Source organism: Physeter macrocephalus, chromosome 11 (assembly GCF_002837175.3).
Source record: "Physeter macrocephalus isolate SW-GA chromosome 11, ASM283717v5, whole genome shotgun sequence".
In the NCBI taxonomy this organism is placed as follows: domain Eukaryota; kingdom Metazoa; phylum Chordata; class Mammalia; order Artiodactyla; family Physeteridae; genus Physeter; species Physeter macrocephalus.
The window spans coordinates 44,381,841-44,451,166 of NC_041224.1; the positions used below are offsets into that span (position 1 = coordinate 44,381,841).

Below are 69,326 nucleotides of genomic sequence, written 5' to 3' on the forward strand. Positions count from 1 at the left end.
AATATATTGTGAAACGATTACCACAAAAAGCTTAGTTAAAACTTTTATCACGTCACATAATTACGTTTTGTTTTCAATGTGCGAATACTTAAGATTTACTCTTTCAGCAACTTTCAAGTATGTGATACAGTATTGTTAACTAGTCACCATGCTGTACATTATCCCCAGAACTTATCCATCTTATAACCGGAAGTTTGTACCCTTTGACCACCATCACTCATTTCCCCCATCCCCAGACCCTGGCAACAACCGATCTACTCTCTGTATCTATGAGTTCAGCTTTTATTAGATTCTACATACAGAATTTGCCTTTCTCTGTCTGACTTATTTCATTTAGCATCATGCCCTCAAGGTTCATCCACGTTGTTGCAAATTGTAAGATTTCCTTCTTTTTCATGGTCTAATACTCTTCCATTGTATATATAAACCACATTTTCTTTATCCATTCATCTGTTGATGGACACTTAGGTGTTTCCATGTCTTGGCTATTCTGAATAATGCTTCAGTGAACATGGGAGGGCAGATATCTCTCTGAGTTAGTGATTTCATTTCCTTTGGATAAATATTATACCTGGAAGTGGGTTTGATGGTTTATAAGGTAGTTTTACTTTAAATTTTTTGAGAAACCTCCATAGTATTTTCCATAGTGGCTGCACTAATTTACATTCTAACCAAAAGTGCACTGGTGTCTCATCCTCTTGTAAGGACAACAATCCTATCAAACTAGGGCCCCACCCTTATGACTTTATTTAACTTTAATTACTTCCTTAGAGGCCCCATCTCTAAATACAGCCACACTGAGGGTTAGGGCTTTAACATATGAGTTTCGGGGGACACAAACATTCGGCCCATAATATCACCCATTTCTTTTTACTTTTGTAATATGGCTATTAGAATATTTAAAATTACAAATGTTGTTCACACTATATTTCTATTGGCAGCACTGGACTAGACGTTGGGTTTAAAAAAAAAAACAATTATAGTGGGCTGAATGGTCAACACACCCACCCAAATATGTCCATGTCCAAAACCTGTGAATGTGACTTTACTTAGAAAAAAGTGCTTCACAGATGTAATTAAGCAAAGGATCTTGAGAGGAGGATATCATCCTGGATTATCTGGATGAGCCCTATTTCCAATGACTGGCATCCTATAAAAGACCCACAGATGAGAAGACACAGAGGGGAGGAGGAGACAGTGTTACCCATGGATCCAGAGATTGGAGTGATGCAGTCACCAGCCACCGCGTGCCTGGAGCCCCCAGAGGCTGAAAGACACAAGGAAAGATTATCCTCTCTGGCCTTTGCTTACACCTTGATTTCAGACTTCCAGCTACCAGAACTGTGAGAGAACAAATTTCTGTTGTTTTTAGCCACCAAGTTTGTGGTAATTTGTTACAGTAGTGCTAGGAAGCCAATACATCAATAAATATCATTTACAGTATTAGGACACAGAATTGTGATTGGATCCATAAAGAAATAAATGTAATTCTTTGTACTACACTTGTGCTGCTTGGAGATGTTCTAAGAATCAAGGTCAAATGGATTCTTGTTTATGACACTCCATCTATTTCTCAAAATGAGCTTGTTTCAGATCAGTGGTTGCTTTTGGTCAGAGAGGACTGACTGGGACATGAGGGAATTTTCTGGAGTGACAGAAATGTTCTTTATCATGATAGTGGTGTAAATAAGTGATGTTAAATGAGATTACACATTTGTGGCAGCTGATTGAGTGGTACTGTTAAGATCTGAGTACTTTTCCAAATGTATATTATACCTCAATTTTAAATGAAACAAACAAATAAATAGCTTCTGATGGGGTTCAGGGCAGGGTGCCCCAAAATTTGCCACTGTGGCATGTTGACTGAGTTAAAGTTACTTGAGAAACAACAACAGGTGCAAGGACACTCTGACCCTCCTCTCTGTACCCCTGAAAGCAGGAAATAAATCTCCCACACAAAAGGTCCCTTCCCTGCATCAGGAGGTTAAGAGACACCCTTGTCGCCAGAGATAAGGAATTCAGGGCCCAGAAGGCTGTGTAAACAAACTCTACTTTGTTTCTTCACTAATTAGTACCCAAGCCTAAGTTCCTTTGTCTTGTCAGTTCTTCACAAATTTATTGTTTCTTTGTCTAAAAGATATAAAAGCTGACCTGCTTTGGTCATTTCTCTGAGTCTCATATTTCTATGAACTCCCATACATACCAGATTAAAATTAGATTTTCTCCTGTTAATGTCGCATGTCAATTTAATTATTAGACCAGCCAGAAGAACATAGAAAGGCAGAGGGAAATTTTTTCCTCCCCAGCACTTTATATATGGATCATGACTGTCTTATACTACTTTTTGTTTTCCCTAGAGTTTTAAAAATTGCTTCCCCTTTTTTCATTGATGGGGAGCAAAGAACATCTCTTTCATAAACATTATCTGTTGGTTGAAATCTACTTTCTCCTTGAAAGCATTCTTCATGTAACTCCTGGACCTCTTGCTCTAACTGAGCCACTAATTTACAGGTCTGCGGACAACTGTCATTCTGGGATTTTTTTTCCCCCATTGTGCATTTCTTTTTCCTGAATTCCTTTTTCATTTTGCTAGAGTTTGTCCTTGAATTTCTTTTCTTTTTTCCAGAAAAGGTGCATGGGAAGTCAATAGTCTGAGTCCTTCCATATCTGAAAAAAAATTTTATTTGATCTTTTGGCTGGGCATACAGTTATAGAATCAAACCAACGTTCCCTGAGGACTTGGAAGGCATTGTTTCACTCTTCTAGAATCCAATATTGCTGATGAGATGTTTGAGGCTAGTTGGATGTTTATTCTTTTGCAGGTAACCTGTTTTTCCCTCTCCAGAAACTTAGGATTTCCTTCTTTTTTTTTTTCATTATCCTTAGAGTGCTGTAATATCATCAAGACTGTGTCTAGTTTTGTTGGGGTTTTGTTGTGTTCCTTTGTTTATCTTGCTTGACACAAGAGTCTTTGCAAGCTGAAGATTCATGCCTTTCTTCAATGTATGGATATTTTCTATTATTTCCATCCTCTCTGTTTCCTTCCTTCCTTTCTCCTCTTTCTCTGGAATTTTCATATGGACTGCTCTCCTGTCCCTTACTTTTTTTTTTTTTCCCCTGTTTTGGAATTTATTTATTGGCTAGCCCTTCAAGTGCTGGAGTTTCCCCAGCGACCAGCCAGAGGGTCTCTTGTCACTCATCACTTCCTCTCGGGATGATCACATCTACTCCCATAGCTTACCTCCCTCCTGTATTTTGAGGCCTGTCCAAACCATAATGCCATAAGTCTCAGGAGTTCAGACACAAATTTCCTTCTACCTGCTCAGTCCACACGGTATTTCACAGATAACTTAAAATCTTAACGAAAATCACTTCCTTCCCGCTTGTTAAGAAAAACAACACACTCCTGTGTGTCTCCTTTACTCTCAGTTTGCTACTACAACACTTCTGACACTTCCGGTTACCATATGTGTGTTTGTGTTATTGGGGTGGGAGGTTCTCATATTAAACAATTCTGTGACACCAGCCAGATGTCCTACAATTAACTCAATTCTGACACTATCTACCTGGAGATAACATCAGATCCACAGGTTAAGCACCCTCCCCCCCTTCAGACACCCATTGTCAGTCACATGTCCAGGTGGTCACCTGGGCTTCTGACCCACCAGCTATAAATCGGAGGTTCTCGCCACCCCTTCCTTGAGTTTGATTCATTCGTTAGAGCAGCTCATAGAACTCAGGAAAACAGTTTACCTACTAGTTATTTGTTTATTACAAAGGGTAAAGGAACAGCCAGATGAAGAGACTCATAGGGCGAGGTGCAGAAGCATCCTGAACACGGGCGTCTCTGACCCCGTGGAGTTTGGAGTGTACCGCCATTCTGGCATGTAGATGCGCTCTTGTTCATCAACCCATCCTTTTGGCTTTTTAATGGAGGTATTATTACATAAACACAATTGATTAAATCACTGGCCATGGGCAATGGAACACACTTTGCAAATCCTCTCCCCTCCCCTCTGCAGAGGTTGGGGGTGGGGCTGAAAGCGCCAATCTTCTGTTCACAGGGTTCGTTCCCCTGCCAACCAGCCCATCCTAGGGGCTTTCCAAAAGTCTCCTCATTAATATAAACTCTGGTGTGATTGTAAGGGGCTTGTTATGAATAACAAAAGGCATCTTGATGGGTCTTATCAGTTAGGAAATTCCAGGAGTTTTAGGAACCCTGTGCCAGAAATGGGGGAAGACCAAATATATATTCTTACCATAAATCACAATATCACACTATCCTTTTGCCAACTCTCTCCACATCCTTTGTCCCCTGTGTCAGTTAATGTCTTCACCGCCCACCCAGCCTCTCAGACACTGACAGACACCTGCTTCTGTCCCCTAGGCTTCAGGGGAGTCTCCTACACCCACAGCACCTGTCCCTCCCTTTCTGTGCCATGGGGTCTGGCTCTGTTCCTGCCCCGGTTCTTTACTATCACCTCCTCCAGGGCTCCCTTTCTCTGTCCCACTATTTCCACTGTCCGTACTTTTGTGGAAATGAGAGAAAAGATGGGGAGGAAGGAGTGAGGAGGAGAAGGAAGTAGGAAGGAAGGAAAGATTAGAGGCTGGAGGGGTGGGTCATTCCTGACGATGGGCCTTGGATCCGTACACTTGGTGTTTTGTTTTTTTTTTTGCGGTACGCGGGCCTCTCACTGCTGTGGCCTCTCCCGTCGCGGAGCACAGGCTCCGGACGCGCAGGCTCAGCGGCCATGGCTCACGGGCCCAGCCGCTCCGCGGCACGCGGGATCCTCCCAGACCGGGGCACGAACCCGTGTCCCCTGCATCGGCAGGCGGACTCTCAACCACTGTGCCACCAGGGAAGCCCCCCTACACTTGTTTTTATACTGCTGGAATGAGGATAAAATCATGCTCACGGATAGCCTTAAAGGGGAAAAGAGGTCAGCAAAGGGCGACAGGCATGCTGAGGGGTGAATGTGGAAGGGGGACATAGAGAGGTCCGGGAGAGGAGGTTCTGGAAGAGGGGAAAGAGTTCCCCAGCTCACTGTGTGCAGGGCTTTTTAGAACAAGTGTGTGTGGGGGGAAGGGGAGCCCCTCCTTCTTCTCGGAAACCCCTCCCTGAGGGAAACCCCCCTCAGTCCCAGCCCCCTCACTGAGGGAAACCACCCTCAGTCCCAGCAGCCCCACAGATAGTGAGGATGACTCAGATCTGGGAATCCAGGAAAACCTGGATTGGCTCTGGTTGGACAGGAACAGGGTGGGAGAGAGAGGGATTTCTTTTAAGGAATGGGTTGATGGGTCTGAAATTTCTAGGACAGGCTGGCACGCTGGAAACTGGTGCCTCAGACGTTTTTCTTACCCAGGAAACAGATTTTGCTCCTACGACATTCAACTGATTGGATGGAGCTGACTCACATGATGGAGGATCATCTCCTTTACTAAAAGTCAACTGACTCTAGTTACTCATGTCTACAAAATATTGGGCTGGCCAAAAAGTTCGTTCGGGTTTGCCATCCGCTGTTGCGGAAACCCGAACGAACTTTTGGGCCAAGCCGATAGCTTCACAGCAACTCCTAGATTCACGTCTGATTAAATACTGGATAGTCTACCCTAGCCAGGTAGACACATAAAATTAACCATCATTGTAGGTAAGGTGGGGAATAGAACAAGCAGATTTTGTGTTTCTATTTCAAGGCAGCAGAGAATCACGTGGAGTGGAAAACAGCAGTGTCTTCATATGACTCACCATTTTGAATGAAAGTCAAGCAGTTTCCTGAGGTTTAGCTCCTGTTGATTTGAACGCCAGTTAGTTGGGTTTCACAAAAGTCCTGATGCTTTTCCAACACCAGTGCTTTCCAACCCGATGTTGGATAATGATGGAATGGAGACTCAGATTATTTCTGGTGTTTGAATTTTAATAGGAGTAGGCAGGATAGGCCAATAGGCAAGCCATGACACCATCTTGGGGGAACGCTGCTGGGTTAGTCAGCTTCCACTGGGTTATGATGCAGTAACAAACCACACCCACATCTCAGTGGCTTGGAACAGCCATGGCTTGTTCCTCACTCACGTTACATGTCCGTGGCTACAGCTCTGTCCATGTGACCGCTCATTCCAGGGCCCACGCTGAAGGAGGATCTCCTACCTGGAACCTGGTATTCCCACGGCAAAACAAAAGAGCAAGATTGCTGCAAGAAACACGCAATGGCTCTTCAGGCTCCTGCTCGGAGCTGGCATCAGTCACTCGCACTCCCATCTCACGGGTGGTGCTAAATCACAAGGCCGCGTCTGACACTGTGGTGGGGAAGGTACCCTCTTCCCTTCATGGTGGAGATGAACAATCCTTTTACAGGAAGGGAGGGCAGCAGATAATGGGAACCACAGCACAGTATTGCAGGCCCAGTCCTCTTGCTTCTCAGAGTTACAACTGGCCTCTTTAACAGCATAATTTAACCAACACAGCTGACAGTGAAGAAAATCGTTTTACACCAGGGAGTCCATGGGAGGGAGCACAGTAATAAAACCAGGTGCTACTGACCCGGGTCCTTGGACTCTTTAACCAATAGAAATTGATAAGAAGCCAGACAAGAAATTTAGGCAAGTCTTTACTGGGACTCCGGCTGCAGCACGAGGGAGAGAAAACAAGCAACAGGGCCCTTGCTTGCTCCCTGGAGGCAGGGGGACGAGCTGGTCCCTTAAATGGGGTGACGGTAGGGGCGGATCAGTGGGTCTGGCTGGAGGGACGGCTTAGGGGGTCTGCCTACCCTCTTTGTGGTGCTGTGTGCAGGGATCATGCACAGGACCCAGCTTTTGCTCTCAGCGCTTCACAAATGGCAGCTGGGTTTTGGCCTTTTTGTATCTCATTCATAATTTGCCCTAACTGTGCATGTATACAGTGATTTTTAGCCCCTTATAGTTCTTTGTGTTTCGTTGCTCAAGGAGATGTTTGTCCAGGTGCAAGCACTGCAGCGAAGGGTCCCAGGTCCCAGCCTACCTCACAGGCACTGGGTGAAAAGGTCAGAACTGGGACAGAGGGCTCTCTTTCCAGTTCCTGATATTCTGGCCAGGGTGTCAGAAGGAGGCCCAGTCCTCCTGGGGCAACTGGGATTTCCCTCTGGCCTGGGCTTAGGGCACTGCCCTCCCTGGGGTTATGGGGTCAGCCTGTCTGGGACCTTGGTGGTAAGATTTTTTTGGGTGTTTTTTTCCCTAATAAACAAAGAGAGGGGACAGAAGGGATGAGCTGGCCACACTGTCTGAAACCTCAGGAAGTGCTGTGGTTTGGACTGCCGTAAACATCTGGATGCAGTTGGTGGTATGGGCAGATGCAGACAGAGAGGAGAACCACACTCTTTGGAAGCCACAGGTCCCAATTTCTCTATTTATCGTTTCCCCCTCACCCCTGCCCCTTGTTTTGGTAAAAGAATCAGATTGTTAGAATAGTAGAATTTCAGATCAAAAGCAGAATTATATAATCATAAAAAGTAAGATTGAAAGGGACGTTGGGTATCATCTGGGTGCAGCCTATTGAAAAAAGAAAGCCCAGATATGGTCCATGACCAGCCTGAGGTCTCCCAGGGAAAACTGAGCACGCTGCATCCCGTCACCCCGGGGACCCAGCATCCAGTGGGTACTGGGTCTGTGTTTGCTCAATGAGAGAAGAATAACAAGGTGGACTCATCCATGGATCCCACTCCAGGACTTCCAGGCGACAGGGCTCCCAGTGAAGGGCCAGGCAGCAGTGTAGAGGTCTTCAAGATCTGAGATTCCTCCTTTTGCTTACCTAGTGGTGGGGAAGGGCACCGTGATGCCTCTCCTGATTTGTGACTCCAGCTTTTCAAGATTGTATCAACTCAATGGAAAAGCATTTTTGGATGTCCTGTGAATAATCTATGACCCACATACCCAGCTAGCAAATCAGCACACTAACTCATGGGCCTATGGGTCTGGCATTTCTGGTGAGGAAATGGCAGAAGTGTCAATGTTGTGTTCTGGGGGAAGTGAGACTCTGAGACTTTACTTCTATTTCCTTCATCCAGACTTTCCCAAAGCTGGTGCTCTGAGATTCCACTTCGGAAGATGAATGCTTACAGGTGGGAATGGAATGTAGGAAATGCCAAATTAAATAAAATTCAACAGGTTGTGTTAACAGTAACAAAGCCTATCTTTACTGAGCCCTTACTGCCTGCCAAGCACTATTCCCAATGCTCTAAATGTACTTACCTAACAAAACGCCCATAAGGTAGATACTGCTATGAAAACACTGGGGCACAGAGAGGGTCAGGAACTTGTCTAAGGTCACACAGCTAGAAGGCAGTGAGAGCTGAGATTTGAACCCTGACAGTCAGGCTCCAGAACCCACACTCAGCCTATATTACATTACCTCTAGCAATGATTATCACTATTGATTGAGCACTTACCTTGGGGGTGGGAGTGGGGGAGCATTCGGCTAGTGCCTTAGAGCTACCTTATTTCATTTACTCCGGAACAATCCCTTCAGGTGTGAGGTAATAGTTCCACTTAATGCATGAAGAAACAGGCTCAGAGAGATTGAACAACTCGCCCAGGGTCCCAGCATTAATTTGTGGTGCGACTGGGATTCCAACATCGACTTGATTCCCAGATCCCTGCTTTCCCAGGTTCTTAAAACTTGGGAAAGTGGATGATATATCCAAAGGGTTTAATTTTACTATTCACTTCACTTGTGTGTATATGAAAATTGCCTTAAAAAAAAAAACACCAACTATGCCCTTAGCCACTGTATTGTCCAAATTCCACAGGTTCCTGTGTGTTTCCTTGATGGGTCAGGAGGGAAAGAGGGGAAGGTTAGACCTGGGTCAGCAGAATTTCTTTTCCAACCATAGAACCCCCTTTTTTCTTTGAAGCATTGTGTGAGACAGGGATTCTTCTTTTTTTTTAAGAATTAAAAAATTTTTTAAAATTTATTTTTGGCTGCTTTGGATCTTTGTGGCTGCATGCAGGCTTTCTCTAGTTGTGGTGAGCCGGGCTACTCTGCGTGCCGTGCGCAGGCTTCTCGTTGCGGTGGCTTCTCTTGTTGCAGAGCACGGGCTCCAGTAGTTGCAGTACGTGGGCTCAGTAGTTGCAGCATGTGGGCCCTAGAGCATGAGGGCTTCGGTAGTTGTGGCGCACAGGCTTAGCTGCTCTGCAGCATGTGGGATTTTCCCGGACCAGGGCTCGAACCTGTGTCCCCTGCATTGGCAGGTGGATTCTTAACCACTGCGCCACCAGGGAAGTCCCAAGACAGCGATTCTGAGCCCTTTCTTTGGGAAGCGGATCTCTCTCTCTGTGGGGACACTCAGCCCTGCCTGGGTCTGTGCCATCAGAGAGCTGCCTCCCAGGTGGCTCTGGTCCTGGGGCTGGGTATCACCAGGAAGTCGGGAGGAGTAGGGGAGCTGGGTCCCATGGAGCTGGCTATTAGAGGATGTGCTCCAGACACTGTCTAACCAGGCACTGAGGAAGCCTCGCTGAGCCGTGGCCTGGGATGTACAGACACACCCGGGGTACAGGAGAGGGTCCTGAGTATTTCCAGGTCACTGTGGGAGGTGGATGTGTCACGTCAGGCTCAGAATCTATTACCACAATGTGTCTTTGTCACACACCTTTTCATTTGCAAGACACTTTCCCACACAGCAACTCACTTCATCTTCATGACACTCAGGTAAGGTGGGCCGGGTGGTGTCACTTCCTCCATTTTATGGCACTGAGAGAGGAATGTATGTGACTCACCAAGGTCACACCATCAAGGTCACACAAGGGAGAGGGGGATGTGAGCCCGGGTGTCAGTGCCCTTGCCATTCTCTCACCCAGCATCGCTGGGTTGGAATCTTTACTTTGGGGGGATCTCTTTGGTCTAGAAAGTGTGGGTGCAGCTGGAAGTCAGGTGGGCATGCTTGGAAGGGACCACACAAGCAGGAGGGGTGGACAGAGCTGGGTGTGAAATGCCTGGCTTCGGGAGAGATGGGTTCTTCACGCAGGCTCTGGTTTAGGATGGCAAGAGGCTGGATTCTTGAGCGAGGGAGGCTGGAAGTGGAGGAGGGGCCATAGGGAGGGAGAGAACAGGTGCAGGAAGGGATTCCAGGGACCCCTGGATCCTGCCCGGTTTACCAGGCGTGTCCCTCTTGTGAGCCCAGCCTCCACCAGGGGCTGCGGGTGGAGGGATGCTGAGCCTCCGGGCTGACTCGCCGCTGGGCCGCCCCTCTCCTGCATCCTCCCCTCCCACATTCCATCAGCCACTGTTCCTTGTACTGTTGTTTATTTCTGCTCTTAAACCTCCTCATTATTGTCTTGTGTTATCACCAGGGGTTTTACTATGAGTGACACTGACCTTCTTTGGTTCTTCATTCCATGACTTTCTTAAAAAAGAAAAGAAAGAAAAAGAAAAGAAAAATAAGTCATTTGGATGTTTACAAAAAACAAAAGCAAGGTAGGGTCCTGTCATCTAGGCTTGGAAAGGCAGAGCCACCAATTACACTTCTGGGTAGGGGCAGAATTGTGATTCTGGTTTGATATTTTTTGTTTGTTTTGGTAAAACATGCATAACATAAAATTCGCTATTTTAACCATTTTAAGGTGTTCAGCTTGGCAGGAGTTAGTACATTCACAATGTTGTGCAACCATCACCACTGTCTAGTTCCAGAACATTTCTTCACTCCAAATGGAAACTTTTTATCTCTTAAGGAGTCACTCCTCATTCCCCTGTCCCCTAGTCCCTGACAACCACTAATCTGCTGTTTTTCTCTATGGATTTTCCTGTTCTGGATATTTCATATAAACAGACTCATACAATACGTGGCTACTTGTGTCTGGCTTCATTCAGTTAGCATAGTATTTCTAAGGGTCATCTATGTTTCAGCGTGTATCAGTACTACACTTCCTTTTACCGCTGAATAGTATTCCATTGCATGAATATGCCACATTTTGTTTATCCATTTATCAGGTGATAAACATTTGGGCTGTATTCCACCTCTATTGTGAATAGTGCTGCTATGAACATCTGTATACTTGTCTTTGTTTGAACACCTGTTTTCCATTCTTTGGGGAATATATCTAGGAGTGCGATTGCTGGATTGTATGATATTTCTCTCCTTAACTTATTGAGGAATCCTGGTTTGATTTTTGATATGTAGTTCGAATCCTAATTTTAATGTCAGTTCCCCATAGAATACACATAGAGTGATACCAAGCCACTTTTCAGGACAGGGGTGCCAGCTCATACTGCTAGCAGAGTTGCCTGCCAGGCCAGAGCTAAGAGACTATCTCCCCCATGGGCCTGCCTGCACCCCCTTCCTGCCTCTGGCTCCTGGGAGTTTGGACAACAATAATGGTAACAGCCAGCAGGCATTCAGTGCTTATTATATTCTAGGCACTGTTCTGGATAAAAAAATGTGAATGAAAGGACACTTACCCTTTTATTTGAACCCTTGCCCATGGCTACCTACATTGTCCATTTTAATATGACTTCAGTTGTTCAATAAAAATGTCTAGGTGTGTATGGGGTCGCAAGGTTATTTCACAAGCTTGGCTTACTATGTCCCTGCCTCTCAATCACTGTCGGAGGATCATGTGTCTGAGGTCCTGGGACCTACAGGAGAGGCAACATAGTATAGTGATTGCTAACATCTGGGTTCAAATGTGGTCTGCACCACCTCCTAGCTGTGTGATCTGGGTCAACTTCCTTAAACTGTCTGTGCCTGTGTTCTCCATCTAGAAAAATGAGCACATCTTCACAGGGTTGTCGTGAGGTTGATAAGCCTTAATACATGTAATATACATGTGCACATCCTAACTCCCAGAACCTGTGAATGTGACCTTATTTGGAAAAAGGGTCTTTGCAGGTGTATTTAAGGTAAGGATCTTAAGATGAGATCATCTCAGATTATCCACAGGGGCCCTAAATCCAATAACAAGTGTCCTTATAAGAGACAGAAGAGGCAGAAACACACAGGGAAAAAGCCATGTGAACACGGAGGCAGAGCTTGCAGTGATGCAGCCACAACCCAAGGAATGCCTGGAGCCACCAGAAGCCAGGAGAGGCGAGGATGCACTCTCAACCTTGAGTCTTTGGAGGGAGCGTGGCCCAACCATCACCTTGATTTTGCATTCTGGCTTCCAGAAGTGTGAGAGAATAAATTTCTGTTGTTTTAAACCACCAAGTTTGTGGCTTGTTATTTATTTTTATTTACTTATTTATTTGTGCAGTCACAGGAAACTAATATGCCACTTAAAAAACAGAACTCTTACTAAGTGCTCGGTGAGTTAGCGACTGTTATATAAGGGTTAGCTATGATCTTGTTTGCTAGGTGGTGTGAACTGCAGTCCAGGGTGTGCTGGGCCACAGACCCCTTCGGGCCTTACTTTGAGACTAGGGAGAGGGCTCTGCAGCTGTGGAAAGGATGTGGTGGCCCACGCTTCTATCCCCAGAGGACACCCCTTCCCAGGGAACAAGGGATTGACCCAGAATTTCAGTCGACCTCTGGACTCGGGACAGGTCCCCCAGCATCATGGAACATCTGGTCACAGGGAGATGCTCCGAGGAGCTCTTCTATCAGGGCCCAGGTCTGGGGCTGCTGCTTTGAGGGCCTTTGGGACAGTGAGGACGTTCAACCCACACTGCCCAGGGACAGAGGGCGAGTTGTGACCTGGTACAACCGAGGCCGGCTGATTCAGGGACCTCACTCTTGTCTGCTCATCTCCTTGGCAGGCCATGCACGGGGCCCTGGCCGGAAACGCGGCCTCCAGCTGTGTTCAGTTGTGGTGGCTTTGTTCTTGGGGGAGGAGGAGGCTGAAATTCAAGGAAATTCAAGGAATTTCCAAATGGAAATTGGAAGCAGCTGCTACACACAGTCAGGGCTTTCTATTGTCAGACTTGATTTTAAGTCATTAAATACATTACCTTGTTAATCTTTACGACCACCCCGTGCTGTGCGTGCTATTACTTTATTGCCCTTCTTAGGCATGGATCCAGGTTTGTGAGGCTCTGAAGCTTATAAAATTGGGGGGCCCTCTTTAAAAAAATTAAATTGCAATTATATAATAATAAATACAAAATTAGGTCCAGAACCCTGACAAATGAAGGGTCACAAAGCTTCGTTAGCTTTGCAAATGCAGAAATTAAATCTACAAGAGGCTATTTGCCCAAGGTCACACAGCCTGTAATCAGCAAAGGGGGAATATAAAGCCAGCTCTGCCTGACTCTTCACCATCACACTGCCCTTCCCTGCAAATGAGAACACACACAGGTAGCATCGAGTATGTGCCAGTACTGTTCTAAGCACTTTACATATTTTAAATCATTTAATTCTCACAACAACCCTGTGATGTACAAGTTATTTTTACTCCCCACTTTTGTATCTGAGGACATTGAGGCACAGAGCGGTTAAGTAATTTTCCCGAGGTCACACAGCAGTAGATGGGAACCCTAAGAGACTGGTTTGCTGAGACATACAGTTGGAGTTTGTGGTAAACAGAACCTAGAAGGTGACCTTCGGTCATCTTCAGTACCAAGTGCTCTTGAAAACAACAACAACAACAACAACTGAACCTGAACCTCTTGTTTTATGGCTTCTCAAAGACCTTAACTTGTAACCCCAGCCAAAACCTTGCGTCTCAGCCTGAACTTATGGCAACTTTGTCAAGATCCAGGGTTTAAAAGAGAATAAACTGTACCTTAAAGAAATCGGGTGGTGAGTTTAACAGAACTCATCTTGTTAAATGATATGTATCATATTCTTTTTTGTTTTTAAGATTTTTTTTTTGATGTGGACCATTTTTAAAGTCTTTATTGAATTTGTTACAATATTGCTTCTGTTTTATGTTTTATTTTTCTTTTTTGGGCATGAGGTATGTCGGATCTTAGCTTCCCGACCAGGGATTGACCCCTCACCCACTGCACTGGAAGATGAAGTCTTAACCACTGGACCGCCAGGGAAGTCCCTGTGTCATACTCTTTGACCCAATCATTCTTGTCATAATCTATGACCCAATCTGCTCTGAAGAAATCATCTTAAGGATGATGCTTTATGCATAAAAATGTCAACTACAGAGTAAAAACTGGAAAATAATTCAAATGTTCCACAATAGCAGAACGGTTAAACAAATCATGGATGAAGAATTGGACAACAAGCAGACGTGATGTTTACAGAGTTATGATAACATAGGAGAATACTTACATCATTAGTTTAGGCTTTAAAAATAGTTTATGAAATTATATATGTAGTTTATTAGTTATATATCAAGGCGTAACACATTATTATAAAACATAGTGGCTTAAAACAACACAAACATTTATTATCTCACTGTTTGTGTGGGTTGGGAATCTGAGCACAGCTTAGCTGGGTCCTCTGCTTCTGAGTTTCTTGAGAAGCTACAAAGTGTCAATCAGGGCTGTGGTCTCATCTGAAGACTCAACCCTGGCAGGATCTGCTTCCAAGCTCACTCACGTGGCTGTCGGCAGGATTCAGGACCTCAAGGCTGTTGGGATGAGGCTGCCCTCAGTTCCTTGCTGGGTGGCCCTCTCTATCAGGGCAAGCATACGAGAAGAGCCAGAGAGAGAGAATGCCAGCAAGATACAGTTCAGCCCTTTATAACCTAATCTTGAAAAAATGACATTCTGGGAATTGCCTGGCAGTCCAGTGGTTAGGACTCCATGCTTTCACTAATGAGGATGTGGGTTCAATCCCTGGTTGGGGAGCTAAGATCCCACAAGCCGAGTGGTGCAGCCAAAGGAAAAAAATTTTTTTTAAAAAAAGAAAATGACATTCTGTCACTTTTGTCATACTATACTCATTATAAGCAAGTCACCAGATCCAGTGCACACCCAAGCAGAGGAGATTACACAAGGGTGTGACCACCCAGAGGCGGGGGTCAATGAGGGCCATTTTAGAAGGCTGCCTATCACACATGGCACAATTTTTAACTTTGTCAAAATTGCATCCATAGGACAAAGATGAAAAGAACACAGGTGGCCGAATGATGATGTTGTTCCTTCTGGGTTAGAGGATTAAGATATTGTTTCTTTCCTTCTTAAAATGCTTCCATATTTTCTAAAGTCCTGAGAAGGAGCATATAATTCTTGTGAAAAGATGTTGCTCAGTTTTATTGACTGCCCAACCGGGGAAGAGTCTGACCACTGTGAAGCCATGCTCCTGTGTGGGGTAGAGTCAATGCGAGGACAGTGGGCACAGGATCAGGCCACCTGTACCCATTGCCTTGGTCTTGCCCAGCAGTGGGAATGGAACATCCTGACTCTGAATTTGAGCAGCTGGACCCAGAGGGAAGAGGTAAACTGACACCAATGAGTTGCGAGCAAGAACCCTGGGTGACCTCTGGCCCATCCTGGATGCTGCTAGGGGAGGACTGCAGAGGCTGGCTTTAGACCCCAGTACTCTCATCTGGAGGATGAGGGGCCAATTCCCCAAAGACAGAGCCTGCTGCCTTGGTCTCCCCAGCTGAATACGCCAAACTCATTCTCAACTCATATCTTTGCTGTCACTGATCCTCCTTCGTGGAAGGCCCTCTCCTTTTTTTCTCTGCTTCAAGGCTCAATTTAAGATCCACTTCCTCATGGGGCTAGATCACCCCTGGGAATCCCAACTATGCAGTATAGACTTACACCACTCATCCAACCTTTGGTCCTTTCTGTCTTGAAATGCCTCTTCTCCCCTTCTCTCTTGCAAAACAATAGTAGCTGATAGAGCTATGGGTCAGGTGCTTCCTATGGACAGTTTACATGCCTTCTATGGATTATCTCATTTAATCCTCAAAACAAGCCAGGCAGCTGCTTTTATCAAATCCATTTTCCAGACAAGGAAGCGGAAGCTGAAAGCAGTGTAGTATCTGACTTGAGGCCACATAGCTGGAAAGCAGCAGGGCCAGGACTCCAAGAACTTATACCAGTCTGCGCTTAACCTCTTTGTTCCTGACCTATCTTCAGATTAAGCTAGAAGCTCTAAGAGGTGCCTTAGACCTCTTGATGTCCCCAAGGCACAGCTGAATGGCTAGAACTAACTGGGCATGCAATGTCAGTGGAGAAGTAGGGAAGGGAGTGCGGGCATTTTGAAAAGGTTCATCTCCAGCTGATGCCGAGCTTGGAGTTGGGAGGAGAAACCACAGATAGAAACGTGTTCCCTCTGCAAATGGGCCTCTGGGGTGAACCTGGTCTGGCAGGAGGCTAGATTCTGGATCCAACCTCATTGCCGTTAGGCCCCAGCCCAAAATCCTGCCTTGATCAGCCAGGGTCTGGGCCCCTTGCTCTTCTGAAGGTCGACCTTGAAAGCCAGGTCATCATGGAAGGGTCTGACTTTTACTTGGTGCTGGTGTCTGCAAAGATCTTAATAGTTTTTCTAGTTTCTACAAAGGTTCCCAGGCCCCTGGGAACAGGATTCCAGTCCAAGATCTACCATCCATCACTTTTTTTCTCACCGTTGTGGCCTCTCCCATTGCTGGGCACAGGCTCCGGACGCGCAGGCTCAGCGGCCATGGCTCGTGGGCCCAGCCGCATGTGGGATCCTCCCAGACCAGGGCATGAACCCGTGTCCCCTGCATCGGCAGGTGGACTCTCAACCACTGCGCCACCAGGGAAGCCCTACCATCCATCACTTTTAGCTGTGAGACCTTGGACAGATCCCTTCTGGACCCCAGGGTCCTGCCCGTGCCTGCTCTGCACCGTTCCTTGTTCAGCAGTGCGAGCCAGTGCACATGCGTGTGTGTGTGCGTGCGTGTGCTTTGTAAACCCCACACTCTAACACCACTTCCTGTCACGCACTGGGCATCCTGCTGGCATTTTATTTATGTTAACTCACTTCATCCTCGCAGCAATCCAGCGAGGTACTCACTGTTACCCTTGGGTTTTGTTTTCTAATTCAAATTCTATTTTTTAATATATAGTAATTGAAGCAACTCAAAACTTTAAAGTTCCAAACAGTACACTCTGAAAAGTCTCCCTCCCTCCCCTGATCCTCAGCCACCCAATTTCCTTTCCTGGAGGCAATTTTTTGTTTATCCTTCCAGAGTCGCTTCATGAACACACAAGCAAACGTGTGTAAATATCATGCCCCTCCCCCACCTGCTCCAGTGGTGGCACACTATCCGTGCAGTCTGCACCTCGCCTCCTTTACTTTGAAATATACCCTCTCCTCATTATTTTAAATAAGAGGACCCCCGGGGTTACGGAGCCTGGATGGCTAATCAGGTCTCTCAGAATGCAAAGCCTCTGAGGTGCTGGTTCTGGGAGGGAGCATCCACTGGCCTGGGCCTCCTGGGTGTGCCTATTCAGGGCTTTTCCTCAATGGGCCTGGGCAGCTCTGATTGCCATACCTCCCGGTGCCAAGAGAGCTGGGAAAGAACCAACCAGTGGCCCAGCCTGGCAGAAGGTTCTAGGACCTGGAGATAAAAGGGTTTTGTTCTCCGCCCCCTGAAGATTGGCAGAAGTTGGCCTGTCCAGCCATGCTGCCTTTCTCTCTGCTCTCTATAAGAGCAAAAACGTTTTCTCTTCCTGCCAAGACCTGATGGCAGTTCGGCAGGTCCTGTGGTGGTCCCTCCAAGGGCCCGGCTCCCACGCCTCACCTCCTTTTGATGGCCTTGCTGGCGATGGGCAGCCGCGGGGGTCCCTGCCAAGGCCTGGGGACCTGGCCTCCCTGGGAATGTGCATCTGCTCCATGTCTGGATCTAATTGCTGTGCTGGGAAGGAACTCTCCGTGCCCATGGTCTGCGCCAAGCGGACTTCTGGGGTTGGCACGGGGGTAGGAGGCCAGAGAGAGCTGGCTAGCCCGGCTGATGAGGAAATGTCGTTGGTAGTTAAGTGTGTTTCTCTGCTTTTCCCTACAAAGAGCCCCATTGGTGGCCTCTCTGTCACCTGCTGTCCCCCAGGCTCTCTGTTCCTCAACAACACTCAGTCTGAAAGGTCCACTGGGAGGCTGCAGGCTGCTTCCTTCCGGTGCACTTGCTTCCCAGGGAGCCTGCTCCCGTCCAAGCTCGCTGCCTGAGGGAGGGTGGCCGGGCTGGAGCCTGGGAGCTGCCCACCGCTGACGGTTCTGATGAGGTTTCTTCCCAGGAGAGCCAGTGTCACAAACCAGGATCTATTCTTTTTTCCCTCAGAGCCTGGGCTTCCAAGCAAAACACCAGCAGCTGTGTGCCCAAGCAAACAGCAGGTGGGAGGTTTGTCTGGGTCACATCCTCCCAACTGTGAAATGGGCACAATAAGGAGATCTGATGACTGCGAGGGAGCCCAGATGAAGCAGGGACGGGGGCAGGCTACAGCCCGAGTCTCTATGGGGGAAGTTTGGCTGGAAGAGCAGAAATAGAGGGGCCTGCTGGAGGGTGGGGACAGGAGAGGGCTTTGTGTTGCCTGGGGTCCACACTTGCCTCCGGGGGAAGCGGGCCCCTAAATTGGCATTCGGGAGACATACCCCTAGGCATCTTCAGCAGTGAGTCTGTCCTTTGAGGGATGGCAAGGAGGGGCATCAAGTGTTTGGAGTATAGGGCCTGCCCCCTGACAACTGAGCAGCACGATGTGGTCCGAGCCCACTTCAAGGGGCTGCTGGTGGCAGCTTGAGGTAACGCAGGCCGGAGATTTCAGTAGCAGCAGTGGGGAAAATGGTCGGGGTGATTGGTGTGGGTAAGAAAGAACCTGTCGATTCTCTGGTCGGGGGAGGGGGGATGGCAGGACAGCAGGTTTGCAAGAATTCTCTCGGAAGTGCTGGGGAAGCCAAGTGGGGACTGCCACTCTGAGGACACAGGAGCCAAGTGCCAGTGCTAACTCTGAAGGGGGCGGGCTTTGAGACAATCCTCTCTCCACACTCATCAGGGAGGTCTGGCAACTAGTGGGCATCCACTTGCTACTTCAAAGAGGAAATGGGTTCTCAGAGTTCTGCTGAGATCCCTGGCATTGAAAGGCTTTAGAGCTGCAGCTGGGAGGCCTTATGGAGACAGGCATGGAGTGTGCGGTGTGCGATTCCAGCTGTTTGTCTGGTCTCTGAGAGCCACTGTGGTCTTTGCTAGAGTGTGTCACGGGGCCCCTATCACCATCTGCCTTGTTAGCCTTGGATAAACTTGCTTTCCCACTTGGCTCTGAGCCCCTTCTGGTCACCTTTGTGTCCCTTTGGCACTCAGCACGAGCCTGGCAGTTACTAAATGCTCAGCATGAGGATGGAGAATTCAGTGAATCATCTGTAACTTTCCAGGGTCACTTTGCAAGGGTGGATAAGTAATCTGGATCAACTGTGGCTAGTAATTTGAGGAGTCCCTCCCCTCCTAATAGAAAAGAGGTCTTTTAGTAAATATAATAAGGCAGCAAAGTCAAGTTTAGAGGTGATGCGGAAGGTCTGCCTGAACAGCTGACCCTCACCTTGATGAATCTGACGGGGCCTCCAGCAGGCTACTAGACCCCGCGCATCATGTAGCTGGTCCCGGTTACCCCACCACAAAAATGGCAGAGCCACGGTTCCATCTCACTTTGGAGGACTCAGAATTCCATGGCCTTCTCATGTGCTAATGTTGCCTTGGGGCCAGCAGGCACTCAAAATCTCTTAATTTCCTCCTGCCCCTTCTTCTCCAAGTATCTGGGGAAGCTGGGCTGAGGTGAAGGAGAGCATCTTTGCAGAGCTGGGCAGGTGAAAGCACACAGGTTCTGCCTTCTTCCTGCGTCTGCCCCCAAGTGAACGTCCCCATTTTCACATCCTGGATTGCCACCTTAGAGCTGATGATTTTCACATCTATCTGTATGGATCAAATGGCTCTCAGGAGCTTTGTTGCCAACTTCCTGGATGCCTTACGACATCTCAGCTTTACATTCCCAAACACAAAGATCACCGGAAGAACGATCGCCCCCTTACCCTCCCCCCCAAAGCCGAGATAGAGAGGCGAAGGAGAAGGAGGGCCACCCTCCGTTAAGGATGCAATTGCGCTTTTACAAGTGGTTATTTCAGAGCTCCAGCCGGCTCTTGAGTGCAGTCTTTAAGGAGTCTGTTCTGGCTGGGACGCTTTGCTTCCTGGCAGCCCAAGGGGCTGGGGGCGGGGTGGTGTGAAGTTCTAACTACTCAGTATCTGAGGGCCCTTAGGGACATTGTTTTGTCCTCCTTAAGGGTTGGGTGGTGCCCTTTGGAAACCCGGGAGTATCTGATTCAGCAATGAAGCACTGGATTAGTGGGAAAATGAAGAGGCTTTTCTGCAAGTCGCCTTGCTGGTGAGACCTTGAAGGGGTCTGGGCTTGGTGGGCCAAAGCTTCCCCAGCCAAAGGCCACAACACTGTCAGGAGTCCCCAGGGCATTAATCAATATTCTAGATTCTAGAAAGACAAATAGACTCTAGAATCTTAATTCTAGAAAGACAAATAGCTTAGACCTGTGGAAATGCTGGGGAAGGAGTAGATTCTGGCTCCAGGCCTGTGTCTCAGGGAGTTCCTCAGCTGAGGTTAGCAAACACTTGGAGAGTGAGGATGGGAGGGGTGCAAGGCTAGGAACTGGCACACACACCTCCCAACAAGGGTCCCCTGAGAAGGACTTAATGTTTTTGGATCAAGAGATTGGCAGTGCTAGGTAAGGGCTTTAGGAGCTCCAGGTCTTGTTGAGAACTGGAGAGTAAAACAAGATTCATTACAAACCATTGTTGACAAGGAAAAAAACTTTTCCTCTATCCTCTTACGATCTGTTTCTGAGGGCCTGTGAATTAAACTGACAAAAGACAGATTAACAAGAATTTATTTACACACAGGAGTGCTCAGTGGTGAGTAACTCAAAGGGGGGTTACAATTAGGGGCTGTGTATTAACTTAGCAGGGGAAAGGGAAGAGGGGGGAAAGGCTCCTATGGAAGGAATAGGCTTCTCTAGGAGAACTAAGGGGACATAAGAATGTTTGTGATAATATTTGTCTAAAAATGTATGAGTGGTCTTTCTGTCTTCTTCAGAGCCCTAAAACTCCTCCAGAGAGGGGTTTATGGTAGGTTTACTCTTGGTCTCTTCCTGGGAGCAGACCCACCCCAAAGAGGGCATTTATGGTAATCCTCGTTTCTCAAAATTTTCTGCTTTTAGTCATATATGGAAGCTCCGAGAAGGCTTCTTTCTGCATCTATTGAGTTTCAGATGTCTTCAGCTTAAAATAATCTCTATACCAACTCTGAGGTTCTGAATGGGCCCTCACACCACCTGGCTTGGCAGTTGCTCAATAAATATTTTTGAATGACTGAATGAACACAGTAGGGATTAGGTAGGGAGGATGTTGACTGATGGCCAAGCATGTGTGACACCGGGGATTGGGGCAGGAGATGTGGTCCAAATTCTGCTCTCTGGTGAGAAGGTTGCCCCATACAGCCAAGCTGGGGTCCCTCTGGGCTCAGCAGCATACCTAGAATCTGGCAAAGGCTGGGTAGACCAACTTCTTCACTTTGCAACTTTACAAAAGTTCATCTGACATCTGCTAGGACTTGGGAGTTGAGTGCCAAGAGGTTTTGGGGCCAGAGCTACAGAGGAGCAGGTTTGGAGCAAGCAATCAGAAATTTTAAGTCTGCTACTCAGTTCATTGAGAGTTAAATAACAAAACTCAACCAAGTAAATTTTAAGGATCTAATTGGCTTTATGGAACAATTCATAAATTGGGCAGCATCGCAGGTAGCAAGTAGAAAGGAGCTCTGCTGAGCTGGAGAAAAGGAAAGATTTTTAAAGGCAGAGAGGGGGCAGAAAAAGGAAATTATTAGCAAAAAATGCATTGTTTCAGGCAAGGTTGCCCTCCTAAGGGGGACGGAATATCTCATTAGTGCTGACCAGGTAATTTCAGGTTGGTTAAAGATTACATTCCTGGGGGAGGTTGTAACTGCAATTAGGTTAGGTATTAAGTCTTGGTTTGCTAAAATGGGGCTTTAACACAAGTGATTCCATTTTGGGCCTGTTGTCTCATTTTTTTTTAACAAGAGGGTTGACTTTTTCTTGGGACAAATGGCAAAATGAGTGTCTGACAAATTCTCCTGGGGCTGCTGACTTGAAAGGGGGCAGTAGTAGGAGAAAGAAGACAGGTCAGAGACAAGGCACCCATACCCTTAAAGGGAGGTCCTTTCAGCTGGAGGCTGAGAGAGTGTTGCTTGGGGGTGGGGGGGTGAGGTTAGCCCGTGACAAATCCTCCTGGGCCTGTGCTTTACTAACCACCCCTTGACCCTGCCCAACCTGGAGCTCTGGCTTCAACCCTCCCTGGGTTGATTTCCAAGAAAGGACTTGATGTTCTTCCGGAAATGGCCTTGCTCTGGACGCAGGCAAGAAATGGGTTGCCCAGATGTCCGGCTGGCTTTGAGCAGAGCCCTATAAAAATAGATCTTTCCAAGGCATTTCTTCCACGTCCTTTCTGCTCTGCAGACCAAATCCCCAACCCCAGTGTGGGTGTATTTCTTTTCCACACAAGATGCTCACTCCTAGAACTGCTCTGGACCAGCAAGGCAACTTCCTTTCATGCCACTGACCTCCTGGGAAGGAGGAAAGGAAGCAAACTTTGAATGAAGAAAATAAATGTGCCTGATTAGCAGCTTGGTAGAGTCACCAGGCAGGTAAGATGGGAAGCTGGGGCTCAAATCCAGGTCCCAGGTCTAAATCTTTCTGTATAACACCCAACTGCCTGTCTCAGAGGAGCAGACAAACCAGGTGGGGAGGCATCACAGGACTCAACTGTACACAGGAGACCATTGGCTGCTCTGAGCGTCGGGGCTTCAGGAGTTCAGAGAAGGGGAAATTAGTTAGGGTGGAGGGAGTCGCCAGGGAAATTAGTGAGCACAGTGGTCAACAGAAGTCCCAACAGAAGTGAGGAAAATCACATAAAGGAACCTCAGAATTTGGCCCACCCATTTGGTTTCAGAGAGAAAACACTTTTACATTTTTAAACTGAAAGCATATTTATTCCCCAGCGCTGGTCCCTGGCCCTTGGCCTTTGGCTTAAAAACAAAAGGAGGTTGTTCATTCCCTGGGCTGAGATATTTGCTCACAGATCATGATGTGTGCTTTGAGCATGTGGTCTAGGAAAGGGGGTGTGCATTTGGAAGTGTGAGGATGGGACTGCTGTGCTATTCTGCTCCAGCCCATGTGATGCCTGCATTCACAGATGCTGGAGAGCAGAAGAGGAGGGGCTGGACCAGGCAAACTCTTCCTTCCTCTCCACCTGGATGGAGTTGGGCAGTGTTGACAAATATGTAATTGTAAACCGGCATCTTAGGGAAAGCGTAGACCTCAGAGATCACCTGTCCTCACTGTGCCTCTCAAACACTGTCCCCCTGACACATGCCCTTTGCTTAAATCTCTCCAGCCACAGGGAGCCCACCGCCTACAACACCAATCTGTCTCCCAATGCATACATAGCTGCTGTCATTGGAGAGCATTTGAGCACTTTCTGGATGCTCCTGGCTCATCTTATATTCTCCCTGTCCTAGAACCAGACATTTCTCCAAGGAACTCTCATCCCTTTTATTGGTGAATGGTATTAGAGACCAAGGTCTGAGCACTGAGGTGCTCATTGCTACTGGGGTGTCACTGTTTCTAGTCCCTCTCAGCAGACAGAGCTAGGAAATAAACATATGTATTATAACCCTTTTATATACACATATCTATAACAATTTCTGTACCTACCCATCTGTATCTAGGTTAAGTTAAACACGAAGTCCTCCTGGTATCTCTGATTAATCTAGTACCATGTGGATTATTCCAGCCTCCTCCCTTGCTTATCTATAACTTCCTTCTCCAACAGTGAGAAGTCTGACTCCTACCATCAACCATTCATTTACTTACTTGTTTAAGCCCCAGCATACATGCGCGTGTTAACCAGAATCCCCATGAAAAACAATTTTAGTGACTTTTATTGACTTTACTGACTAGGTTTCAGGGATTATGTACAGTTCTGTTTGTCTTTAGTCTTATAGTTTCCAGTCAAAACACTGTTTTCCAAAGTTACTTAGGTCAGTTCCTCTCCACTCCACTTCTCTCCTCATATAACAACAACTCAGACTGACGTTTTGTCATACATTTGCAATAAAGTTAGATCCTTTTGTCACTATCTGGTGCCCCCCAGCATCCCAGTTGATTTTTTAAAATTTGCATATGTTAAATTTCACTCTTTGTGCTATAGTGTCTATGGATTTGGCAGTTGGGTAGCATCATGTATCTACCATCCTAGTATTATACAGAATATTCCATCACCTAAAAACTCCCCCATACTTCCCCTTTGCGGTTAACCACTCCTGCTTCCCCAAACCCCTGGCAACCACTCATCCATTTTTCATCCCTATAGTTTTACTTTTCCCAGAATGTTATGTGAATGAAATCATATAACATTTAGCTTTTTTGGTCTGTCTTCTTTATCTTAGCAAAATGCATTTAAGATTCATCCATGTTGTCGTGTGAATCAATATCTCAGTACTTTTTATCACAGATAACTATTCCATCATATGGTTACACCACAGTTTGCCAATTCACCTACTGAAGGACATCTTGGTTGCTTCCAGTTTTTTTTTTTTTTTTTTTTTGCGGTACGCAGGCCTCTCACTGCTGCGGCCTCTCCCCCTGCGGAGCACAGGCTCCGGACGCACAGGCTCAGCGGCCATGGCTCACGGGCCCAGCCGCTCCGCGGCATGTGGGATCCTCCCAGACCGGGGCGCGAACCCGTGTCCCCTGCATCGGCAGGCGGACTCTCAACCACTGCGCCACCAGGGAAGCCCTCCAGTTTTTGATGACTATGAATGAAGCTGCTGTAAACATTTGTGTACAGCTTTTCATGTTGACATATGTTTTAATTCACTTGGGTAAGCATCTAGAGTGTAACTGCCCCTGGGTCATATGGTAAGTCTATATTAAACTTTATAAGAAACCACCAAACTGTCTTCCATAATGGCTGTACCATCGTGCATCCTCATGGGCAGTGAATGAGAGTTCCTATTGCTCTGCATCATTGTCAGCATTTGGTACGATCAAGTTTTTTTGGATTTTAGCCATTCCAGTAGGTCTGCAGTGATATTAAATGGTTGTTTGCATTTTAATTTTCTTAGTGAAAAATTACGTTGAGCATCTCGTCATATGCTTATTTGCCATCCATTTATCTCCTTTGTCAGTTTAGACCTTTTGCCCATTTAAAAAGCTGGATTGTGTGTTTTCTTATTTTTGAGTTTTAACAGTTCTTTATTCTGGATACATGTTCTTTACAACATATGTGATTTGCAAATGTTTTCTTAGTGTGCGGATTGTCTTTAATTCTCTTAACAGTGTTTTCACAGAGCAAACTGTTACTTTTGATAAAGTCCAATTTATCAATTTTTCTTTCATGGATCCTGCTTTTAGTATTGCATTTCAAACTCATGACCCAAACAGAAGTCCTGCAGACTTTCTTCTAGAAGTTTTATAGTTTTCCGTTTTAGAGTTAGGTCTATGATCCATTTTGAGTTAAATTTTGTATAAGATGTGAAGTTTAACTTTGTTTTTATTTATTTTTTGGCATATAGGCATCTGATTCTTCCAGTACCATTAATTGAAAAAACCATCCTTTTTCCATTGTATGGCCATGGCACCTTTGTCAAAATTCAGTTGACCATATCAGTGTTTACACTGGGGTCGATTTCTGAGCTCTCTGTTCTGTTCCTTTCTCAGAGCTTTTGCTTCCTCAGATCCTTCTAAGGCTGGCTTCTTATTCAGGGTCAGTGTGAAAGTTACCTTTTTAAAGAGGCCTTTCCGGGCCACCCTGTTTAAACATGTCCCCCTTTCCTCCTCCTTATTCAAATCACATCATATTGTTGTGTTGTCTTTGTAGCATTAACTAAGACCTGAAATTATCTAGCACTTGGGTAAGAAAGTATTCAGGCCAAGGAGATACCATCCCACTGAACTCTAATCACATTTCTGTATCGTTCATTTCCAGTGTAAAAACTACACAAGATTTTTGTATATTAACCTTGTATTCTGTGACCTCGCTCAACTCATTTATTGGTTTTAAAAGACTTTTTTTTTTTTTTGGTGTGTGGATTCTTTAGATTTTTCTGTATATGAGTGTGTCATCTGTGAATAGAGACAGAGATACTGTTACTTCTTCCTTTCCAGCCTGGATGTCTTTTATTCCTACTTCTTGCCTAATTGTCCTGGCTAGAACCTCCATTGCGGTGTTGAATAGAAGGGGTGAGAGCAGATCTCTTTATTTTGTTGCTGATTGTAGGGGAAGCATTCAGTCTTTCACCATTAAGCATGATATTAGTTGTGAGTTTTTCATAGATGTTCTATATCAGGTGAGAAAGCTCCCTTTTACTCCTGGTTTGTTGATTGTTTTATCATGAAGGGATTTTTTACCAAATGCTTTTTCTGTGGCTATTGAGTTGATCATAGGTAGTGTTTTTCCTTCTGAATAGTTTTAAGAAGGGCCTCCTGCCAGTAGTTACGTCTGACTCTGGTCCCAACTTAGGTATCAACATACCTGGTAGGGGAGATATCTGGCTGCTTTTTTTTTTTTTTTTTCCTGTGTCTAGTCTGACTAGAACACTATTATTAAAATTATTATTATTATTTTTTTGTAAATAGGTAATACCTGCAAAAGATAAAAAAGAATCATTTAGGAAAAAGTCAACCATGACAAGCAAGTCTCTTCCCACTCTGACACCCTGGTTACCTTCCCCTTTACCAACCGCTATGCTCAGTTCCTGGAATATTGAGGTGCTTTCCTGCTACAAGGGCCAAGGTGAATAGTTGCCCCAGAGACTTTATGGCCTGAAAATCCTCAAGTATTTTCTATGTGGCCCTTTACAGAAAAAGTATGCTGATTCCTTTTTTTTTTTTTAGTCTCTTACCATTTCAAAGGATGCTGCTATGATATACTATGATATCGTTGTGTAAATGTCATTTTATACGTGTGAGTTTTGGTAGAGTGAATTCCTATAAGTGGAATTGCTAGGTCTTACTGTCTCAGCATTTGTCATTTTCATAGATACTACCACGCAGCTCTCTTGATAACTTGAACCAGTTTACATTTTCTCCAACAATGCATGCTTGAGCCTGTTCCCGTAGCCTCGCACTAACAGTGCGCTAATAATTTGATACTTGCCAGTCTGATAACTGACACATGGTACTCGTAATTTGCGTTTTTCTTATTATGAATAAGGTTTAGCATATTTTCTGAAGCCAACAGTTAAAAAATCAAAAAGCAAAGAACAAACAACTCCTTCTGAGCCCTTTCTAGCCCAGTCGACTCAGGACTCAGGGCCCGGTCACCAACACCACGCGGGATGCCGGGCGTGGCCGGGGCTGGAGTGGGTGGCCGCAGAGCCCTCGGTTCCCCCGCTTCCCTCCCAGCCGCGGAGCCCCGCCCCGAGTCCGCCTCTGGCGGGCCTGGGCGGAGCACGTGGCCCAGTGGGAGGTGCTGCGCTGCCTGATTTATTCCCGTCCAGGAGAAGGAGTGAGAACCGCCGGGTCTGAACAGCCCAAGCGCCGGGTCTCGGGCCCGCATCTCCACACCATGCCGTGCCCCCGTTTGCTGGCCGCGCTCTGCGGCGCGCTCCTCTGCGCCTCGGGACTCTTCGCCTTCTCCGGTGAGTCGATCGCGCCGCCCTCTCGCCCTCGCCCCTCCTCTCCGCGCCGCTCGGAAGTTCGCCGCCGCGCCCTCCCTCTACTTCCACTGTTTACAAACTTGGTCAAAGAGCCGGCGCCGAGCTGAGGGGCGACCTCTACGGCTGCGCCCGGGAGGGAGGCGGGGATGCTCTCGGCCTCTCCTGCTGTCTCCGCGCCGGAGGGCTTTTTGCCGGTGATAGAGGCTTGAGCTCTGGGCGGGGACTCGGGACACTGGGTGACAGCCCAGCCTCCCCCAGGGAGATGGCTTACACAGAACAAAGGAATCTGCTGTGTAGGGCCTCTCTTTTCCCATCTGTAAAATGAGGCCATTGATCTGTGTCTGACTCGCGCGCTCCTTCCCCCAGGAAGTTTCTAGGACTCTTGTACTGATAAGTTTTCTCCAGCCAACTTTCCCTGGTAACTCCCTTCCCAGCCCTGGCGGCTGGTCAGTTCACTGGAATTTTATCCTCTGCTTAAAAGTAGGTGTCTGGTTAGATAAGCGAAGGGCTGGGGAGTCAGTGGAATGGAAGGGCCTCCAGCTCGGACCCAAGAGGGGGCGAGGAGCCTGGGGAGGGACTTGGAAAAGGGCTCCCTCCTGAGGTGGCGGCTCCTGACTACCCCCCTCCCCCTGCGGCCTTGGGCTGCTGCTTTATCTTCCTTGGTCCTCCTCCCCCGCCTAGGACGCATCCTGCTGGCAGCTGGGCCTCCAGCAGGGTGGTCATGAGGATGCCCTATTTGCTTCACAGTGGGCTGAGGAAAGGGTGCCCACGGGGTGGGGAGAGATGGCAAAGACTCTGCAGGCACCCCCTCCATCATTTTCTCATAGAAATAGGATCGGCTGAAGCAAGTTGGGGGTGCGGGGGTGGGTCCCAGCTGAGCCCTGGCTCTGCCATCCGGTGCCAGTCTGACCCCCAGGCCTGGAGTGGAAGCCTCAGGCTACTCCAAGCTCCCCCGAGACATGGAGAGCTGGCTGGGTCTTAAAAGTCCTTTGCCACCCCTCTCTGGCCCCAGAACCTGAGCCCTGTCAAAATGTCCCTGGGGAAGTCTCCCAAAGAGGGTAGGACCCTGAAATCCCAAAGGTGGTTTTGTGGAGGGTGACCTGGCTTTGTGGAAAGGGGGAAGTACCACAGCTGCAGTGTGCAGGTGAGTCAGTCAAGGGCCTGCCAGGTAGGGGAGACCTTTCCCTTTCCCTTTTTCCCACTCACCTGCTTTGCCCTGGAGCAGTACAGGGAGAGGGCACTTTGGGAGGGGGAGAGAGGAGAGTTGGACCTTGCCAGGTCGGGAGCCCAGGGCTCTGGCCATTCTCAAGCCTCTGCCGTGGCAGTGCCCGCCGCCTGTCAGGTCGGAGGGGATTAAACTGCTATTTAAAGCCAATGACTAATAGCTCATTGGGAGCCGCCTTAAGCTCCCGAGGCCCATGCTGAGGTGGAGCTCTGAAGCCTCCATCGCTCATTAACAGTGTTCCCTTCCCTGGAGCCCTGGCCCAGGTCTCTGGGGCTTTGGGATCTCAGGAGGGCCTCCAGCCTGGGATGGCTTGACTCTGCAGGGAGGAAAAACGATGTCTCATGTTTTACCCCAAATGACGGGTTTGGGTGTGGGGTCTGAGGCAGCCCTTCTGGGATGCTAAGGTCAGCTGGAAGGTGCTCCGCAGGCCTGGCTGACCTAGTGGGCTGAAGTTCACTCGAGTCAAGGGACTGGGGACAGGCTAACAGTGCACATCTGTCAGCCAGGCCCCCAGCCAGAAGCTGTGATGTCCTGTCTAGCCCTCTTCCTACCTCTAGTCGTTGTCCAGTTTTTCTCATATCTGCCCTTCCTTCTCACCCCTTCGCCTGACTTCCTGTCTTACCAGGAGGCCTGTGACAGCCTCCCTGATGCTCTCCTGGTTTCCTACCTCACCTGCTCCCGTCATATTTCCACACAGAGCCAGAGGGATCTTTGTGTAGCCACAGGATGCCTCCCCACCCTGGGCAGCGCATCCACATCTCTGCAGATGGCCTTTTCTTGACATTCTCCATCCCCAGCTAAGAAATGGCTTCTCCACTCCCACCTCATGCTTGAGAATCTCTGACTTTTTTTTTTCCTGGTGGGCAATGGTGGGGAGACTAAAGGAAGGTTAAGAGCCCTTGTTCTGCTGCATGAAAAGTCTAAACTTGTCATTCTTGTGTCCCTACCAGTCTCCCTTTTCAGCGATGTCTTACTGTTCTCCAGCATACCATGTCCTCTGTGCTTCTGCTTTTCTGAAGAAAGTTCTTTCCTCCCTCCCCAGCCCGACACCCTCCCACTCTGACTTTTTTTTTTTTTTTTGGCCATGCCACAGGGCATGTCGGATCTTAGTTCCCTGACCAGGGATCGAACCTGTGCCTCCTGCATTGGAAGCACAGAGTCTTAACCACTGGACCACCAGGGAAGTCCTTCCCTTTCTGACTTTTAAACTAGCTCAAATGTCCCCACCTCTGAAACTTCCTGCTCCCTGGCAGAAACCATCCTCCGCTGGCCCCTCATGCAGGCTTCTGTCAGAGCTCTGACACCCTCTTCATTACGTGGTGACTTGTCCATCTCTTTTCTCTGGCTTCTTGAGGCCTAGACTGCATCTGATTTCTCTGTCTCAGGGGCCCATGATGTACATGGTAGTTGGCCCCCCAGATATTTACTCAATGAACGACTTGTTCCTGACTCAGAACTGTCATTGCAGGTGACTTCTGTGACTCCAGCCAGTGCCTGCATGGTGGGACCTGCTTGTTGGACCAGGACAAAAAACCCCCCTTCCACTGCCTCTGCCCTGAAGGCTTCACGGGCCTCATATGCAACGAGACTGAGAGAGGTACCCGCCCTGGGCCATACCTGCCGCTTCCCACTGGCTCCCAGTTGCAGCCCAGGCTGCTGGGCTGAGCTCCTCCCGAAGTGGACACTGGTCCCCAGCACCCCTCCTGTTGCCCGCCAGCTTTTCCCTGGAAGCTCCCAGGCCACTTGGAAAGCTGGGTGCTTCCTTCACTTGGGCTGACTCACCTACCCGTGACCCTTCTTGGCCCCAGGCTGGCCCAGGCCCCATAGGGCAGATTGGGAGGGGGGAGGGACGAGATGGTTGGGGGAGGCAGACAGTGGGCCGAGTTTGGGCGGAGGGTCCTTTTGGGCTTGGCCCATCTGCTGCTGCCTGTCCCCAGCTCCTTCCTGATCACCTGCCCACCTCACCTGCCTCCCTCTCCCCAGGTCCCTGTTTCCCAAATCCTTGCCACAATGATGCCGAATGCCAGGTGACTGACGACTTCCACCGAGGGGATGTCTTCACCCAGTACATCTGCAAGTGCCCTCGTGGCTACACAGGCATCCACTGTGAGATCGGTGAGTATCTGGGGGTGCCTGTTCCAGGGGGCAGACCCTGAGCCACAGTCCTGGCAGCCCAGGCAGTGTGCTGGCCTTATTCCTGCGTCAGGGTGCATTGAGGCCGGGGAGGTGTGGCGGGGAGGGGCGGGGGACCCTGTTGTCCCTCCCCAGGCTTCTTCCTGCCTGGCCCTCTCTCCTGGGACTGCAGGCCAGGCCTGATGTCCCTGCAGGGGAGTGAGGGCTGGTAGTAACCCCAGAGGTCGTGGGAGTGTTATTTTCTGTCACCATGAACCAGACACACAGCATTAGGGTAAAATCTTGGCATTTTTCTACCAAGAGGGGAAAACCAACAGATTCTTAATCTTTTGGGGCCCAGGAGGTTAGTTAATAAGGTTTGAGCCTCAGGGTCTGACAGTTCTGGCCCAGGTTTGACCTCTGGCTTCATCACAGAGCTCTGAGAAGAGGGAGAGGCCTGGGCAGGCTGGGTCATCCCCTCACGGTCAGGCGCTCAGAGGCCCTGCGTGTGCACAGGGCTGACCCGCCTGGCCTGCTTGGTCATCCATGCGGCCACAGAATGGCACTGGGCGGGTTCCCGGCAGACCTGGCCAGCGTTGTCTGTACACGCTGTCTCCCTCCTGGCCTGGCTGGGGTCCCTCCCACAAACCAAGACTCTTCCTCACCTGCTGCGGGGCGGGCGAGGCCATGTCTAGGCGCAGGGGTGGGGGGAGTAGGGGTGGCGGTGCCAGACGTCTACAGTCCAGTGGGTCTGTCACTGAGCACTGCGGGCAGGGGCAGGCGGTCCTGGTGTAGGCAGATGTGGGGCTGGGCTCCAGGAGGAGGAGGGAGGGCAGGGCCAGCCCGGTGGGAGCCGGCTCCTGGGGGAGAGCAGGTGAAGCACCTGTGACGCCCTTCATCTTAGAGGAGACAGCCCTGAGGGCCTGGGCCCTGGGCCCTGGGCTGAGGCCGATGTGTCTGAGATACTGGGTAGAGGAATGCGGGGGGGCGGGGTCGCCAAGGCCGACGGAGCCCTGGGTGGGGCCAGGTGGGCCCACTAATTACGGTGCTGGGAGCCCAGGTAACCCTGGGTGTGCCTGACCCCTCCTTATCTGTTACATGGTGTGTTTCCTTAGAGCCCACCAGGACCCCACAGGCCCAAAGAATGCACGTTTGGGGCCCTCTGGGTGTGGGATGGGGGCTGCGTGGACAGAGCAGAGCGGACCTGGGTTCAGGTCTCTGCTCAGCCAGTGGCCGGCTCTGATCTCGGGTGTATGGCCTCCCTTGTGCTTCACTCTCCCTGCGAGAATGTCAGACACCGAGCTTGGCGTGAGCCTGGGGTGTTGGAATAAGAATGGACCTGTCCCGGGTTCTCTGCTTAGGAGCTGAGCCGCAGGCACACAGGCTCGGCCCCCAAGGACCACATCGCTTGGCCAGGGGCAGTTTCCCAGATGGCTGGGTCAGGACCAGTAGCTAGAAGGGGCAAAGGGTATGAGGGAAAACAGAATGGCACTCACACCCCATCCGGAAAACTCCTGCCAGTGGGATTCTAGAAAACTCCAGGCAGATGTGCTTCTTGCTTTATGTGCAGTACGAGTACTGTTCACTGCTGTCTGAGGTGTCGCTTCTTCCGAAGCCATCATCCTGGGGGAGCCAGGGACTGGGCTGGGTGTGGTGGTCCTCCTGATGGGGCGGGGGCATGAAGGAAGAGGAGGCCACGCTGGTATTCACTCAGCAGCCCACCCCCACCTCAAATAATTGCTGCTCCATATCCTGTAAAAACGAGACCACCTACTGCAGCCTGATGGGGGACACCAGCTACCAGTCACAGCAGTACCATGAGTGCTGGCCTGCCCTAGAACCTTCTGGCAGCCCAGGGTCCCGACCCCCAGTGACTCTGCCCGGCCCCTCTCTTCCTCACTGTGCACCTTGTTTTGGTACCTCCTCCTTGGCCCTCATTGTCCCTTCATGATCTCTGCTCTGGGTCCCCGGCAGAGGCCACACTGTCTTGTTCTTGTGTCCTCTGGGCCCCACCTGCTCGGGTGGCCCTCTGACTGCCTCCTCCCCCCTCAGTCTGCACCTCACCGCTGGGCATGGAGACGGGCGCTATCGCCAACTCCCAGATCTCCGCCTCATCCATGCACTTGGGTTTCATGGGTTTGCAGCGCTGGGCCCCGGATCTGGCCCGCCTGCACCTCACGGGCATTGTCAACGCATGGACATCCAGCAACTACGACAGAAACCCCTGGATCCAGGTATGGAAGGGACAGCTCAGGGGTGCGTAACGTGATGGAAATGGAGAAGGTGAGATGAGTGCGCCTGCATTTGGGGGTCACCACGGGAGGGTTCATAACCGGGGTCCAGGTAGCATGGTAGCAGGTTCCCACGGGTGAAGTATCTTTTAAGTAGAGGGAAGTTTTGGGGGGCCTGGAGTGCGTGGGTAGGATGAGGGGGAGTGAACGCTAGGCTGTAGAGGGGCTCTTTGCACTGTACGAGGCCTCTGGAAGCTTTTCCTTGTGTGCTTCCCTGAGCACTGGGTCCAAAGCCTGGAGAGGGCCAGATGAGAAAGCCACCCTTATTTGTCCTGCTTGGGTTGTTCTCCTTCTGGGCTGGAGGAGTGATGGGGGTGAAAAGAACCTGGGAGATAGGGGTTCTGTCCTTCCTGTCCTGGTCCAGGTGAACCTGATGCGGAAGATGCGGGTGACGGGCGTGGTGACGCAGGGTGCTAGCCGCGCAGGCAGTGCCGAGTACCTGAAGACTTTCAAGGTGGCCTACAGCACCAATGGGCGCAAGTTCCAGTTCATCCAGGGTGCAGGGGACTCAGGAGATAAGGTGAGGTTTGTTGTGAGCCCTAAAGAAGGGCTGTGGTCAGCAACCCCTGGGGCTCCAGCGCTGTTTGAGGGCCCCCAATGAGGTGAGGGTGCCCTGGGTGATTGGCCATGAGGTGGGTTTTCAGGTGTATCTTGGTTTGAAGAATTTGGGAAACCCAGATAGTGCCCGTGCTCTGTGGTTAAAAGTAATAACCCCACTTTATAGATAAGAATAGTGAGACTCAAAAAGGTTCAATGACTTGTTGAGGGTGGCGGTAGTGGTGGATATGGGATGCATTCAGAGCCGTCAGGGATACCATGTACAGTCATACAGGTTGTACACTGCTCAAGGGTGTCATTACTAAGTCAGCACCATTCACGTCATGTTTGTGTACTTCTATCTGTGGGAAAATTGTTATAAAAAAGTCTTTTCAGAAAGGAGTACCTTTCCTAATTTGCACAGAGGCACCCTATAGATCATAGGTGGCCCTGTGTGAAAGAAGGGGGTTTATGCCCAGGCCCCATAGTGACCAAGGAAGATCTGAAAAGGGGAATCTGTGTGGAGGGCTGTGAGGTGGCCAGAGGAAGGGCTGAGCCCCTCCTGGCTCTGCTAAGCCCACCTCTGCCTCCAGGCCCAAAGAGGAAGGGGAGACCACCCCAGGAAGTGGGACTGCCCACACTGACCCACCCCTCCAATCTGCCTCTTCCCTCCTAGATATTTATGGGTAATGTGGACAACAGCGGCCTGAAGGTCAACCTGTTTGAAACCCCTCTGGAGGTGCAGTATGTGAGACTGGTGCCCATGATCTGCCACCGGGGCTGCACCCTTCGCTTTGAGCTCCTTGGCTGTGAGTTGAATGGTGAGTGCTGGAGGCTCTGTAATCCTCGGAGATGGCTTTCCCTGCCCCCTCTTTTCTCAGCCAAGCTGAGCTGAGTAGGGTGGCAGCAAGGCCCAGGAACCTGGGCTCTCACAGGAGATGGCCACAAAAGGGATCGCCTGGCCATCAGCAGTCCTGCCCAGGTGTTTGCTCTTTGCTGGTTGGTAGAGGAAAAAAGACACCACTTCAATTTTCAAAATATTTTCGCTTACTCTGATTGGTTCCTTGAGCTTCTAGAACATGTAGCATTAGTTCTGTTTTGCAGATGTCAGTTCCACGAGGGCAAGGAGTTTGTTTTGTTCACTGCTGCATTCCCAGGGCCTAGAACAGAGCCTGGCTCATAGGCATTCAATAAATATTGATGGATGAGTAAGTGAATGAATGAATGAGGAAAATGAGGCCCAGATAAATTGTTTATCGGGGCACACAGCTGGTAGGTATTAAAAGTTGGTCTGAATCCCTGGGCTTCTGACACCTACCCATCCACTGTTTCTTCTCCCAAACCTGTAGCCTGCATTCAAGAGAAACATGGGGACTTCTAGGGTCATAGGGCTGGAGATGGTGCTTTTTTTTTTAAGATATTTTTTTTGGAGGAGGACAATTTTTAAAGTTTTTATTGATTTTGTTACAATATTGCTTCTGTTTTATGTTTTGGTTTTTTGGCTGAGAGGCATATGGGATCTTAGCTTCCTGACCAGGGGTCGAACCTGCACCCCCTGCATTGGAAGGTGAAGTCTTAACCACTGGACCTCCAGGGAAGTCCCCTGGGGATGGTGATTCTTGTTGCTCTTTCCGGAGAGATTCTCAGATGGAGGGATGGGGGACCAGGAGGGGATAGGTTTCTGCTGAGTCATAAAAAATCTCACCACTGGAGAAGGTTAGGGTGCAGAGGTTGGGCTGAGGGCCTTGTCTCTGCCCAGCTCAGCCCAGCCTTGCCTTCTCTGAGGTCTGGATATTTCCCTCTTTTTGCAGCCACAGTGCCACCTTCTGGCCACCGGCAGAACTGTAGGGCTCACTAGGCAGAGCTGCTCTCTGTCTTTCTGGTCTTAACCCAAGACCCACCCTCTGCTCCCCCTCCCAAGCTCTGTGGCACCTCTTTCTGTCATCCCGTTTTAGTTACTGCCCAATACCACTCAGAGCTCAGTTCAGTGACTTTCTGGGTTTAGTCTTTTTTTTTAAGTATGAACTTGAGCCAGCATATTCTTGCTCCTAGGGTCACTGCTTTTTGAGCCTAATTGTTCTTTTTTTTTTTTTTTTTTTTTAAATATTTATTTATTTATTTATTTATTTAGGCTGCTCCAGGTCTTAGTTGCGGCATGCATGTGGGATCTAGTTCCCTGACCAGGGATCGAACCTAGGCCCCCTGCATGGGGAGCATGGAGTCTTAACCACTGGACCACCAGGGAAGTCCCCCAAGCCTAACTGTTTTAAGTGGGGAGTTAAAGACTTTGCCTTTTGCTAAAAGAAAATTCAGGCAATTTGTAAAGAACATAGACAGGTCTGGGGCCCCCCACCCTGGGCTCCTCTCCCTGGAGTCCCTCACTACTCACTGTCATAATCTGAAGCCTTTGGCTAATTGCCGGCCTAGGCCTGTCACAGCCAGTTACCTCCAAGGCCAAGAGAGGGTGAGTCTGGCGAGCCGAGGAAGTGAAGTTATTCTGTCTGCTTCCCTCCAGGACTGGACCATCTCCTTTCCTTTGTAGGCATTCTGGTCACCTGGAGAGAGTATTGGTGTGTGCCTGTGTGCGCATGCGTGGGGCAGAGGTCTGGGCATTTCTGGGCATGCCCTGCACCAGGATTCCTCTTCGCCAGCAGGCGAGGTGTCCTTGGTGAATTGATTAGTTATTTAACTCAGTAGACATTTATTAAGATATTTATTAAGCTCCTTCTGAGTGCCTGGCTCTAGGGAGCAATATAGGTGAGATCCCTGACCTCATGGAAATTGCATTCTAATGAGGGAGGCTGATGTGAGATAAGGAGCAAATAAAAGAAAGGTCAGATAGCAGCAAGAACTATGAAGGAAACATTAGAGGGAGATGTGATGAGGGTGACTTGGGGTGAAGAGAGGGAACAGCATGGGGACTGCTGTGTTGGGATGACGTTTGAGTAGAGGCTTGAATGATGGAGATCAAGGCGTGTGAAGAACTTGGAAAGGGCATCCCAGGCAAGGAATTGACACATGCGAAGGCCCTGGGGCATGTGAAGGATAGAAGGGAGGCCAATGGAGCTGGAGCCTAGAGAATGAGGGGTAGCTTGGTGGGTGATGAGGCTGGAGAGGTGGGCAGAGATGGACCAGGCAGGGACCACGTAGACCATTTTAAGGATTCAGGTCTTTATCCTGAGAACAAGGGGCAGCCATTGTGGAGGGAGTGCTAATAGGACACGATTAGAGTTGGGTCTAGAAGAGATCCCTTAGGCTGTATAGGGAGAATGGGGGCAGAGGGCCATTGTGAGTGAGGGGAGAGACATGTGGGAAGATAAGGTGGCTTGGATCAGGGTGGTGGAGTCAATGGATTGGGCAGGTTAGAGCCTTCTACTAAAGTGAGCTCCATGGACCAGCAGGATGAGCATCACGTGGGAGCTTGTAGAAATGCAAACTCCCAGCCCCACCCTTGACTTTCTGAGACAGAATCCTCATATTAACAAGGTCCCCAGGTGATCTGTGAGAAGCACTGCTCTGGCACCTCATTTTATAGGTGGGGAGTCTGAGGAGCAGAGAGGGGAGGGACTTCCCAGGGTCACGTAGCGAGTGGTGGAGCTGACAGTCCTGCTCTCGGCTTGATGCCCTGCCCAGTGCATTTTATGTGGAAGGATGTCTGACATGCCATAAGTGATGGGGGCATGAACTGCTGGAAGCAGATGATCTGTAGAAGGGTCCACCATGGGCAAATGATGCCTTGGCGTCCCCTGCAGCATGCTCCAGCCTCGGGCCGGCCTCATGGCCCTCCAGGTCTGGAGCCGTGGGATGAACCACCTCCCAGCCCAGCAGCCTCTCTGTGTGGGAGCAGGGTGGAGGTTACCTGGTGCACCACTGTCACGAGGAGATGGTACGATTGGTCAGCATCAGCACACTCTGGAGGCAAATGTCTTTAGTGGCAAGGGAGCGAGCGTGTGGGGAGACAGTGAGGTAAAGCACTGGGTACTATAGTCAGCTCCCAGATGGAGCCATGACTTTCCAAGCCCACTCTCTCACTCCTGATTTTGCAAAGGGACAGGCAGTTGTGCAGTGGTGATTCTGCCACGTGTGAGACACGCCCATCGTTCCTTTGGGAGTTTTATCTCCTGCCCGTTCCCAACTGTTCTGGCCAGCTGCAGGTGCAGAACAGCCTGGCACATTTCTGAGTGTTTGGAGCAGGCCTGAGTGAAACCAAGGCCAGCTTCTCAGGTAGCCCTCCCAGGCCTCTCTGACAGCATGCCAGGTAGTGAGTGTGTGGAGGCCCTCTGGGAGGGGCTGTGGGGCAGGGATACAGGGTTGTTCCTGAGCCCCAGGAATTCTGACTTTTCGGCTTCCACGTGCTAGAGAGCAGGAATGTTGTCCTGCTCATCGCTGGGTCACCACCAGGCAGACCTTCACGGCTCTGGGTGGGTGCAGGAATGGTGGACATAGTGTCACAGTGTGACATGGTGATTAGGAGTGTGTGTGTGTGTGTGTGTGTGTGTGTGAGACTTGGGCACGGTGCTTAATGTCTCTCAGCCTCAGTTTTCTCATCTGTGGAATGGGGTTACTAATATCCTCTTCGTTCCAGTTTTTGTGTGGTAGATTAAATGACTGAAGTCAGCACTGAGTCAGTGAGATGGTTGTTATTAGCACTCTTGACGGTTATCCCAGGACTCAGCGGTGTGAATAGCAGCTGTACTGTAGGAGTGACAGAGGAAGTGCTGTGAGTCCAGAGGAGGGAGAAGTCCCACCCAAGTGAGGTGGTCAGGGCAGGCTTCTTGGAGGAGGTGTCCCATGAGTCAGGCCTTGAAGGAGGGTGGAGGTGGTGGATCAGGGCCTGCCATGGTGCAGAGGGAGAAGAGCGGTGGGTGATCTGTGCAGAGCAAGTGAGGGGCGGGGTGGGAGCTGAGCTGAGGAGTGGGTGGGGCTGTCAGTAAGCAAATAGAACGGTTGACCCTAAAAGGTGGAAGGATCTTCCGTCTGTTGTCCAAGAGGATGCCAGAGGTCGGTCAGGAGCCACAGAGTTCTTTCCTCCACCACCTCACGCTCACACCCCTGGGAGGCTGTGGACCCCAGATCTGGGTGACAGCACTCCCCTTGTTGGCAGGATGCACCGAACCCCTAGGCCTGAAGGACAACACCATCCCCAGCAAGCAGATCACAGCCTCCAGCTTCTACAAAACCTGGGGCCTCAGTGCCTTTAGCTGGTATCCCTCCTATGCGCGGCTGGATAATCAGGGCAAGTTCAACGCCTGGACCGCCCAGACCAACAGTGCCTCTGAGTGGCTGCAGGTGGGTCAGGCTCCCCCTGGGGTGCAGGGCTGGGGTAGGCTGGCGTTGGGTGGGTTTGGGTGGGGCTGTTGGATCTATGACCCTGGCCCAGCCCAGGCTTCTGCTCCCCAGAGGGAGTTTCTGCACGGCCCTGATTGTGGTCGGCTTTTCTCCTTCTTCCTCTTATATCCCCACCTGTCTCCTGATTCTGTAACTCAGAGCGGGGATGGTGGGGGAGCTCAGTGCTGCTTCCACCAAGGCCCCCAGCCCAGGTGGTGAGTGTGTGTGTGTGTGTGTGTGTGTGTGTGTGTGTGTGTGTGTGTGTAGGGGAAGGGCCACCTCCACTGGCTGCCACAGGGTGATAAGGCTGAGCCCCCGTACAGCAGGGCAGGATGGAGGAGGGACACCTCAGGATTTCTCTGCCTGCACTCAGAGGATGCTCTCTAACTTGCTGTCTGAGAACACACCATGTGACAGCCCTTGGATTTCACTGAAATTGGGAAGCACAGGAGAGTCATGGAAAACCAGAGCATCCACTCATTTTATAGATGAGGAAACGGGGTCCCGGCAGGGTGAGGATTTGCCTGGGGCTCACCCGCTTGTTGGCAGTGAGTTGGGTTTGCAGCCTGGGTCTTGGCACTGCCTGCGCAGCTGGCGGCTCCCTGGGATGGGCAGGGAACTGGGGGGCAGGAGGGGCATCTCTAGGCCCCAACAAGCACATTAGCCTGTGGGGCTGGGTTCCGTGAGGAGCTGCCTGCCTTTGGAGTCCCTCAGGACCAATGTCAGGCTGTGGACAGCCCTGCAGGGGCCTCTGGAGCAGTTCATGTCCCTATAGGCTATGGCCTCCCCTGTCCCTGTTCCTATCCTGTGAGGGGTTGGCAGTGAGTTGGCTGGAGCCCAGGCTCTGAAATCTGAGCTTCATTGCAGCAAAGTGCTTAACAGTGTCTGACAAAGTAGGTGGGATTATTTATGCCCATTTTATAGATGGAAAACTGAGGCTCTGCCAAGTGAAGTAGTTTTCCCAAAACTAGATTGTATGCCCAGTGTGTCTGCCTTTTCCCACCTTACTGGAGATGGTCCAAGCAAAGAAGATGGGGTGGATTTTTTTTTTTCCTGTAGATTGACCTGGGCTCTCAGAAGCGAGTGACCGGCATCATCACCCAGGGGGCCCGAGACTTTGGCCACATCCAATATGTGGCAGCCTACAAGGTGGCCTATGGTGACGATGGTGTGAACTGGACTGAGTACAGTGACCAGGGGGCCGTGGAAAGCAAGGTGAGTGTGTGTCCAGCTATCCTTCCCTCCCCACTCCAGGGGTGCCCTGCGAGTGGAATCTGGGGCCCTGAGGGGAGGAAGGCTGGCTCTGGGGCCCTCCTGACCCCCTCTCTGTCTCTAGATCTTCCCTGGCAACATGGACAATAATTCCCACAAGAAGAACATGTTTGAGGCGCCTTTCCTGGCTCGCTTTGTGCGCATCCTGCCTGTGGCCTGGCACAACCGCATCACCCTTCGTGTGGAGCTGCTGGGCTGTTAGTGGTAGGCCCGGCTGCAGTGACCGCAAGGGCCGTGGGGGCACCTGCCCCTTTCCTGGTCCTCCTGGCCTTCTGGGGACCTGCTGCCTTTTCCACCCACCCTCCTGATTGTAGCTGACCTGGGGGCGGGGGTTTCAGTCGTCACTCCCTCCCTCCCTCCCTCCTCCCCCTCCCCCTCCCACGTGCCCCTGGTGCCTACCCCTCATGCCATCCCATTTTCTTAGGCACGGAGGGCATTGAGTAGGTCTGGGATGGACAGGGAAGGGCGACGTAGGGTGCGTGGGTCCTCCCTAGCGCCTCTCCCACACCCCCCATTCACAAGGCCCTGGAGGAATAGGCCCTGAGGCCCCAAGCTGGAGAGTGCTGGTCTCCTGCCCCTCAGCCCTGGGGAATGATGCTGCCACTCTGCTGCTGCCACCTAGCCCCCCGACACTTCCCCCTCATCTCCCTGGAGACCCCTCTTGACCCTCCTCCTGAAGCCGAGAGAGACAGAAGCGGGTGGGGTGGGTCTGTGGCGAGATGGGGGAGGAGGTGGCTGGGCCTGTGGGGCCGTCTGTGCTGGTTCTTCACCCCCGAGTACACAGGCAGCTTCCAAAATATATTTATGTCACCCCCTGAACTCTCGCTGTGGTTCATCATTGCTCCGTTAAAATGGGCTTTGACTTGGGCTGGTGTCCCCACCCTGAGTCCTCCCTGAGCCCCAGCATTCTTGTGTCACCTGCCCGACTATACAGAGGTAGGAAACTACTGGGGGGGGGGGTCCCACTGGAGGGGCCAGGACTCTTCCCCTCAATTCTTCTCCTCCAGACCCATGCAGCCCCAGGGCCATCGCTGCTGCCAGGTGAGTGCCCGGGGCGGGGCCTGTGCAGAGGCTGTCTTCACAAATGCCTTTGCTCCCTTCCCACGCCAGGAAGACAAGCAGGGCTGCTGGTTTTCCCCTTCGGTCATTGCCATTTTCTCTGCAACTGGAGTGGTGGGCTGGAGAAACTATTAGAAACTCAGTGAACCTGCGCTGCTTTCAGAGCTGCAGGAGCCCCAGGGTGGGGTGCAGTGTGGGATGGGAGGGGCCAGGGCTCTGCCAAGTGGGCAGGGCGTTCCTGGCCCGGCACACTGGTTCCTGAGAGGCCAGTGGCAACTCCACTCCAGGGCTGGGAGGAGAGCTCCAGGGGTACCCCTCTCCCCCCACCACCTCACACCATGCAGGGGCCATCAGGAGGTGGCCAGTGGTAGGCAGTGCAGGCCAGTGATCTGGAAGTGGGGCTTGCAGATAAAAGAGGGACTGACTAGCTGGGAAGGGGCATATGAAACCACCCTAGTATTCAATGCCTTGGGACACAAGATGGATTTTCCGGAACAGACTTTGGGAGCCATGCCTTTGTACACATAGGCACCTCTAGGCAGCAGATCTGGCCATGTGGCTGCCAAAGGGAGGGTGTGGCTTTGTTGGAAGTTCATCAGAGAAATTAGTCTGGAAGTGGCTCCCCCGCAAGAGCTCCTGTTGCCAGGGCTTCTTGGCTGGGCAGGGATGGAATAAAAGGCCCAGGCTGTGGTCTCTGAATGAACTGGGTTTGTGGGGCTCCCCACCCCTGGGGGTCTATTGGCTCACTCCTTCCTGTTTCTGAGCTCTCCTCTGTGGAGCTGCATGGGTTGGGTTTGAAGTCAGTCTTTCTGGGTGGTTGCTGGCTTTAGGACTCCCTCCTGGGGGAATTTCCTACCATCCAACATGTTCAGGTCTCTCCTGGGGACTTAGCAGACAGTGGGAGAAACAGCTTTTTCCCTCCTGCATCTCTGCTCTTGGATGCCTCCCCAATAAGTAACTGCAGCTCGAGCTTTGTTAGAATGCAGGAGTCCCACTTGCAGAAGGGGAAACCAAGTGTCACTCCCATCTGTCAATTTGTTCCTCTTTGTGGCATTGAATATTTTCTGTGGGCCAGTCTCACTGGCTGGTTGGCTGGGTGGGCTGGTGTCACAAGCCCCCACCTGGACCAGGAGATCCAAGGTGACCATGGAATTGCCTAAGCCACCTCTTAGTCCCTTCTTCCTGCTCATCTTTGCAGCCTTGGATGTGTTGGCCACAGCCTTCTGAAAGTCCCCTTCCTGGGACCCTGGACCTGGGCCCCCTCCCTCCTGACCCCTCTGTCTTTGGCTCCTCTCCCTGGGCAGCCCCCTCCACTTCCACAGTGTTCACTATCGCCTCCACAAATTTACTTTTTTATTCCTGACTGCAGTCCCGAGAGCCAGCTCTGAGATTCCACCTGCTGGCCAGCCCTGCCACTGGCTGGGACATTAAACTTGCCTGTTACAAAACTGACCTTCTCTGCTGTCCATCCCTCTCCCTACACATGTGGCTGTCAGTACTGGCATCTGTTGACCTGCCTCTCCCAGGAGTCTAGATTCCTTTCCGTTCCTGGTTTAAATATAGTGGAGTGATTGGGAGTGCAAGGCCTCAAGCTGGAGAACCTGGGTTCAACTCTTGGCTCTGAGTGACCTTGGGCAATTTACTTGTATCTCTCTGGGTCTCAGTTCCCTAGCTGTAAGGTGGAAATAATAGAACCGACTCCATGGCTTGAGACTGATGGAGAGAATGTACATAAGCACTGATGTAAAGCCTGGCCCATCAGAGGCCTCAAAACCTTTGGTCATTGTTGTTAGAAAAGCTTGCAACTTTCCTAATTGGAACTCGTGTCCTGTTTATTTCCCCCTCCAATCCGTCCTGCATCCAGTGCACAGACTGGTCTCTCTTCCTTATGGAGGAACTTTCATTGGCTCCCTTTTGCTCATCAAGCTGGCATTCACTTTGTGCAATTTAGCCTTGTCCACCACAGCTCTTTGTGCTCTGATTTGCTCCTGGCTGTGTGTATGTAATGTGTGTGCGCGCGGGCGCGCGCGCGCACGCACGCACGCACACACACACACACACACACACACACACACACACGCTGTCAAGGTGTATTTAGGAAGAGGCTCTGGGTTCAGTGACCACTTGGCCAAGGCTGAAGGACCTCCTTAGGCTTTGCCGCTGAGGAAACGAAGGGGCTGTCCAGGCCAGGCCTCCTGTTTGTCTGGAGGGGAAAGAAAACACCCTGTCCAAACAGGCATCCTGGGAGGTGGCTGCTTGATGGCTGCGCTGACAGATGTCAGGATTCTAAGGTAGGGTCACCCCTGTTGGAGGACCAGTCAGAAAGGCTTCTGACCGCCCCTGTGGGCTGCTGGGATCACCATCCCCCATCCTGTGCTCCCCCTCCTCCCAGGGTTCATTCAAGCCCTACCTACTATGGGCAGCATCCCTGTGCCTGACACTGAGTTAAGAGGCTGACTGGTGATTTCCTGACGGTCAAACTCAGAGGCAGGAGGGATGTCAGCGCCCCCTTGCCTTCTATAGGGGGAAAGGCGGGTATACAGAACGTTCACCCCTCCCTCTCCTGAAGGTGGGGGGCAGCCATAGTCCACCTGCAGTGTGGAGAGGGGTTCCACCTGCTTAGTCTCAATGCTTTTGGTAAACCGGAGCGTTCTAATGAGACCCTCCCTCTACAAACGCTCCTCTTCCATCCTCCCCCACTTCTTTCTCCCAGATGTGACAGCCTCAACTCCTGGATACTCCCTTCACAGCGCGGCCAGCAGCTCTGCGGCTTGGGTGGTTTCCAGCCGAGTCTGGAGACAGCCCAAGTCTGTAGCACCTCCTCCCTTTGGGCCCAGCCCGAGGGAGGGAAAGGGGCGTGTGTTCCTTTAAGGGGCTGGCCCGGCGGGAGCGCGGGGATTTGTCCGCTGCCGCTTCCTTTCTGGCCATTCGAGATCCCCAAATCCGCCTGCTTCCTCGGACCCTGTCAGCCCGCAGCCTGGAGCGCTCGAGACGTCGAGGAGCCGCCTGGGGACGGTACGTGGCTCAGAGGTGGCCGGGCTCCTGGGCCCCCCTGTGGGCCGGTTCCTCCTTTCCTGCTTTGGGTCTCCTGCAGGCCCCACGCCTCCCGGGGCAGGGTTGGGGAACCGGCCGGAGGAGTTAGCTGGGCACCGTGGGGCCAGAGCAGAGCTGGGTTGTGATCGCCAGCGCCGGTAGGGGGGCTCCCCCGGCTCCAGTGGGTTGAGAGCAGCGCGGGGCGCGGGCTGACTTGCCTGGGACCCTTGTGCATAGACCCCTTGTTCGCGAGGAGGCAAATGCCGAGGGAAACCAGTGGCCTCCGAGACCACTACGCGGGTCCCCTCTTTCCCACCGGGAGCCACCGGGTCCCTTCCCGTCTCATCCTGCCGCTGTCCTGCAGCCTCCAGCACAGCGCAATGCCCGCCAGGCTCTGCCCCGGGGCATCTGTCCGATGCTTCCGGGGGCCGCGGGAACCCTGGCAGGGGCTGGGGACAACTCGTGAGGCAGCGGGCAGGCGGACCTGCGCCTCTCGGCCTCTGCCGGCCTGCTCTGGCCATCCCAGGGCAAGCGCAGTGGATGCCCGTCGGTTTCAGGCCCGGGTTCACTGGGGTTTCTGTCTTAGGGACAGCAGAGGGGCAGGGAGGGCGGAGGGTAGAGCCCTGGGCGGGAGATGGGCTCGCTTAGGGAGGAATTTAGGGCTTTTGAGCAGCCAGGAAGGAAGCAGCTCCGGGCACTTGGACCCAGCTCTGTCACCAGCTCGCTGGGTGGCCTCCAGCAGCCTGTGACCCGGTCTGGACCTTGGCGTCCGGTGCCGACCTCCGGAGTGCCTTTGCCCTCTGCAGCGGGGGGAGGTGATTGAGATGCGCCCTGGCCACTTTCCCGCAGCCTTACCTGGGCCAGTGGGCTGGGAATGCTGGTGGGAAACACCTCCAGCTTCCACCTTCCGGGAACCGCAGGTTTCAAAGGCCCTTGTAAGCCTTGCCCAAACAGGGGGCACCGAAGTCAAATTCCTCTTGGGGAGCCGGGTCTGCTGGAGACCTGGAGGGCAATGCTGCCCTCTGCTGGTGTCTGGGAGACCTGTACTCCCCAGCTGTGTAGTCAGGGTGGTCCGGTGGAGCTCCATCTTCCTTCCAAGCCAGGGTTCAGCTTATTTGGGTGTGTGGAGGGGTCCCAAGGCAAGTGGTGCTAGGAAAAGCAAGGGATGGGCCGTCAGGAGATCTGAATTTTCTCTAACCTGTTTTCCGAAGATAAAGCCTTGGGTCTTCACCTCCCTTGGCCTCAGTTTTCCCAACAGTGGCTGCTTCTCTTCTAGACAATGAGAGAGAACAATCTACTGAAATCTTGTGAGACTCATTTTGTAAACTGTTAACAGTAGTAATCATAGCTAATATTTTTGAGTGCTTGCCCCCTCCAGGCAGTTTTCAAAGTGCTCAGTAGCCATTCTCTTCCTTAATCTTCACAAAAAGGTTTTCTGGTTGGTGTTATTGTTGACTACCACTTTACAGATGAGGAAACTGAGGCTCCGTGACTTGCCCAGCGACAGACTGTTAGTAAGTGGGTGGAACCAGAACTGATCCCAGGTGGCCAATCTGATTCTAGAGCCAGAAGCCTGTCACTATGTCTTCCGCCAACATGTATTAGCTACTATTTGTTGAGCACCTGCTGTGTGTCAGGGGCTGAACAAAATTCATCTTTATAATTCTCACCACAGACCCATAGGGAGGTGCTACTATAATTATTTTTTACAGGGGAGGAAGTGGAGGCTCAGAGAGGTTGAGTAACTTGCCCAAGGTCACACAGCAGGATGCAGGTGTGTCCAGCCCTAATGCTGGGCCCAGACCTGTGTGGCCAAGTCTGGGTGCTCCAAATCAGCTGTAGCCACTCACTGCCAAGGTGACTGGGCTGGACTTGAACATGGGCCTTCCAGCTGGTGACATCTCTGTGGTGGTCCTGAGGGGCTGATGGCCGGGGTAGCTAGCCTCAGGGAGCAGAGGCCGTCCATCGCTCCCCTTAGTGGTTGTGGTTGGGGATTGGCCCGGGGCAGGGCAGCAACTAGGCAGCAGTTACCACCCCTGATTCACACCCAGGACTCTGTTCTGTGTTTTAGCCTTGACATTCAGGGTGGTGCTTGTTCTCAGCCCCTGAGCCTGTTAGTATTCTGTTAGTATTCTGTTGGTATTCTGTTGGTATTCTCTGGAGACAAGGAAACTTCTGTTCAGATGAGTCCAATGACTTGCCCAGGGTCACTACTCCTAAGGAGGGTTGTAGCTCCTGGACACAGGCTGATCTTTCCTTCAGACTCATTTTGTTTTTCCTGGCATCCCCCCACCTATTCTAAGGTTGCTTGACTGCTGGGTTGACATCCCAGAGGGATGTTAACCAGATCACACCTCTCCATTTGCAGCTGTGTTAATAAGCCAGGGAGTAAACCAAGGTGGGTACTCAGACGGGAGAAGTAATGGGGAGAACTAGGGCTGTTCGTAGCTGGAAAGGAAGAGCCCGGATGAGGACATTCACTTGACTGAGGTACGAAGATAGCCAGAATGATCCTTTTAGAATGTAAATCAGATTCATGACACTCCTCTGTGGAAAACTCTTCCATAACTTCCCTTCTGGGCTACAGCCTGGGGCCTGTGACTGCTACTTGGACCTCATTTCCTGCCACCCTCCCTTTCTCTATCTCTGGGCTCCAACCTTACCGGCCTTCAAGCTGTTCCTGCCATAGGCTTTTGCCCTTGCTGTTCCCTCTTCCTGCAAAGCTTTTCCCTGGGATTTTCAAAGCTCATGCCTTCACTGCCCATCCCCTTCTCAGGGAGGCCTTCCTGACCCATCCTGTTGACAGGACCCCCCCACCCCCTGCTTCATCCTCTTCTATCACATGCCACATGTTCATTCACATCACATTATCCGACATCGTGTTTATTGTCCGTCTCCCTCACTAGAGGGTAAACTCCACAAGGACCCCTGGTTTGTAATACCAGTGCCTAGAACCATGCCTGGCACATGGTAAACACATGATAAATATCTGTTGAGTGAATGCGGTCAAGTCCCAGCTCCTTCATCTATTACCTGGGTAACCTTAGCCAAGCAACCTAGCATTTCTGAACCTCAGTTTCCTGGTCTGTACAATGGGGATAATAATTCTGACATTGTGAGGCCTATAAGCAATGATGTCCATGAAAGTGTGTTGACAAGTAGAAGGCAGCCCTTAAGTATGACAGATTGTTATGGAGATTGGCTAAAAAGAGTTCAACAGAGTCCTGCCTCTACCACCTCCAGGCCGTGTCACCTTTAGATAGTTGCTTCATGCCTCGGTGTCTCTGTTCACTTAATTCACTTGTGGATTAATTGGGGAGAATGAAATTCTCCCTGCTGATCAGGGTGGGGGTGGGGACCTCTTGGGAGGATCAAGGGAGCTGTTGGATGTGGAAGCCCTTTAAAAGCCAGGGAGAAAGTGTGTTGCCCAGGCTCAAGGTTGTGAGTGTGTGCCGGGGTCTCTGAGACTGGGAAAGGGTGCCTCGGAGACTTATGCTCTGCGGTTCTGGAGGGCAGAACTCTGGTTCTGGAGACACCAGAAGGTGCAACGGTCGGTTCTGCCTCAGCTCGTGTTTCCGAACTGTGAATTACCTCATCCGTGGTTGGTAAGAACCCTGGGGGAACAACGTCAGTAAAACATGGAATCGCATTGGTCTGGTGGTGATTTTTTTCCAGCTCGCTAATGTATTGGAGTGACTGAAACAAGAGTTCTCACAATTAAAGAGAAAACCTTAGCAATGTATGAATTCCTTGTGATAAATGCTGCCAGTCCTGCAGAAAGTGCCTTTCTTTAATACAGATGTTCCTCGCTATCCAAATGCTTGCTATTCACTGTCCAACACAGAAACCAAATAGATTTGAATAACACAGCATCCCTCCCTATCTGGATCCCCCAAATTCTCAATATCCAAACTCTTGCCATCCCAACTCAAGGATGCAATAGATTTGGTGAGGGAGGAATGCCTGTACAGCTGGTTTAGCTGTTTAATAGAACTTAGCGTAAAGTTTTCTGATAAAAGTTGGAACCAGCTGAAGAAGTTGCAAAGACATTTCCTCTGTGTTAAAACAAAACAAAACAAAACAAAACAAAACAAAACATTGAAGAAGGTGACTTCACCCTGTGTCAGATTTTTAATTTTGGTAAATCATTGGAATTTACCAAAATTGGAATCCAATGCCCCCAAGGACCTACATGTTGAAGGAAAAAGCACTTGCACCAGTGGTGGGTGAAGTCTGCAAAGGACTGATTGATGGGACGTGGGGGCCAGTGTCAGTGGAGTGTTGACGATGCTGGTGTTTTTTTTTGTTTTTTTTTTTTTAAATTTTCTTTTATTTTAGGATTGCTCTTGTTTTCGTTAGTGCTCTGGTTATAAAGTTGCATATGTTTTGAGTAGTCTGCCCCAAACTTATTTTTCCCCTAACCTTGTTATTTTTTAATGCATGATTTTACAAAAATACACATTTTTTTTCCAGGCAGGCGAAGATCACTTTGTGGCAGAAATGCCTGCATTTGCTCATCCTGGGGAAGCTGTTTCTCACTGGGGAGCATCTGTACTAGATGAAGTGCTGGAAAGAGGCTGGAAACATTGCAGGTGGAGGCAGGGGAGCCCCTCTGCTCCAGGAGGCTCTGGGTGCCCAGGGACAGGGCGGACCCTGGGACATCCAGCCTCTCCAACCTCATTCCACTTTTCTCTGCATTCTAAACATGGAAACCCAAGGAAGGGAAAGGAAACTAACTCCTACGAGGACCTGCTCTGTGCCAGGCACTGGACTATGTGCTTTATACACGTCACTTTCCCTAGTTTGATATTGTGGTTCCAGGCTTTGGAGCTGGAGTGCGTTCACATCCTGGCTTTGCTGCTTCCTAGCTGGATGACCTTGGACAGATTATTTAATACTCTTTCTGTGCCTTGATTTTCCCATCTGTAAAATGGGGATACCAATGGGTCCCACCTCTAGAGGTTGTGGTGAGAATTGAGTGAGATAGTAAGTTCTCATTAAAGTCAGCTGTTAATATTTTTATGCTGATCATAGCAACCCTGTGGAGTTATTTCTTAGGCCAAGTGTGGCTAAGCTACGTTCATGAAGAGACTCAAATGTGGTGGCTTAAATACAATAGGACTTTGTTTTTCTCTCATGACACAGTGTAGGTGGGGGAGGTCCAGGGCTGGTGGGGTGGCTCTGTCATTAAGCCTGTGGTTTCTATCTCTGAGTCTAAGGTGGCTACTCTGGCTGCCAACAGGTTGGGGGAAAGAAAGGTATCCCAGATTGTTTTCGGTGTAAGACCTGCATGTGGCATGTATTATTTTGGCTCACTTCCATTGGCCAGCACTGAGTCACATGGCCTCTCCTAGCTGCAAGGGAGGCTGGAAATACAGCCTTCAGCTGACTGGTCACACACTTATGTAGAACGCTCTCACTATGGGAGAAAAGTAGAACGTATTAGTGAAAAATATACCATGGTGAGTTTTATGATCTCCATTTCACAAATGAGGAATCCTGCCTAGAATGACACAGCTATTAAGTAGTGGAGATGGGACTTGAACACAGAGCTTCCTGCTCCAAACTTCTTTTTTTTTTTTTTCACATTTCCAAATTCTTTTTTTGTTTTTTTTATTAACTGCACAGCATACATCTAACAGAAAAATGCATTATCAGGGGTCCAAACTTCTGTATTAGGTTGTTTGTGCTTAGGCTGCCCAGATCCAAGTCACCAAGAGGCTTTGTGGGTGTCACCTGGGGATTCCTCTTGGACAAGAAGCAAGGCTCACGGTGTCCTCCTGTTGTGCAAGGCACAGAGGGCAAGTCTGAGCCTTGGGCTCTCTGCAAAGAGGCCTAAGGGAACAGTGGATTCTATCCCTCAACTTCCTTCACATCCATTCCTTCCTCTCCAGCAAGAGCTCCTAACTGTTCTGGAAACAAGAATGTTTCCTCCACAATCCCACCACCCTTTCAGGCCAATGCATTTCTTTTCTTTTTCCTCCCTCCCTTCCTCTCCCTTTCTTTCCTTTTGCTGCTCCCTCCCCTTCTGGTTCCTGTTCACAGGCATTCTTAGGGCCACACACTTACAATCGTAGCAGAGTGGCAAGTCTATGTTCTGCCTTGTCTATTCTAAATGATACCCTAAGCACTTTCCACGTTGCTGCATGATAATCATAGTCATACTTCCAAATGCCTGCTGTCAACTCTGGTCTTGCCGCCCTACTTTCCACTCAGCCCCCGGAGGGATGTTTCTAAGATGTAGCTCTGATCCTGTGGCTCCCCTGCTTAAAGCCATTACTGGCACCCTAGAGCTCTGGGGACAAAGGACAGGCTGCTGAGTCTGACACACACGGGCATCTAGACTCTGGTCCTGCCGACCCCTCTCCCCTCCTTTCCCCTATATCAGCCAGGGCCTTGGCAGGAAGCAGAATTCACCCTAGATGTTTCCAGTAAAGAGATTCTAATGATGTGATGACATTTAGAGGGGAGAGTAAAGGCAACAAACTAGGGAGTTGGGGTGCAGAGACAAACAATGGCAGTCGGTGCCCCCCTGGCCTCTAGGGGAAAGGGGAGGAAAGAGTGTTACAGAGCCATGAGAGCGGTGCTGGGGAGAGGAGCCACCCGGTGGAATTGTGATCCTGACGGGACACGGGTACTGCAGAGACACAACCTCTCTCCCCTCCTGCCCATCTCCTGTGTGTGCCTCCTGTTGGCTGAATCTAGCTGGAAGCCAGAGGGCCTGGGGGACTGGGAGGAGTGATCAGTGCACGGCAGAAAAGAGCAAAGATGGACCAGGGAGTGAGGGTGGGGCACAAATGGACAAATGGCAGCACACCCCAGCCCTCCACGTGCTCTCTGGCCTCTGAACCTTTGCACTTGCTGCGCCCCCTCCTGGGCAAACCCTGCTGTCCTTTTCCACCTGGCTACCTCCTGTGTCTTCGGTCTAGTTTTCTGTACCTTATCTTTGTACTCACCACACGATATCTCCTGCCTATGACTCTGCCCCTTCCCTGGACTGAGCTCCTCCAAGGTGTGACCTGGCCTTTTAATCGTTGAGAGTACTCAGTAAATGGCAATGAACAGGGCAGGGATGGGGGAAGGTGAGTGAGGCACTAGCTTCATGTGCAAATTTAAGGGAGGGGAGTGTGTGTGCAAAAAAACTCAATAATCAAGACATAATATTTTGGGACTTCCCTGGTGGTGCAGTGGTTAAGAATCCGCCTGCCAATGCAGGGGACACGAGTTCGAGCCCTGGTCTGGGAAGATCCCATGTGCCACGGAGCAACTCAGTCCGTGCGCCACAACTACTGAGCCTGCCCTCTACAGCCCACGAGTCACAACTACTGAAGCCCGTGCTCCTAGAGCCTGTGCTCCTCAACAAGAGAAGCCACCGCAATGAGAAGCCTGCACATTGCAACGAAGAGTAGCCCCCGCTCGCTGCAACTACAGAAAGCCTGTGCGCAGCAACAAAGGCCCAATGCAGCCAAAAATAAAATAAAATTTAAAAAGATATAATATTTTGATGCAATACAAAAAAATAGAGTCAACAAACTACAGCCCATGGGCCAGCTGCCTATTTTATTTGCATGTCCACTGAACCTGGAATAGCCCCACAGAAGTATTCTAGCATGGTATTAAATTTTTTTTTTTTTACCTTGACCCAGGATAAGAAATAATTTAACACTGTGACCCCCCCCTACCTCATCCCCACGGATGTTTCTGGACTGAAACAAAAGCTCTGCAGTGCAGGACTCATCTTCACTAACCGTGAATGCAACCTGATGTTTTCTAGTCTAGTCTAGTCTCTTGGATGTCATTAAAAAATGCCGCTCACAACTTTTCCAATTCAATCCCGGTGTTTGAAAAATAGTGATACTGTCATGTCGTCCTGCTTAATTTTCTCCATGGTCTTTTTGCTGCCTCCTAACTCCTGTTTAGGACTTGTTGGCTTGCTTGTTGCCCATCTTGCCTGCAGGGTGCAGTTCCCTGAGAGCAGGGACCTTGTCTAGCTCATCACCACTGTCTCCTTGGCCTCGAGAAGGGTGCCTGGCACACAGAGGATGCTCTACAATTTCCTGTCGATCGAGAGAATGAGTGGGTGCTGGAACCCAGGGGTCCCCGGCCCCTGCCTCAGGGCTTCTCTCACTGGCTTGTTTTTCTCCTCTTCCCAGTCTGCCCCAGCGCCAGCCTTCCCCGGGACGCCTGGGCGCTGCCACGTGCACGGCGCCATGGGCCTGCCGCTCCTCGTCCTGCTGCTTCCGCTGCGCTGCGTCTCGGGCCTGCCCTTCTACAACGGCTTCTATTACTCCAACAGTCCCAACGGCTGGAGCCCGGGCCAGGGCCACGGCGAAGGTGGGTGGCCGCCTGGGTCGACTTCTGGCTCGGCCAGGTGACGAAGACCTGTCCTGGCCCCTGCTGTGATCTGCAGGTTCCAGGTTGGGGCAGGGGCGAGGGTATGAAGCCAGCAGCCCCTCTCCCAGCTGTGCAGTGCTCCAGCCTCGTTTCTAAGATGAGCAGAACAGGTGTGGTTTGGTTACTCCGTGTCTGTTGGCCCCTCACATGCGGAGCCAAGTGCACTGTAGGACAGTCATTTTTGCTTTTTATACTTTCCCCAAAGTCCTGCCGAATTTTCCAAGATTCTGCTTAAACATGACCTGCCCAGGTCTCCCCAGTGGAAAGGGGGTTTGAGTTTAGGGAGATGTGAGTCTGAATCTCAATTTTGCCGCTTACTGGCTATGTGGCTTTGGGCAGGTGACTTTTTATCAGTGGTTTTACACATCTACTCTGTGTCAGGCATGCTTCTAGGTGCCTTACATATGTTACCTCGTATGATCCTCACAGAAACCCTGACATAGGCGAGACCTTGTTAGATGTAGCTGTTTTTCAGCATGAGCTCCTCTGCAGGGAGCCTCCCTGTCTGTCTCCTGCTTACCCCCGAGGCTACCCCCTGCCCCCACCCTGTGTACCTCCAAGGTCTCAAGTCCAGACCCAAGGTCATGAGACCATGAGGCCCCTATAGAGGGGCTCAGGTTAGAGATGGGCCAGCCTTAGCCCATAAACCTGGTTCTTGTGGTACATGGGAGGCTCTGTGTTTGTTTGTCCCCCTGAGCCCTGACTATAATCTCTAGAAGTCCTGGCCTCCTCTCACCTGTGTTTCTGGGTGTTTGGGAAGAGTCGTGGTGGACAGTGGACAGAGAGTGAAGGGCAGGCTGTGGTCTCCTGTGGCCAGTGTGTTAGGGAAGGAGACTCAGGGGGATTAGAGTCCCAGCCACTCACCCATCTGGGGGTGCTCTTGCTGCCTGCTACACCAGTTTGCTTCTTTTTTTAAAGAAAATATTTTCTATTTTATCTTTTTAAAATTTTTGGCTGCGTCGGGTCTTAGTTGTGGCACGTGGGATCTTCCTTGCAGTGCACGGGCTTCTCTCTAGTTGTGGTGTGCGGATTTTTTCTCTCTAGCTGTGGCGCGCGGGCTCCAGAGTGCGTGGGCTCTGTAGCTGTGGTGCGCAGGCTTAGTTGCCCTGCAGCATGTGGGATCTTAGTTCCCCAACCAGGGATCGAACCGGTGTCCCCGGCATTGGAAGGCGGATTCTTTACCGCTGGACCACCAGGGAAGTCCCCAGTTTACTTCTTATACCTAACAAACCTAGTGGCTTAAGACAACAGCCATGTATTTTGCTCATGATTCCATTTTGGTCAGCATTTTGGGCTGAGCTCCATCTCTTCAGTCTTGGCTGTGCTCACTTAATTGATCGTGCCTGCGGTTGGCAGGCAGCTCAGCTGGGGGCTGGTTGGTCTAGGACGGCCTCGGCTGGGATGGCTTGTCTCTGCTCTCTGCGTGGTCTCACCCAGCAGGTGAGCCCAGTCTTGTTCTGATGGTGGTTGGCAAGGTTCCGGGAGAAAGAGTAGCCTCAGCAGGGCCTCCTGGAGCCTCAGAGCTCAGAGCAAGCACCACAGAACAGTCACTTCCACCACATTCATTTGGTCAAAGCAAGTGGCAGGGCCAGCAAGGATTCAAGGTGGCGGGGGCGGGCATAGAGTCACCTCCTGATGCAAGGAGATGTAAAGTTGCGTTGCAGAGCGTGTGGATATAGGGAGGGGTGCAGCACTGCGGCCATTCTTGCAATCTAGAACTCCTGGGCCTGGCGGGAGCTGGGAGTGAGGGTGGGTTTGGCCTTTGCAGGGGTACAGACGTGCTGCAGCGGGTCCCCATCTGCACCCGCCTCTCCCCCTAGGCATCTTCAATGGAGTGAAGCTGGTGGTAGAGACGCCTGAGGAGATCCTGTTCTCCTACCGTGGGGCCAACGTGACCCTGCCCTGCCGCTACCACTATGAGCCGGCCCTGGTCTCTCCTCGGCCCGTACGCATCAAATGGTGGAAACTGTCGGAGAATGGGGCCCCGGAGCAGGACGTGCTGGTGGCTATTGGGCTGAGGCACCGCGCCTTTGGAGACTACCGAGGCCGGGTGCATCTGTGGCAGGAGAGGGAGCGTGAAGTGTCACTGGAGATCCGGGACCTGAGGCTGGAGGACTATGGGCGCTACCGCTGCGAGGTCATTGATGGGCTGGAGGATGAAAGTGGCCTGGTGGAGCTGGAGCTGCGGGGTGAGACCCCAGTGGGGGCTGGGTCCTGGGAGCTACAGGGAGAGGGCTCTGAGAAAGCATCCAAACCTCTGTGCTTTCGGCAGATAAACATTTAATCCTCAGAACAACCTCAGGAGGAAGCTGCTCTTATTCTCAGACCCATTGTACAGCTGAAAAAACTGAGGCACAGAGAGGTCAAGTCACTTACCTAAGGTCACACAGCTCATAAATGTCCGAGTAGGGGTTTGACCTCAGGCAGTCAGGTTCCAGAATCCACTACTCCCTACTCCCTCTTGCTCACATCCTGTTCAGAGAGAGGGGGACAAGAGCGGGGCACACAGCTGATGGAGACAGAGCTGAGATTCAAGCAGGGTTGGCAGGCAACACAAGCAAATGAGGCAGGCCAGGGTGAGTGACAGGGAATGGTGGGGGGACTGGGGCACACTCCTGAGCCCTCATCCCATCCGAAAGGAGCTGCTCTATTCAGGCCCAGCCGATGATGCCACATCAGAAACAGGCCTAGTGCAGCCAGATTTTCTGATTTGAAAAGAGAAGCTTATATTTTTATGTGAAATCTAACTAAAAAAAAAAAAAGCAAACCAGTGCTGTGCAAGCCAGCCAAACTCTACATACTAGATCTTATGTATGGGTCCCTGCTGTGATCTCTACATGACTCCTACCTTCTCTGTCCCTAGGATGGGGCTGTGTGTCCTCATATATTTCCTACCTGTTAGGGAGGCAGCTCGTGGGTATGTAGAGAAGGGTGACCTGACTCCATGTCCATCCCTTCCCAGCTGTGGTACCCTGGGTCAGTGCTTCACCCCCAGAGCTGCAGTCCCCTCACATGTAAAGTGAAGAACAAGGGTAGTTCCTCCTTTACCTCCTTCGAGGAGATGAGGATAAATGTGAGTCAAAGGCCTATCAATCAGTGCAGATCTTTGCCATCAGCAGCCGCATCCCCAGTCCACGTGGCTTAGATGGTGGCCCAGAGGTGGCCTATGAAGTTGGGGATGGTGGGGGATAGGAGGGAGCCTGTGAGAGCCATTTGTCTGGGGACCACAGAAGCAGCCTAGAGAAACAGGGAGCCCTCACCGTGTTCCTGCGGCTGGAAGGGCTGGGAATTTGGGACGGAACCAGGCATGAAATAAGCCCCCTGCAAACACACATGGAGGTTGTGTGCTGATAGTCGAGGCCCAGGGGCCTCTCTGCCCCCTCAACCTGGCTCTGCCCAGGGGCCTGGCTTCCTGCCCCAGGTGATATTGGGGGTGTGGGGCCCAGATGTTGCCAGGCCCCTGGCCACAGGAAGGAGATTCTAAGGACTCCAGGCCCTGCTTCTAAACAAGGCCAGTCCCAGGCACTAGGGACACCGCCTCTCCTTAAGGTTTCATCTGCCTTGGTAGAGACTGGATCTAGGGTGTTTAAAAGTTTTTTTATTATGGTAAAGTTTCAAACATGAATGGTGACTTTTGAGGGAGCCTATGGTACCTACAAGACTCTGGCATCAGAAAGGGAAGCCCCCTGCCCAGGACCTCCCTGACCTTGAGCCTCCCCTTTATTAAGACCTTTTACCATCCCTCCTCTTCCCCTGAATTCCGTCTGTCCCACATGGAAACTTGTATTCTCCTAAGAAGCTTCCACATTAATGTTAGTGTTAATGTAGATGATGAGGTCTCAGCTACCGACAGGGGGAGCCAGAGCCCCACAGTGCACCCTCTCCTGTAGATGGCAGTACCTCCTCACTGGTGTCTTGGTTCAGGCGGCTGTAATAAAATACCGCAGTGTGGGCGACATAAACAACAGCAGCAATTCATTTCTCACAGTTCTGGAGGCTGGAAGTCCCAGATCAGAGTGCCAGCATGGTCAAGTGAGGGCCCTCTGCTAGACTGCAGACTTCTCGCTGTGTCCTCACACGGTGGAAGGGGCTGGGGGTGGGGGGTGGTCTCTGGGGTCTCTTTTAAAAGGGCAGTAAGCCCATTCATGAGGACTCCACCCTCCTGACCTAATCACCTCCCGAAGACCCCACCTCCTAATACCATCACATTGGGCATTAGGATTTAAACATCTGAATTTGGGGGAACACATTGAGACCATAGCACTGGGGTTCTTGCAACAGCCCTGTGAATTAGGCCTTAGTCTCATTCTGTAGTTGGGGATATTAGTTAGCTGATTAATTCATTACCTTAACAAGCTAATAGTTTTCTGAGTACTGCTGTGTGCCAGTCTAGTTCTGGGAGGGGAGGGAGGTGTAAAGCAGATATAGGCTCTGCCTCAGATTTGGATATTGGACAGGAGATGACAGGTTTACAGAGTTTTTCTGAGGGATTGTGTGTGTGTGTGTGTGTGTGTGTGTGTGTGTGTGTGTGTGTTGAGGGGAGCATCTGTCCCAATAGATTTGGGTCTCCAATCAGCTGGGCCCAGCCCACCCATTCAAGCTGCTTTTTCCTCCCTCCCCAGGTGTGGTCTTCCCTTACCAGCACCCCCAAGGGCGCTACCAGTTCAACTTCCACGAGGCCCAGTGGGCCTGCGAGGAACAGGATGCGGTGGTGGCCTCCTTTGAGCAGCTGTTCCGGGCCTGGGAGGAAGGCCTGGACTGGTGCAACGCAGGCTGGCTGCAGGACGCCTCTGTGCAGTACCCCATCACGCAGGCCCGACACCCCTGCGGTGGCCTGGGCCTGGCACCTGGCGTGCGCAGCTACGGCCCACGCCACCGCCGCCTGCACCGCTATGATGTGTTCTGCTTTGCTGCTGCCCTCAGGGGTGAGTGGAATGGCTGGGCACAAGCCTGCGGGTGGAAGGGCAGCGTCTGGGAAGCTTTCAGACCTCTCTGCCCACCCTGCTGGCACCTTCACCTGGAGGTCTGGAGCACCCGCACATGTTGAAGCCATGTCCAGCTGAGTTTTTTTTTAAGTTTCCTGGTGTTCATTAGGGATGCTCTTTATTTTATTTATTTATTTTGGCCGCGCCTTGCAGCACGCGGGATCTTAGCTCCCCAACCAGGGATTGAACCCATGCCCCCTCCACTGGGAGTGCGGAGTCTTAACCGCTGGACCACCAGGGAAGTCCCCCAGCTGAGTTTTGAGTGCTTTGCTGCTGTTGCTTCACACCAATCATTGGTTTAGTCATTCATCAAACATTTCCTGAGTGCTCACTATGTTCTGGGGCCAAGGCTAGGCACTGGTCATCATAGACAAATAAAACACAGTCTGTGTTTCACAAAGGAGCTCATTTCATGGGAAGATAAATGAATAAAAACAAATTGGTTCCGTGCCATATCCCAAGCGCTTAGAAAAGTGCCTGGCACATAGTAGGTGCTCAGTAAATGTCTGAGTGAATGAGAGACTCTGATTGGTCGAGCAGAGGTGGGGCACCAACCCAGGGTGCAATTAGGGAAGGCTGGGGTGGAGTACCGATATGACTGGAGGAACCCCAGCCCCATGGCAGGTAGGATGGCACTCTTGGAGAGGGGATGAGGACTGGGAAGTTATCTCCCAACAGTATCCACTGCAGATGCCCACAGCCTGGCATCTCCCTAGGCTCAGAGAGCGGTCAGGTCTTTGGGGGCTGGTTGGTGGGGTCTGGATGGGCTGGCATTGCTCCAGGCCCTGTTGTCTTCTCTGGCTGCCCACTCCACTGCCCAGCTCTCACGCCCCACATCCCACAGGGCAGGTGTACTACCTGGAGCACCCTGAGAAGCTGACACTGGCAGAGGCAAAGGAGGCCTGCCAGGAAGACGGTGCCCAGATCGCCAAGGTGGGCCAGCTCTTTGCCGCCTGGAAGTTCCACGGCCTGGACCGTTGCGATGCTGGTTGGCTGGCAGATGGCAGTGCCCGCTACCCTGTGGCTCACCCACGTCGCAACTGTGGGTCCCTGGAGCCTGGGGTCCGAAGCTTCGGTTTCCCAGACCCACATAGCCGCAAGTATGGCGTCTATTGCTACCGGCCCCGCTAGCGCCTGGGCTCCAGCTCTGTACTCACGCCTACCCCATCCCCTCACGGGCTGTATTTATTGAGTAGTTCATTTTCCCTTGCAGGTTGGGGCAATTTTCATTTTGTTTTTATACTTTTCAACTTAAAAAATTTTTTAAATACTATTTTTTTGGTAAATCCCACAGATCCCAGATCTTCCCTTTACTCAGGTAGACACCCCAAGGCTCTCCCCCTCCACGAGTTCTCCTGCCCCTCTCCTCCAGGACATTTGAGGTTCATGGGCTCATGAGGGCTCTCTGCCATTGCTGAGTCCAGCCCCTTTCCCTGCCCCTGGGAGGCTGGCACCCAGAGCTGGCAGTGGCATGAGATGCCAGGGCGTGGTGGCTGCAATCCTCCCTCCACCTCAGCCTGAGGGAGGAGAGGGCATCCAGGGCGGCTCTGGAGCTGGGCTTCGGGCCTTGCAGCCTCCTGCCCTCTCGTACTTCTTTGGCAAGCAGCTGGCCCACATCAGCATGGCAGAGGAGCTAGGGCTGGAAGTGGGTCCCTGGGCTTCTGTGTGACATCCCAGGGAAGAGAGAGACTTTCCTCCCCATTTTTTCCTTTCTTAGTTCCAAAGAGTCCATATTTTGTTCTCATTTTTCCCTATTTGGGGAGCAGCCCTCAGGTGTGTCTACTTTTTTTGTACAATAAGTGGTGCTGTGACCCCTTCCTCCACCCCGAGTCTGTGCTCTGGGTCTCACTCTTTATCTCATTCAGCCTTAGGGCCCAGCTCCCTGCCCGTTGGGAATGGGGGACCCATCTGTCCCAGACTTCAAAGGTCGACTGGGTCTGTCCACTGGAGTGGGTGGGAAACGACATGGGTTGCACTTTGGGCTGCCGTGGTCTGGTCTTGCCTGCCCTGGGGACACCCTGCCTCCGGGGCTGGCCTAGCAGCTGGAGGCGCTGGCTCGCCCTCCCACCATCCCACTCCCGGCTGTGAGTCTGTGCAGACACAGCCCAAGAGTGGGAGGTACCTCTCGGGAGACCAGAGGAAGCTGTGCCCTGCAGAGGATCTTGGAGACCAGCCCTCTCTGTGCCTCACCCTCTGTCCCCCCCTGCCCCCCATGTCAGCCTCAGGAAACCAGACTTTTTGCCTCTGCACAGGCACACCTCTGTCACCCACAATCAGTAATTCACTCTATCCTTCACGTAGCCCAGTGCTTCTCAAAGTGTGGCCAGCACCACCAGCTTCACCTGGGAACGTGTTGGAAATGCAAATTTCTGGACCCCACCCCTGACCTGCTGAGTCAGAAACTCTGGAGTGGGACCCAGCACGAGCCCTCTTGATGCTGATGCAGGCTCAAGGTTGAAAACCACTGACACAGTCGTGTTCCCAATGAATCAGTTAATTAATCAATAAATTGCATGATTATTGAGTTCCTACTATGTGACCATTGCTGCATCCTCTGCTTTTGTCCACTGATCCTTTCCAGAGCTGTACCTTTTGTGTACCTGGGTACACAAAAATATTCACCAACAAACACTCAACCACACACGTACACGCCCAAAGAGACACTAGCAGACTCACCCTGGCACACACTAACCAACACCCAGACACCTTCATAAACACAGAATCAATGCCCGCTGAGCAAGTGTGATGAGAGGGTGGCGCCGACCTGGCCTTCTAAGGAGAAGGCTGGCGGAGGGTCACTGCCTGGCGTGCACACTCCAGCTCGACTCAAGGTCTGTTGAGGGAAATCCATAAACAGTCGAAATCGTTTTCGTTGATATCCTACAGCCTACTTAAGGGCAGGATGCCCAGACCTTTGTGCTAGCGGCTAGCTAACCATTTGACTTCAAAAATGTATAAGCAAGATTCACTGTTCCTAGGCTGTCTGCAGTTTTTTTCTTCCCTCTTATAAATCCTGATTTTGCTTCTGTTCTTGGACTCTCTCTACCAATCGACTCTTCCTATGTGAGCAAACAGTGTAAATCAAAGGACCAAACTCTGGATAGTGGCCAGATGTCTCACTTGAGTTGTTCTTTGACAGCATGCCAACTGGCGAATCCATACACAGCACCCGTTGGCTGTCACACACACACACACACACACACACACACACACACACACACACACACACACACACACACACAGAATCCATCATACGCACAGGTACACTTGTGAAAATAAAGCACCGCAGGTGTGACTGTCCCAGGCTTTCTGATCAGACAGGATTTGCAGGAATTCGGGGTCATTTGATCAAAATGTGTCCCCACTGCCCCCATACCTAAGAGCCCCTTCAGTTGACCCTGGACCGTGGTCGCCTTCTCTTTAAATTAAGAAAAGAAGGGAAAAGAAAAGAAATAGATCTCTTCCAATGTCTTTATTATCATTATAATTATCATAATCTTTAGTTTTCAAAAATATAAATAGGTGCACGGAACCCTGGTGCCTGCACGGTCCCGGGGGTGGGGGAGGGAGGGGGGAGGGTTGGGCGGCACTCCCACCGGGAAGGAAATGCCCCCGGCCCAGCCCTGCCGAGATCGAGATCCACACCTGCTAGGGTGGCAGACGCGGGTGAGAGGACTCTGGAAAAGGGACCCTCGGAGGGAACCCGACCCCCACGCTTCGGAAGATCCCTCGATGGCTCTCTCCTGCCCGCTCACCTGCGGCCGGAAGCCACCGCCTCTCCCCCAGGCTTCTCCCCCGCACAGATGGCGCAGCCCTCCGACTCCGTCTCTTCCCATACATTCAGCTGCGGTTCCGCACTCTTCACGCCCTCAGGCCTCTGCCCCTTCCTCCCTCCTCCCTAGCTCTCCCTGGAGGTGAAAGAACCAACGATTGCACTGCTCTTGGATAAAGTCAGGAAACAAAAAATTACCTTCTTTATTTAACTTAACCCCTCCCCTTCTCCCCCTGTCCCTGCGCTGGTCCCTGGAAAGGCACAACGGGAGATTGAAGAAACGTCTCTAAACTCAGTCCACGGGTTACAATACGTTTGCTTTGCTTTGGCATTTGGGAGGAAATTAGATGCAGTTTTGGCGATTTGGGGGTGGGTGGGTGGGTGCATACACAATGTGGGATTTATTTATTTTCCTTCTTTAATGGAATTCCTTATATGACAGAAAGCGACAAGGAGAGGACACCATCCCTGTGGGATGTCAGCCTGGCAAGGCTCCTGGGCTCAGCATCCTGGGCACGTCCTGGAAGCTCCTCTCAGTGGGCCCTGCTGAGGCGGCTCCTCCGCAGGGGCCGTGAGCTCCGCTTCTGTAGTCTGCGCTTGTAGGAAGAGGCTGGGGTGAAAGGGAGATGGAAACATCTGGGTGAACCCTGGGAAGAAAGTGGGCCAGCCCAGCCTCTCCCCGTCCTGCCTCTTCTCCGCTGGCTCCCCTCCCTGCAGAAACCATGGGCTCATGAAGGCAGCCTGAGGCTTTACCCACTTCTTGGTTTTGATTTTTCTTGGAACCACCTTGGGCTAAGGGGCTTCGGGGCTGGTGTTGAAAAGGAAAGTGGGCCACCCGCTTTCATCTTCACCTTCTCAGTGCAAGTGAGCCCTCCCTGGGGGCAGCGGACATCTGTGATTGAGCCCATGGATGGTGCAGACAGCGGGGGACAGGGAGGAGGACGTGTTGGTGGTATGTAACACTGTGTGGGGCGATGCTCACGGTCCGTGCAGGTGATCCGAGGCTCCTCCCAGTGTCCGCTGGGCTGGCACCGGATGGTGGGTACATGGCGCTGGACAAAGCCCTCGGTGCACTGGTACCGCACCAGGGAATTGATCTCGTACCGGTCCTTCTTCTGCCCGAAGATCCTGGCGTGCTCCACCACGGGGGGCTCTCCGCAGGCCACTGAGGGGCAAACACCCTTCAGAAAGGGCTCTCAGAGGGTCTCCCGTGATGCCCCATGCTGGTCATGAGCCAGTATGGCCCCCTCTGGCTGTGAGGAGATGGGCTCAGGGCCCAGGGAAGGGGCACGGAGCCTGAACACCCAGCAGTGAGCCCTGACTGCTGGGGAAGGGGTGCTTTCATGCCGCACTAAGAACCTGGAAAACACTGGTTCTAACATTTGGGTTCCTCGATGATTTAGAGCAGAAGTAAGGGAATAAAAGGGAGAAAGGTGGGGAAAGAGGGCGAGAGCCGGGCAGACTGTCTGTGACTTCTCTATGAAAACAGTGATGCAGGGGAGAGGGGGAACTGAAGGAGGCCTTGGGGGCCAGGAGTGGGAACAGGTGGGGAGTGTCCTACCCACACCTAGGTGTCCACAGACTTAAAGCTGACGATCAAGGCTGAAAACTCCGACTCTGCGACTGACGGGCTTGGGAACCCCAGAGAGGGAGGCTCCCAACCTATGTGTGATTGTGGGTGACTTTCTGTGCTGATATCCAAGGCGCTGTATGTGTGGAGGGGGGGGTCTGTCCTCCTGTGACCTTCACCCTCTCCCTGTCCCTAGTGGGCTGGCCCTTTCCATCAGCTCTGGGACGCTGGTATTGGGAGTGGCCCCCCAGGTCAGCTCCAATCTGCTAGTTGGGCAGGTGAGGTGACCTCAACAGCCAGGAGTCCGGGTGACTCGCCCCAGGTCACACAGCAGGAGCCTGGAGTCTTGATTCTCTCCACGCTGCTAATCCCTCCCAGGCTGCTGCTTACCTGTGCCCTTTTTACATGTGAAGGGCAGCTGGTAATTGCAGGGAACGTCATTCCACTCGCCCTTCTCATGCCAGATCATCACCACGCAGTCCTCCCCAGTGGCAAAGAAGTTGTCAGGCTGGTTGGGGCGCCAGTTCTCAAATTGCTGTGGGTGGGAGTGGGGAAGGGGTGAGGAGGGGCCAGCAGCAGTACAGCTTGGCCGGACCCCTGCTTTCCCTCCCCATCAAGCCCCTTCCTGGCGGTGGCGCAAAGACTGCTGGGAGTCTGGTCAGGGCTGTCCCAGGTGCCATGGAACCCACGGGCCCTCCAAAGAACTGCTCACACCGCCTGGCTGTGGTCCTTGTCAGGAACTCAGAGCCCCCAGGACTCACGGTCCCTGTTAATGAGCTGGCGACGCCCTCCTCTTCCACATGGGCCAACGGGGCTGGTCACCCAGGCTGCCTGCTTGGGCAGGACTGGGAGGTAGAGATATGGCTCCCAAGTCCAGACTCTGCCTTCCCAGGCTTCTCCCTCTAGCCTGACTCAGGGACAAACAAGTCCCCTTTCCTCTAATGTAACTGCTCCCCTCCCCCATGACCCTGTTCATATTCGCCTCTTCCAGGGAGCCTTCCCTGAGGTCCTTTGCTGACCTCCATCATTTACTATGTGTACTATTCAGCTGGCATCTATGTTGCTTTCCATTTGTCTGTCTGTCTCCTTGAGTGGACTCGAGTCCTCTGTGGGCAAGGAACCACTCTAAAGCTTCCATGTTCCCTCTTGGTGGTTTGCCTTCATTCATTCATTGCCTTCCTCATCCCTCACCCTTCCTTTCATGCCATTATTCAGTTGTCCAGCCCTGGGCTGGTCTCTAAAGGGACGAGAACTAGACACAATCTCTGATCTCAGGGCTCCCGGTCCAGCAGCTGCTCAGTGAATGTTTGCATGTGATTTGAATGTGTCTCTCTCTGGGGGTCTTTATTCATCTCCTCTGGGCCGTCAACTATCCCGGGTGCCCCCAGCAGAACTCACCAAGGAGTGTCCATCTGACCAGCGGAAGTCTCCTTCGATGGTCTTGTCATTCAGGCCGATCCACTGATAGTCCTGAGCATTGTCTGGAGAGAGGACGTGGGTATGGGGCGCCCTGAAGGTGTCTGAGAAACTTGAGCTCGTAGAGACAGAGGGGATGGAGGGGTGGCAGGAGCTGGGTGGGCTCCTAGGAGCGTGACACCTGCCTCCAGGGTCCTGACAAGGGTCTTAGCACCTGCATGTTTGGAGTGCATTTGGACCATCTCCCTGAGCTGACATGGACTGGTGACAGCCTCGGGGTTAATCCAGGGCTGACTATGACAGACAGCCGGCTGTCCTGGGTGCAGCCAGAGCCGGTGGCCCCTCAGGCTGCGGAAATGCCCTTCCCTCCCTCCCTGCCCCCGACCTCTGCCGCCTCACTGGGCCCAAGTCCGCTGAGTGCTGTCAAGGGAGATCCTTCGCCCATGTGACCATTCTCCGCTTGGGCCCCTGAGGCCCGGCCGCACTCACTGTTGACAAACTCCTGCTCCTCAGGGGTGACAATGCTGCTCAGGTGTGACTGCTGCTTCCGGCACTGGCCCTCGGCGTCCACCCAGGTCGCCCGGTCGGGGAAGTGGCGGTAACAGTGGCCCTGGAACTTGGTCCAGCCCTTCTCACACAGCTTCTGGTCTGCAACACAGGTCAGGGGCTTGAGGAGAGGGCCTGGGGGCCAACTGGGGATGGTGTCTGCTGCCAGTCTCAGGGCAGGGATTCCTGCGTTCACCCTGCCTTCCGTGTCACTCCCCAAAGGAAGGGAGAGGCCCGACTGGATCGGGGCTCAAGTTGGAAGCCAAGAGGCCTGGCCCTGCCCCCTCCTCCCCCAGGAACCTCTGGGAAGTGCCAGGGACCCTTTCTTTTCCAGATATTGCCTCCCACCCCCAAAGCTTTTCTCCTGTTGAAGTCTGCTCTGCAGGGCTGGCAGAGCTCAGCAGCCAGAAAAAAAGAGGTGGGAAGGTAGGAGGTCTTGAGGCTTAAGGAAAAACATGGCTCAGAGGCTCTGAGGGGCTCCAGGGAGAGAGGGAGCTGCGGGGAGGTGTGTGAAGGGGGCAGCAGCAGGCAGTGCTGGGGGCATGAAATGGCCTTCTCCCTGTGGCAAATATTCTGGCACCCTGGGGAGGAAATCCTTGTAACTCTCCACTCCCACCCCAGACAAGACCCCGTGCACCAATTTCTTGGAGTCTTGGGGTGAAGGTGGAGAATGGGAGTCTGCAGGGAAGGAGGGTCCAGGCCAAGTCTTTTCTTCCAGAAGTTCCCCCACCAGTCTGTAACCTTGGCAGTGCCTCCAAGGAACATGCGATCCAAAACTACCTCCCCACTCTGATTAGGAGTTTCAGTTGCTGTCTGGAAGTTTCTGGGATGTCTAAATTGAGAGTTCATTGAAAATGGTTTTGAGCCCCTAAACACTTCCAGCTCTGCACAGACCATTGCTACTAGCAACTGCAAGCTCCATCTCCCCCTTTCTGAGTTGGGGTGGCCCTGAGATGGGGAGACTAGGAAACACTGAAGGTGAGAGGGCTGTGGGCTCAGTCTGGCCTCAGGAAGTTCCTGGCCCACAGCTCCCCTTGGCAGGGCCTGGCCCAGGTGCAGAAACTGAGGGGTTGGCAAGGCCCAAGAGAGGAAGCTCAGAGCCCTTGCAGCGAGGCTCTGTTCTCTCTGGCCAGCCTTTTGCCTTGCACAAGGGAGGGAGCAAGGAAGCGTGGACCGGAGTGGCACTGACGTGGCAGCTGTCACGGTGGCAATGAGGACAAGGTGACATACAGCTGTCCTTGTGCACGCACGACTTGAGCATGCTGGTGACACGGGAGCTCTCAGACAGACAGACCATAGCTCTTGCCAGAGAAGAAGAGGAAGGCAGCTTGACCAGTGTGGCACGGTGGCTCCCAAGGCCATGGAGGGGCCACAGAGGTCCCGTGGGCAATACGGCAGGCAGACACATGCCCGTGGCCATGCTGGGAAGATCCGGGGCTCTCATCCGGAGCAAGAACCAATGACTCCCACCCATAGTGTCCTTCAAGACAAATGCATGGAATTGGCTCTGTCTTCTTAGTCTGATGCATGCACCAACTTTGCTGGTGGCATCTGGAAGCCCTGGAGCAGGTTAGTGTTTGAAAGGTCCCCCAGAGCCCCACCTTCCAAGGTGCAGGCTGGCCCGGCCTGCATGTCTCTTCTGCAGTCAGATCAGCCAATGCCCCAGAGGAGGGTTTCCGCAGGGAACAGCAAGAGAAGGAGTGAGAATGAGTGGGGCCGACTTCTCACTTGTGGCCCCTGAAGTGGCTTTCTGGATGGATCTTGGGGGCCCCACAGGGCCTAGAACCTGTGGTTAGCAGGGAAGGATGAGGGAGGAAGAGGGGGTGCAGCAGTTAGTAACATTAGCTGAAGCCGAGACGGTCGTACCGATCTCACACAGGTCCCCTTGGTAGCTGGGAAGGCATAAGCATGTGAAAGAGTCGATGGCATCCACGCAGGTGGCTCCATTCAGACAAGGGCTTGAGAGGCACTCGTCAATGTCTGCAAGAAACCAAGGGCCACCATTAGGACTCCTGCCGGCAACTGCAGCTTCACAATTGCATGGCAGCTTCTTTATGGGTGGCCAGCCCTGCTGCTCTCCAGAGCCCCGGATTTCCTAAGAACTGTTGCTGCTGCTGCTGCTGCCGCCGCCATTTTGGAGTGCTGAGCCAAAGATCCAACAAGGGTTTTCTTGGATGTGTGTGGTTCTGGATGGGCAAGCTTGGAGCATTGGAGCCAGGTTTCCCAGTGGGTGAAGGGATCTGCTGCTTCTGAGGGCAAATGCCTACTGTGAGAGTGAGCTTGGAGTTCCTCCAGGACGTCTTCTCTTGTGAATATTTCAAGAGGCCTTGAGGTCTGAATTGGCTCTCAAGCATGGCGGTGAGCAAGGACACTGGAATTCCAGTTCTTGAAGCTTGGTTAGAGGTCTTTCTTTTCCTAGCTTCTTCTGTAGTTATGAACCAAGGAAAGAGGACAAGGCCGTGCAGTACTAGAACAAACAAGCTAGAAGTGGTTCACAGACTATAGGATCATGAGAAAATGGCAGTGTGGGATATCCGCATGAGACTTGTTAGTTTTTTTTTTTTTTTTTCTTGGTTGCAGACACCTTCTTTGTCTCCAGTAAATAAGATTCTAGAGTATCTTATAAAGATGAAGCCAACATTGTTATCTTGGGGAAAGGGACAGAAACCCAGCCTAATGTTTCCCCATGTAATCTCCTTCCAGTTTAAGGCCTCAGAACACGGACACCTCCAATGAGTCATGATTTCTAGAAGGGCTGCATCCTGGCCAGTGGGAGACCAGTGTTTGAAGCCAGCGAGGCACTTAGTAAGTGGCCACCCACCAGCACCAGCCTGGGATACTGGCAGGTCCCCGTCAGCTTCTGTTCCCCAGAAGACTCTTCTTTCCTTCTGTTCTTCTGGTCCAGGATGTTCTTTGTGATCCAACTTCTTTGTGGGACTTACATTGGTAAGTCATTGGCCTTTGCCTCAAATTTTCATCCATTAGCCAAGGTGAGAACTGAAACTCCTAATCTGGTCTTTCTGCACATTCAGAGAAGCCAGAGACCTAGAGGATCCTTCTATTCTCTTTGTATTCGTTCTCCAAAAACACTGGCTGGGTTACTTCCTCTGGGAACATGATAAAAGGTATTGTGAAGCTCCTCTTCCCAGGGGATTAATAAAATTCTGGAATGAAAGGGTTCCACTGGCTTATGGGGGCAGCATGATATGTACAGCTATGTTCATACAACCTTCAGGACCTGGCATGTCTGTGGGTGGTCTCCACGTAGGCAGCTCCCTAAATATGTTCCAGGACTTAGTTCTTACCTCTCATAAGCACAGACTAGATCTTAAAGTCAGTCCTCTGATAAGAAGATAAAAGCACTTTCTTCTGGATCCTTTTCACTAGTGCATAGCCGATGTTATCTAGACCAGAGCTGGGTTTGTGCAATGGGAGGCCTGAAAATCTCAAGTCCTCAGGTATGTCTCTCTTCCCATGAAGTTCTTGACTTTATTTCAGAGAGTGTACACCATGGGCTAGAAACCAACAGTTCCAAGTTTGAAACTGTTCCAAGCAAAACCAAAATGCATGGAGGAACGGACTGAAATCCCAGCATGCACTTGGATTCCCAGCATGCACCAGGATTCCCAGCAGCAGCAGTAGCAGCAATAGGTCAGGCCGGTGGGCGGAAGCTGGGGGAGGTTCTCCTGCTTCAGAAAAGCTACTGTTGTCTTTCGTCCATTAGCGTCATTATGGAAGATGGGAAGCACTGGGCAAGGGGGTATTAAGCAAATGTAGGCGCTAAAGCAGTTGTACAGAGCAGGGGACAGGAGTGGCCCGTGGGGAGAAGAGCCAGACATCAACCCTGGGGCCTCTGGCCAACCCATGTGGGAGAGGGCGGGAGGGCGGAGGCCCCGAGGGAGGTCAGGCCAGGTAGCTTCCAGTGGTCCCAGAAGCTTATTTCACATCACTCGCCCCCGCAAGGCGGCCTGAGGTCTAGGACAGTTTTCCTTTGGTGTTCGGCCAGGGCACAGGATCTGAGAAGGCTGCAGGGACTGAAACTCAAGGAACCAGGTTCCCGGGCTCAGAAGCTGTTTTATGCAGGGCCCTGGATTCACAGATGAGGAGGAAAGGAAGGGCCATAATCCTGAAGACCAGAGAGCTTGTGAGTGGCACTGGGGCAGCTTAGAGAGGCCTTCAGCAGTAGGGAGAGGGCTGAGCATCCTGTGTGGGGCCTTCTCAGGCTTGTGG

At 51.4% G+C, this 69,326-nt stretch overlaps 3 protein-coding genes across 4 annotated transcripts in view; 2 read left to right on the plus strand and 1 right to left on the minus strand.

The window, feature by feature from the left end:
- Window positions 1-27,380: 27,380 nt before the first annotated feature.
- On the plus strand, window positions 27,381-41,126 carry MFGE8 (milk fat globule EGF and factor V/VIII domain containing). The gene is made up of 9 exons (XM_007115177.4): window positions 27,381-27,538; window positions 30,250-30,378; window positions 30,765-30,896; window positions 32,946-33,127; window positions 33,549-33,704; window positions 34,398-34,542; window positions 38,826-39,010; window positions 40,109-40,264; window positions 40,386-41,126. Exons 1-9 carry the CDS (start codon window positions 27,466-27,468, stop codon window positions 40,521-40,523), a joined length of 1,296 nt encoding a protein of 431 aa, XP_007115239.1. The 5' UTR covers window positions 27,381-27,465; the 3' UTR covers window positions 40,524-41,126.
- A 129-nt stretch (window positions 41,127-41,255) lies between these two features.
- On the plus strand, window positions 41,256-59,621 carry HAPLN3 (hyaluronan and proteoglycan link protein 3). Of its 2 annotated transcripts, none has more exons than XM_055087941.1 (5): window positions 41,256-44,395; window positions 48,887-52,747; window positions 54,628-54,996; window positions 57,430-57,732; window positions 58,637-59,621. In XM_055087941.1, exons 2-5 carry the CDS (start codon window positions 52,456-52,458, stop codon window positions 58,921-58,923), a joined length of 1,251 nt encoding a protein of 416 aa, XP_054943916.1. In that variant the 5' UTR covers window positions 41,256-44,395; window positions 48,887-52,455; the 3' UTR covers window positions 58,924-59,621. The 2 variants fall into 2 exon arrangements, with proteins under 2 accessions (XP_054943916.1, XP_007115240.1); XM_007115178.4 differs by having other exon boundaries at window positions 52,567-52,747.
- Window positions 59,622-61,837: 2,216 nt separating this feature from the next.
- The window catches only part of ACAN (aggrecan), a 35,837-nt gene continuing 28,348 nt past the window's right edge, over window positions 61,838-69,326 (minus strand). The window contains 6 exon segments of the mRNA XM_055087942.1: window positions 61,838-62,174; window positions 62,547-62,729; window positions 63,525-63,669; window positions 64,533-64,615; window positions 65,040-65,198; window positions 66,963-67,076. Coding sequence (XP_054943917.1) covers window positions 62,098-62,174; window positions 62,547-62,729; window positions 63,525-63,669; window positions 64,533-64,615; window positions 65,040-65,198; window positions 66,963-67,076 — 761 coding nt within the window. The 3' untranslated portion in view covers window positions 61,838-62,097.

Coding starts and splice junctions, on each gene's coding strand:
- HAPLN3 (XM_055087941.1), top strand. CDS start 52,456: ATGCTCTACAATTTCCTGTCGATCGAGAGAATGAGTGGGTGCTGGAAC. Junction 52,748..54,627: donor GGGCCAGGGCCACGGCGAAG/GTGGGTGGCCGC, acceptor CTCTCCCCCTAG/GCATCTTCAATGGAGTGAAG. Junction 57,733..58,636: donor CTTTGCTGCTGCCCTCAGGG/GTGAGTGGAATG, acceptor CACATCCCACAG/GGCAGGTGTACTACCTGGAG.
- MFGE8 (XM_007115177.4), top strand. CDS start 27,466: ATGCCGTGCCCCCGTTTGCTGGCCGCGCTCTGCGGCGCGCTCCTCTGC. Junction 27,539..30,249: donor GGGACTCTTCGCCTTCTCCG/GTGAGTCGATCG, acceptor CTGTCATTGCAG/GTGACTTCTGTGACTCCAGC. Junction 39,011..40,108: donor GTGCCTCTGAGTGGCTGCAG/GTGGGTCAGGCT, acceptor TTTTTCCTGTAG/ATTGACCTGGGCTCTCAGAA.